Source organism: Erinaceus europaeus, chromosome 2 (assembly GCF_950295315.1).
Source record: "Erinaceus europaeus chromosome 2, mEriEur2.1, whole genome shotgun sequence".
NCBI classification, from domain to species: Eukaryota; Metazoa; Chordata; class Mammalia; order Eulipotyphla; family Erinaceidae; genus Erinaceus; species Erinaceus europaeus.
Window position 1 is genome coordinate 39,982,661 of NC_080163.1, and position 71,886 is coordinate 40,054,546.

At 44.6% G+C, this 71,886-nt stretch overlaps 1 protein-coding gene across 2 annotated transcripts; it reads left to right on the forward strand.

Moving 5' to 3' along the window:
* The first annotated feature begins 16,915 nt into the window (after positions 1 to 16,915).
* TGFBI (transforming growth factor beta induced) lies at positions 16,916 to 58,802 on the forward strand. Of its 2 annotated transcripts, XM_007533020.3 has the most exons (17): positions 16,918 to 17,136; positions 24,197 to 24,295; positions 37,028 to 37,092; positions 39,110 to 39,270; positions 39,658 to 39,822; positions 40,077 to 40,223; positions 43,676 to 43,817; positions 47,960 to 48,172; positions 48,961 to 49,098; positions 49,671 to 49,816; positions 50,613 to 50,749; positions 51,599 to 51,729; positions 54,247 to 54,371; positions 55,481 to 55,583; positions 56,570 to 56,649; positions 57,621 to 57,645; positions 58,156 to 58,802. In XM_007533020.3, the coding sequence occupies exons 1-17, from the start codon at positions 17,003 to 17,005 to the stop codon at positions 58,194 to 58,196; spliced, it is 2,052 nt and encodes a 683-aa protein (XP_007533082.1). In that variant the 5' UTR covers positions 16,918 to 17,002; the 3' UTR covers positions 58,197 to 58,802. The 2 variants fall into 2 exon arrangements, with proteins under 2 accessions (XP_016048036.1, XP_007533082.1); XM_016192550.2 differs by lacking the exon at positions 57,621 to 57,645 and having other exon boundaries at positions 16,916 to 17,136.
* The last annotated feature ends 13,084 nt before the right edge of the window (positions 58,803 to 71,886 follow it).

Here is a 71,886-nt window from a genome sequence, read left to right on the forward strand (position 1 = left end):
GTCTGGGAGTGGCCATGGTAAGATTGCTGAGGACTGTTAAATAATTTGAGTTAGTCCACTCAAAATAATACTGACTTCATGGTGAAAATAAATAGTGGTTTCCGTAGCTCTGTTCTCCTCCCTGTCTGGGGCAGGAGCAGAGTGGTTGTATACTGCCTGCTTTGCTCTCCACGGCTGCCGAGTTCAGAATAGTGCTGCTCACAGCCTGCAGGGATTTACTTGATAAACAGTTGTGCAGGAGAGAAAAGATTCCAGATCTTTCCAAAAAAATGTACCATGATAAAGCCTGGAGAGGGTACAGTGGTATAAGGAGGGCAGGTGTGGGATGCTGGGCTGTGCCAGGGCTGACTTCTGCTTACTAGTGCTGGCACATCCTCACCACTCTTGCAAGTCCCTTCACCTCACCTGGCCCTGTGTTCGTCATCTGTAAGACAAGAAAAATAACAGCCCACAGGATTACCCTAAAGATGAAAGAATTTACTGCATGGAAAACACTGAATAATACCCATCGCTGGCAAGCTAAAATGACTGTTCAGTAGGCTAAAGCTCCATGTGCACATGCTTGCACGTATCTGCTTTCATTTTCTGTGTCCCTGCCTTATTGTGTGGCTCACAACCTGTTCTAAACACAGACTCATCTGGAGAAGCTAGAGAGGCTAATGCCAGCTTTTGCTGTCTTTAGAAGCAGCAATCCAGGCCCTTTACATACCCCCTCTTATCACACCATTTTTCTCATTCATGACTGGTTGGGGTATTGAGAACCTGCTAGGTAGGAGATTGGGGAAAATAATGGAAAAGCTGCAGAGGAAGTTGCTGATACTCTAAGATGTACTCTTGTACACCCTTCTATTTGCTGGGTCCTGAATCTGACTCCTGGCTGAAGGGCATTGCAATGTCATGAGAAGCTGGGTTAAGTAATCACAGGACATTGGGGGGTGGGGGGTAATTTCATCCTTTAATTCCAACATAAAGGTTCTGATCTAGAGAATTAGCATATTCCAAAATGTTATAGCCAGCAGTTAAAATTTTATGGATTTCAACTCAAAACTCTCTAGCTTGTGCAAACTGCTTTCTGTACTATGAGTGGGAATGTCTATGGCTATTTTGGGTGATGTGACATAGTGCTGGGAATAGAGTAATTCTTTGGCATCATTGGGACTTTAATACTGTGGATTGACTTTTTTCAGAGAGGAAATAAAAACAGGAGTCAGTCTGTGAGGCACCCAACTGAACTTACAAATAACCATGCAGCAAAGGTGGGTGCAAGGAATAACATCATTGCAAGACTGGCCAGCTCCTCATGGGGTGCGAGCGCTTCCACACTACGATCATCATCTCTGGCATTATGCTATTCCACTGCAGAATACTGTGCCCCAGTATGGTTCCGTAGCCCCCATGTCCACTTGGTCGATTCCAAATTATATTCCTCCATGAGGATAATTTCTGGAACCATCCATTCCACCCCGGTTCCATGGCTGCCAGTTCTTAGCAACATCGCCCCACCAGATATTCGTCAGGATGCGCATCATCTAAGTTCATTTCCCACGTCTACGCTCGACCGGACCTGCCAATATACGCGGATATCTTCGCCCACCCTGTCCAACGCTTGACGTCTCGTCACCCAATCTGGTCCCCTATGCCTACACTGAACTTCTCTGTTCCAGTCTCTTGGAAACAGAGTTGGCAGTCAGCTGAGGTAAAGAACAAACACCTCATCACAGACCCCTGCAAGTGTCAACCCAGCTTTGACCTAGCACGTTATGATTGGGCCCTCCTCAATCGCTATTGAACAGGCCATGGCCGGTGCGCCGCTATGTTCCATCGCAGGGGAGCCAGAGATGACCTGAACTGCCCCTGCGGCTACAGACAGACTATGACCCACATACTCAACGACTGCCACCTCTCCAGATTCAAAGGAGGTCTCGAAACTTTACATCAGGCTCAACCTGACGCTGTTGACTGGCTATGGAAGAAGGGCAAACGCTAGAAGAAGAACCATGTTCAAGAACCTAAGCTCAAGCCTTCCTGCAGGGGGGGAAGTTTCATGAGTGGTAAAGCAGTGTTACAGGTGTCTCTCTCTCTCTCACTCCCTATCTCCCCTTCTCTCTCAGTTTCTCTCTGTCCTATAAAATAAAATAAAGGTGGGGCCAGGCGGTGGCGCACTTGGTTAAGTGCACACACTACAGTACACAAGGACCTAGGTTCAAGCCCCTGGTCCCCACCTGCAGGGGGGAAGCTTCACAAATGGTGAAGGAGGGCTGCTGGTTTCTCTCTGTCTCTCCTCTCTTCTCAATTTCTCTTGGTCTCTACCCAATAATAAATAAATCTAAATAAGTAAATAAAAATAAAAGAAAGGGGGAAAAAGAAAAGAAAGGTAAGTGAAAGAGTGAAGATACCATAACACCATAGCTTCCCTGAGGCCCTGAATTTGGATTGTGCACATGGCAGAGTAAGTACCCTCCCAGGTGATCTTGCCAACACAAAGCTTAGCCATTTTGAAGATGGTTCTCAGAATGGCCACTGGAGAACCAGCAGTCACAGTAGCCTCCATTCCCCATTCTGCTTTCTGATGCTGGCATGGCATTGAGGCCTTCCTTTCCACTCATAATGAGATTAGAGGGCATTCAGAGAACCAGGATGTAGTGCTGAGAGAACCCAAAACCAAAGAATCTAAGTCCTTCATGCAGAGATTGGAAAATTATATCAGGAAATCTGAGAAAGGGAACCAGGACCATTCAGAGACCCTTCCTGATACACAGGGTCACACAAGTCAGTCCATTCCAAGCTTCAGGGTAGCGTAGTCACCTAAGTCAGTGCCAATCTGTTGACTCCAGACCAATCCCTTGGAATAGGTATGAATTAGAGCAGAAGAGATTTAAGATAGATCTGACTACAGAATCCAGTTAATTAATGAACACATATGTATCAGTTGGATGCCCTGCTGAATTTCGTACTATGAAGTTACTTTAAAAAAATTTTTTTGATGAGTTGTGATGACAGACCTAAGGGACATAGAGAAGGAGAGTTTTTGGGAGTCAGGCTGTAGTGCAGCGGGTTAAGCACAGGTGGCGCAAAGCACAAGGACCGGCATAAGGATCCCGGTTCGAACCCCAGCTCCCCACCTGCAGGGGAGTCGCTTCACAGGTGGTGAAGCAGGTCTGCAGGTGTCTATCTTTCTCTTCCCCTCTCTGTCTTCCCCTCCTCTCTCCATTTCTCTCTGTCCTATCCAACAACGACAACAACAATAATAACTACAACAATAAAACAACAAGGGAAACAAAAGGGAATAAATAAATAAAATAAAATAAAAGAGAGAAGGAGAGTTTTCATGAGTAGAGAAGCCATAGAAGAGAGACCAGCTGCAAACATGGCAACTCAGAAAGGTTAAGGAATTTGCCTGAGGATACACATATCTTCAGTAACCAAACTAGTCAAGAAAGTACTATTTATGTAAGTGGAGGCAAAGAGTAGCTCAGAGGAAGCAGAAATAGGGCTCTGTGTGCTTTATGTGCAAGGAAAGTAAAGAAAATACATACTCTGCAGGAGCTGGGACTGACCCCCTGCACATGTGGGAAAACAGACCAGGTTGACCAATCAGAGGAATTCAAGTGTTCCGTGGAGGTGGATGGGTCAGGTAAAGAGCCTAGAGTTTGCATCATGGTGTCCCAGATTCACGTTCCATATATGCCAAGATAGAACTCTGCCTCCCCCCATTCCTTATAGGAAAAAAAAAAAAAGAGTCATCCTACAGAGGTTTATACAATAGAAGGAGAACATGTTGAAAGTATATCTTTTGGCTATCAGGATTATGATTGACGAGTTCTCAAACGTTTTTTTTTAATTTTTTATTTAAGAAAGGATCAATGAACAAAAACATAAGGTAGGAGGGGTACAACTCCACACAATTCCCACCACCCAATCTCCATAACCCATCCTCTCCCATGATAGCTTTCCCATTCTCTAGCCCTCTGGGAGCATGGACCCAGGGTCGTTAAGGGTTGCAGAAGGTAGAAGGTCTGGCTTCTGTAATTGCTTCCCCGCTGAACATGGGCGTTGACTGGTCGGTCCATACTCCCAGTCTGCCTCTATCTTTCCCTAGTAAGGTGTGTCTCTGGGGAAACTGAGCTCCAGGACACATTGGTGGGGTCTTCAATCCAGGGAAGCCTGGCCAGCATCCTGGTGGCATCTGGTACCTGGTGATTGAAAAGAGAGTTAACATACGCAGCCAAACAAATTGTTGAGCAATCATGGATCCCAAGCTTGGAATAGTGGAGAGGAAGTGTTAGGGAGGTACTCACTGCAAACTCTAGTGTACTTCTGCTTTCAGGTATATATTTTGCAGTAGTTTATGGGTACGTGTGAACATAAGCTCTCTCTCACAGAAACTGGTGTATATCTAGGTTATGGGACTTTGTTAGAAAGTGAACTACCTGAGATGAAATTAGAGTGTACTATAAAAGGAAAGGTCTCACCCGAGTAATGAAGCTGAAGGGTTGTCATTCCACACTTGAAGTCTCTGGACACAGTCTGAGGTGAAGCATGTTGAGGTGACAATCGTTGCTTTGGTTAGGTTGTGATCGGCGGATGCAATATTATTTGGTTTGGATTGGGAGATGCATACGGGAAAGTGGGCCCTATCCAAGGGTTCCAGGACTGGGGGAAGTAGGGGGTCTATAGTGGAGATGTGAGGTTCCTGCTGTCTTAGGGTTAAGACAATCGATAGTTAATGTTATCATCACATTATTTGTTAATTGGGTTAACTTTGAAAAGTCCCTTTGTTATGGTTTGCTGTACAGTATCCAGTATCTTGTATATAGCTGTGCTATTGGATGCTTCTAATCTACTCAGTCTCAAGCTTTTATGTAGTCTTTTTAGTGTTTTCAAAGCTTTTTATTTGTTTTTTTAACCTGGAAAAAAAGAGGGGTTAGGTGTAGACAGAAAATTCTGTATTTTCTCTTATAAATGTGCTAAGAAAGCCATGTTTGGGGAGAAGTGATGTTTGAGGAAAACAAAACAGCCAAATGGTGATTGGGGGTGGCAACAGCAGTGCGGGAGGGTGGTGCTCCTGTCAAGGAGCTGCTGGTGGTGAGTGGTGAAGCAGAAAAGATCTAGGACCTTTGGGTCATAAGATAGGAGAATAGAAACATATAAAAATTTGGAAGGAACACTTGTAGGATCTTAGTGGTTGATTGCATGCAAAGAATCTGGAAGGGAAAGACAAGAAAAATTGATTGCAAGGTTTTCAACCTTGTGTGGTGTCATTGGCAGGAATGAAGAAATAAAGCACTTGACTAAGAAACCCTGAGGATGACTGGACTTTAGAATGTATTGCCTATGGGTGGCATCTATATTTCTGAGACTTTTATACCCCCTCTACCCCCCCCCCCCAGGAGAAAACCTGAGGAGAGCAGAGAAAGAGCATGGACAAACTTAGTATTTCAAATCAACAATAATTTGGTAGATTCCCAACTGTGGAGCATAATCTAGAAAAATATTTTGGACCAGGCAATTGAAGCAACCTCAAAAGGTCCTTCTGATTCTTCTCCTTTAAGATATATATTTTCTACTTAAATCAGTGAAATTTTTTTGTAAAGAGTCATTTTTCCTAAAAAATAAAATTGGCAATAAGTAGTATCTGGCAATCATTGATTAAGAAAGTCACTGTTCTGGAGAAATTGTTTAAAAAGCAAGTCATTTAGGAAAGTAAATACTGGAAACCTAATGCCAGATTTTTTTGTTTGTTTACTGACTTAATACTGATTTACAAAATTATAAGATAATAGGGGTATAATTACACACAATTCCCATCACTAGAGTTCTGTGTCTCATGCCCTCTATTAGAAACTGCAGTAGTTCTCCCAGGGTCATTGATATGGGCTGATTATATACATTTTTTTCAGTGGTCATGCCTTCACTTCCTTTCTAGTTCACACCAACACACCCCTATTACTACTTCCATGTATCTTTCCATTTTTCCTCTTCTCTCTCAGATAAGTGAAACCATGCCTGGCTTCCTCTGGTGTTTTCTAGATTCACTTCCCTTTCGTTGATGGTAGAAAAATATTCCTGGTGGCAACTGCTTTGGGTCCTGGTGGAATGGGGTACAAAGCCTTCTAGAGTACTCCTATCATTTGCCCTTCTGGGAGTATAAACTAAAATTATTTTTTGATGCAGAAGGTGGGAGTTCTGGCATTTGTAATTGCTTGTCTACTAGACATTGATGTTTGCATGTTAATCCCTACCCCCGGCCTGTTTCTTTCCTTCCCTAGTGGGATGGGGCTCTAGAGAAGTGAGAGAACATAATGCCAGTGTAGGGCTATAACACTATTCTGTCACATCAAATGCAGAACCTGATACAGCAGGTTAAGTTCTTCCTGTTCCAACCCTGTAGGCCACCCAGGATCTTTTTTGTTGGCTTAGAAAGAAGAGAGGGATTGGAGAGCACAATTTTCTTTCACTGTTTAGTGTGGGAAATACTAAATACCCCTCAACTAGGCAACTAGGCCTACCAAAAAAGCCACTTTCTGGTCATCTAGGCCTCTTGACTGTCATTCACAAAGGAAGTCTCAGAGCAAGCAGAATTTTCCAGTGTGGCAATTCCAGTATCATGAGACCAGTGGTGAAGCTCTCTCTCTCTCTCTCATTCTCTCTCTCTCTCTCTCTCCCTCTCTCTTTCTTCTCCTTCTTCCTCTTCTTCTTCTTCTTCTTCTTCTTCTTCTTCTTCTTCTTCTTCTTCTTCTTCTTCCCCCCTCTCCCACCCCCTCTCCCTCTCCCTCTTCCTCTCCCTCTCTCCCTCTCCTCCTCTCCCTCTTCCTCTCTCTCTCTCTCACACACACACACACACACAAGCACATGCATATATTCTTACTATACTCAACCACAGTACAGAAATATTCCACACAATAAGATTTTTTTAAGGGCTGGCAAAATAACTCATTCAGATAATGCTTTTGCTTTGCCAAACGTGCATCCCAGGTTCAAGCCCCACCCCACCACATTAGAAGAAGCTCCGTGCTGTAGACTCTATCCCTCTCTATTTCTCTGTTCTTGTCTCTATCTAAAAAAAGAAAAGTCAGCCTACAGCAGTGAAGTCCCGATGACAAAAGAGAGATACACACACACACACACACACACACACACAGATATTTTTTTTTTTTGAGAGAGAAACCAGTCACATGGCTCTTATTATAATATATTGTTATAATTGTCCCATTTTATGAATTAGTTGTTCACCTCTATTGTTTTTCCTAGCCCCCAGGGTTTTACTGGGACTTTGTGCCTGCACCATTCCAGTGCTCCTAGCAATTTTTTTTGTCTTTGTTTTTTACATTTAGAGTGAAAGGCAGAGAGGAAGAGAGTGACAGAGAGAAGAAAAAGAGACACCATGACATTTCTTTACTGTTGATAAAGCTTCCTCTTTTCATGCTGCTCCCATAGAGTAGTGGCAAGCTCCACCCCAGGTTCTTGCATGGTAAAGAGTATGCTTTACTGGGTGAGGCATCTTCTGGGCCTAGCTGTTAATCTCCTACTTTGCTAACTTATAACATTCAACTTTATCATAGCATTTGTATATTACTAGGAAAAGATAATGTGTAAACAGAGCTGAGTACTGTCCACAGTATCAGGCATTCATTGAAGGTCTTGGAACATATTTCCCAACTACAGGTGGGGAGCTGCTGTATTTCTTTTGTTTAAAGATTCATTTGTTTGGTTGTGTACTTATTTACTGGAGGCAGGGTTTAAAAAGTGGACCAGAGCACATTCTGTCCTATGGGATGCCAGGTAATCAACTTAACATCCAATGCTTTATTCACCATGCGATTTCTCAGGCCCTGATTTTTTTTATTAACAATAACTGACATTACTGAAAAATTTTACATCAGTTGGAATATATTTTAAACTCAGGATAGCATTAGCTATTCAGCATAATCCTGTATGTCTGTGCTTCTTAGACTTAGACCTATATAACAAAGACCCTAAGATCTTGCTAACTATGAAGTCTGGCTCAGGAAGGGGTTGAGGGAGTGTCCAAGATTCTGCATTAGGGTGCTGCTGCTCTTTGCAGACCATATTTTGAGTGGCAAAGTTATAAAAATTCTTGGAATGTCAAATGTAAATCCCCTATAGTCACCCCTTAATTTGAATAAACTGGGATGTTTCTTGCATTTGTTTCTTGAGCAGATGGAATCATTGCCATATGTAAAGTTCTAAGAGATCTGTACAAAGAAATGGAAATTCCCTTCATATTTTGGTTTTTTGTTTGTTTGTTTGTTTGTTTTGTTTTGTTTTGTTACCAGAGCACAACTCAGCTCTGGCTTATGGTTGTACAGGGGATTCATCCTGGGTCTTTGGAACCTCAGGCATGAGAGTCTCTTTGCATAACCATTATGCTATTTACCCCTGCCCCCTTCACATTTCGAATCATGCACCCTTATAAATTGGATATTGCAAGCCAATCCTACCTTAACTTCTCCCTAGAAAGTCTTAGCTAGCAGAATTTTAAGAGCTCTCTAATTGACCACATGTTAACAGGTAGAGACTGAATAGTTTCTGGAAAGTATTGTGTGGCATCTCCTCTATCATCACTGATATCCAAACATCTCCAAGAACATAGGGTACCAAAAGGGAGGCATGGGGTTGGAAGGGCTGCAAATGCCAGCTCTCCCACAGCCAAATTCAGAATCAGTTTCTTTCAAATTTTCCTTGTGGGGAACTGTTGATATGCTTCTAATTCCGCTTCTAAAAACCCCTTCTGTTTCATTTGGTTTAATCCCCCCTGCTTAACACTGCATTCTATTTACATAACCACTGTATTCTATTTACATAACCACTGCATGGCATTGGTTTAATCCCCACTGGTTCATAATGTCTTTTTGCTCCACCCCCTCTCCTTGTCACACCCTGATTTTCACCAGTCACTTTTCTCTCCACCCTCTCTATGTCACATCCTGTTCCCACCCTACTTGGCAAGTATATATAAAGACAGCATTGTGAGTTTTACGTTAGTTAGTTTAGTTTAGCTTGTCTTAGATTGTGCTGTGTTCCGCATGAATAAAGAGATACTGCCTACAGCTCAACCATGAGTCCCGGGTCGTCTGTCTCCCATCAGTGAAGCTCAGCCCGACAGGGAACATATTAGAAATACTAATTCATATTGGTGTTTAAGGCTTGCTGTTCAGAAGAGTATCATTAAAAATAACTAAGCTGGGGGATCGGGCAGTGGTGCACTGGGTTAAGTGCACATGGTACAAAGCGCAGGAACCTGCATAGGGATCCTGGTTTGAGCCCCCAGCTCCCCACCTGCAGGGGGAGTCGCTTAACAGGCGGTGAAGCAGGCATGCAAATGTCTATCTTTCTCTTCCCCTCTCTGTCTTCCCTTCCTCTCTCCATTTCTCTCTGTCCTATCCAACAGCGAACAATATCAACAACAACCATAGCCACAACAAGGGCAACAAAGAGGGAAAAAGTGGCCTCCAGGAGCAGTGGATTTGTGGTGCAGGCATGGAGCCTAAACAATAACCCTAGAGGCAATAAATAAATAAATAAATAAATAAATGATATGTGACTCTCTCAAAAGCCTATTATGTTGACTCTCTCAAAAGCCTAGACCAGGGAGAACAGAAGCAACCCGTGGCACAGCTATATACAAATAATGTCAAAGGACATAAATTATGGTGATGTTGTATATGATACAGCAAATCCTAACAAAGGGATATTTCAAAGTTAACTCAATTGCCAAATAATGTGATTATGGCAATAGCTATCTATTGTCTTCTTAACCCTAAGACAGCAGGAACCTCCTGCTTCCTCTATAGAGCCTATATTTCCCCCAGTCCTGGAACCTTTAGGGTGAGGCTCACTTTCCTGCATGAGTCTCTCAATTCATACCAAATGATATTGCATCTGCTGATCCCAACCTAATTAATGCAAGGAGTACCATCTCAGCATGCTTCATCTCAGACTATGTCCAAAGATACCAGGCGTGGAATGTCAACCCTTCACCCTCATTACTCAGGTGAGACCTTTCCTTTCATAGGATTCTCTAATTCCATTCCAGGTGGTTCACTTCCTAACAAAGTCCCAAAACCTAGATATAGATCAGCTTCCTTGAGATAGAGCATATGTCCACATGTATCCATAAATTAGGGCAAAACATATACCTGAAAGCAAAAGTACACAATAGTATGCAATTAGTCAGTGTAAAATTCATAATGAAACAGTATCTAATTAGACTTAGATACCCTTCTCACCTTCCTATTACAGTTATCTCACTCAGTCCAAAGTTAACCTTATCAAAGCAAGGACTACAAAAGCTGAATAAGGGCAAGAGACTGACTTACTTTAATGATGACTTTTTAGTCACTATCAGGCCACCCCATCAATCTGGGAGTCTTGAGATTCCCAAACAGACATGATGGACCTAGACCTACACCTTGTCCTCAACTTGGATCAACAACGGTAGAGAATGTTCCACCCTCCTAAGGGAAGATGGACAACATATTCTATGCTACACCTGAGGAAGACTGGTCAATATTGGGGCAGCCTGCAATGTTCCTACTTATGACCACAGAATGTGAGCTCAGATCTAGAGGGATGCAGTGGTCACATAGGCTCCTAAGCTGAATATGGGTCCTAGACCAAATCAAACAGATGAGGTTTACAGTCAACAATATTTATACCCCTTTCTCATATTAGGGAGCTACTCTCTTCCCTGATCCAGCTTTCTGGTCCTTTTCCAACCATGACATCATCTCCCCAGACAATAACTTAGATCTACCTGCTTATCGGATGTCAGGCTCAGGGAAAAAATAAAACCTAATATAGCCACAGGCCCCTTGTAATATAACTAAAATATGCCTCCTAGCTATCTACAAAATAGAGTACCCCCAACTGTTCATCTGCACTATTCCAGCATTTAAGTTCATGATTGATCAACAATTTGTTTGGCTTTATGTGTTAACTCTCTTTTCAGCCACCAGGTTCCAGATGCTAGCAGGATGCCAACCAGACTTCCCTGGACAGACAACCCCAACAATTGTCCTTGGAGCTCTGCTTCTCCAGAGCCCCACCCTACTAGGGAAAGAGAGAGGCATGTTGGGAGTATGGATCAAGCTGTCAATGCCCATGTTCATTGGGGAAGCAATTACAGAAGACAGACCTTCCACCTTCGGCATCCAACAATGAATGACCTTGGGTCCATACTCCCAGAGGTTTAAAGAATAGGAAAGCTATGAGGGGAGGGGATGGTATATGGAGTTCTGGTAGTGGGAATTGTGTAGAGTTGTACCCCTCTTATTCTATGGTTTTGTCAATGTTTCCTTTTTATAAAAAAAATTAAAAAACAATTGTAAAAAATAAAACATAACTAAACTGTTTCTGATGATCTTGTATGTGCCACAGAATATGAAAGCAATTTTTATAAAGTACCATATATATATATGTGTATATATATATATATATATATATATATATATATATGGCAATTACCTTTTTTTTCTTTTTGATACTGAGAGAAATTGAGAGGGAAATGGTGATAGAGAGGGAGAGAGACAATTGTATCATTGTTTCACTGTTCTTGAAACTTTCTTTCTGCAAGTGGGGATCTGGGACTTGAACCAGGGCTCTTTCACAGTAATGCATGCACTCTACCAGGTGTGCCACCACCTGGCCCCCTCAATCAATTATCTTTCCAAAGTCACTCTACTTCATTTGTCTAAGACAGAAAGAAAAAAGAAAAGCCTTCACAAATGAACAGTCTTCCCTTGAGCTGTGCCAGCCCTGGTGAGTTCTAGGTCATCCGAAGCTGGACAGGCTCTGCTCCTTTCTCCAGCAGCATCTTGTCTGGGAGACCTCAAACACCCTGAAATCTTTACTTTCTGGTGGGAGGATATGTTTGTATTCACAGGTGTCTGTGTTTTATGGCTCTAGAAGAGGGAAGGAGACAAGTGGGAGGTCATGGAGGTGGAACTTTTTTTTTTTACAGCTAAACAGTGAATGAAATATTACTGTAATCTCCTTACTGAGCTCATGGAAAAATCCTAGTCATGGAGTGTTAGTTTTACAGATGAGGGAAATTTTACAGCAAGATTACCTGACTTTCTCCAAAATCCATAAATCTTGCCAGAGGGAGAGCTGCACCAGAAAGGTGGGGCTCTCAGGCTCTTACACCCAAAGGACAGCTTCCCTGGAAATTGGTGTAGTCAGCGCTAGAACTTCAAGCCTGAGCCTGAATCTCTCTGAGTGATTACCAGTGTTCTATGCCAAGTGGTCATGTTGAAACAGGAATGTTTTACCTTCAGTCAATTAAATGATCACTTTCGGATGATTACTTTTATAGTTGCTAAACAATTATGCCTTTTCTGTGACCTCTATTATATAAAACAATTACCAGGAAGAAGCAAGCATAGAGAAAGGTCCTATTTACTGGCCACATTAAATGAAACATATAATGTTATCTAGGCTAGAGTTGTGTGAGACAGGTTTTATTATCAACTCTAATGAGATAAGTGACAATTGCAACTTGGGGGATCAAAACAACTTATCCAAAGCTACATAGTTTATAAGACTGGGATTTGAACTCAAATCACCTACCTACAAAGGCAGCTTTGCTCTACCAATGCCTTTGCCTTACTAAGTTGACAATCTATCTTGTGAGTCCTAGTTTGAAGACACAAGTTATAAAATGAAATCATCACCTAGATAAGTCAGAGGCTGCTCCTTCTCCCTCACAGTACATATCCTGCTCCTTCTTCCTCACAGCACATATCCCACCCAGGAAGTTTCTTTTTTTTTAAATTTATAAAAAAGGAAACACTGACAAAACCAAAGGATAAGAGAGGTACAATTCCACACAATTCCCACTACCAGAACTCCATATCCCATCCCATCCCTTGATAGCTTTCCTATTCTTTAACCCTCTGGGAGTATGGACTCAAGGTCATTGTGGGATGCAGAAGGTGGAATGTCTGGCTTCCCTGCCAAACATGGGCCTTGACAGGTTGATACTCCCAGCCTGCCTCTCTCTTTCCCTAATGGGACAGGGTTCTGAGGAATTAGAGCTCTAGGACACATTGTTGTTGTCTGTCCAGGGAAGTCTGTTTGGCATCCTGCTAGCATCTGTAACCTGGTGGCTGAAAAGAGAGTTAACATATAAAGCCAAACAAGTTGTTTAGTAATCATGAACCTAACGGCTGGAGTAGTGCAGATGAAGAGTTGCGGGGGGTGGGGGGTTGACGCAGAGGTCCTCCACTCTGTACATAGCTAGTAGACATATTTTAGTTATATTCCAAAGGGCCTGTGACTATACTAGTTTGTTTGTTTGTTTTTCTTACCCTGTCCTTCTTGTCAGATCCACTCCAATCTTATAAAGGGGTTATTTTACAGCAGATCAGACTGGTCAGTCCTTGGATGTTGCTCAGTTTTCAGACCTCACCAGAGTCAATGTAGCCTTCCCAGTTTATAATCTGATTGGGGTCCATATTGACTTACTAGGTAGATTCACTGCCAAAGACACTACTCTCTTTGGATGATCACTGACTGAGCAGACATCTATATTATATTATATTATATTATATTATATTATATTATATTATATTATATTATATTATATCATATTATATATTTGTTCCTATTCAGTACTCTGAATTCAGGAAGCAGAGCCAAATCCCAAGTGCCCAAACATAAAACCTCATGTGGTAGGAGAGGCATTGACCTCTCTTAGAAAGACATTTTCTGGACAGAAACAGGCAAGGGAGAATTTCCCTATTGGTGCTCTAGTGCTCTAGACTGCCCATTCACCACAGACTCAAACAGTGGCCAGGGTAGGAAATGCCCCACCTCTCCTTTCTGAGGAGATGGGAGGGGAAGAGACAGGGAGTGTAATCTGGCTTTCCTCAAACAAATTGCTAATCTTCAATGCTGAAGTACAAACTGGAGTTAGAATGTTCCAAAACACTTTCTATAACCTTGTGGTCTTTGGTTTCTTGAATGCTAGCCACAGAGTTCAACCATAGCTCAAGTACTCTGAAATTCTCCAATTCAGTGACCTCTCTGGGTCTCCCAGTGCCTCTTTTCTGCCTGCTTGTCAACCTCTCCAGTCAGTACTCCCTAGGGTTCTGCCTTCCACCATCTGATCCTCTCCCCTTACACCATCCTTCTTCCTTGCTTCCCATGGAACTTGCCCAGTCCGTGACTTTTGCCACAACCTGCTTGTGGTGGTGACTCAGCTGTATCTCCAGTTATCACACCTTCCAGAACCACAGGCTGTGGAGGCAGCTCCCATCTGAACACCTCTCCCTGGGAATGCATTTGGCTCATCAGGCATGATGTGAACACAACTGAGTTCATGCTCCCCCAGAAAAGGCATCTCATGTGCACCTTCCCCATCATGAGCCCTCGTTGGGTTATCTCAGCCCCTCTGCTCTCCTTTCCCTTCCATGCCCAACAGGTTCTCCAAGCTCAGTCAGCATACCACTCAATTCTCCCTGAAATCTGTCTCCTCCTACCCTCTCTCTTTCTCTTTCTCCCAAGAATGGACATGGCTTTAAATCCCTCAGTCTCCTGCTTCCTGTTCAGCACCCAAACTGTTCTGCTCCAAGCCTCTCTTTGTTCCATTCTCCCCTCACTCTGATAACCTACCCTTTCCAGGCATTGACTGCTTCCTTCCTCCTTCCTCCTTATTATCTTTCTTTAAAAATTTTTTTATTTACTTATTTTAATGAGAAAGATACAGAGAGACAGGGACAGAGACCAGAGAACTGCTCATCTCTGACCCATGATGGTGCTGGAGATTGAACCTGGGAACTTAAGAGTGTCAGGGATTGAACTTGGGACTTCATGACTGAGACTATTGTTTTGTCCACTGAGCCAACTTCTGAGTCATCTCTTGTCATCTTGCTGATAAACCCAAGTCTTTCTTTTGTAAGATTTTATTTCTTTTCAAAGATTTATTTAATGAGAGAATGGATGAGGAAGAGAGAGAAACAGAACACCATTCTGCCAACTGCAGGCCAGGGATTGAACTCAGTATCTCACACATGCAAGTCCTATACTCTACCATTGATCCACCTTCCAACCACCCCCTCCTCTCTTCCCCTGGCTTCCACCCTGACTCTCCCCTTCTTGTATCAGACAAGCTTCTTGAAAAAATCATCTGCACTCAATTTCTATGGCTTTATCTTCCTATCTGACCACCACAATCTGGCTTTGGGCCTAGGTCTCCACAGCCAAGTCCCCAATGCCTCCCTGTTTCCCACATAGCGGATGCTCTTTGGATCTGACTCACGTGCAGTATTACTCACTGCTTACAGCTGCCTCCTCCTAGGGCTCCCCACCACCACCACACACACAGCTCCACACTCCTCGTTGCCTCCCACTAGCCTGTCAGCACTCCTCCTTTAAGGCTGAACCCTGCCATGCTCCTCTCCACCATCTGTCAGCACCTACCTCTTGCTCCAACATCCTCCCCAGTGAATTCACCTGCTCTGAGAGTTTCAGTCTCCTACAGGCTGAGAACTCCTGTGGTTGAATCTTCATCCCACATTCCTCACTGGAGCTCTAGATCTTTCTATCCAGCTAGGCCAATGCCACACTCCACCAGGATGAACCAAAAGCAGCTTAGACTCAACATGGCCAAAGCCACTTACTCTCTCTTATAAGCCTACAACCTCTTCAAGTGCCTCATTCTAAGTGATGCCTCCATCCATCAGAATGCCCCTGCTAGCAGCACTTTAGTCTTCTGTTAATTCCTCCCCATCCCTGTGTACAGCCTCCATGCTCTGCTCACTCTGTTACCTTCTAGACACACCTGGTCTTTGTCACATCCCTCATGCCCACCTGTACCACCACCAGGTATGTTCTCACATGGTTCCCTCCTGGCCACCTGGTCTTCTTTCCTCCAGTGTTGGATTTAATCTGAGCCTGCTCTGACCCTTGTAGTTTGGGTCTGGGTCCTGTTCTTCCCACCTCCTCCACTCTGATCTTACACCCTCATGGTCAGTCAAACAGACCCCCACACACACACTTGAGTCCCCTCAATGTGCTTCATTTTGCCTAGTCAAAGGCATTCTTGCCTCCTTCCTACCCACAGACATAAGAGCCCGTGGATCTTCCATCAGGGTCGAGACTTTCCCAAGGACATACTGGTGGCTGGTCTATGGATGTCTGGAGTTTGAGCGTTTTCAGAAAAAAACTGGCTGTCTTTCACTCATCCATCTTAGTGCCCCTGGTTACAGTGCTAGGAGGGTGGTTATGGGCCATAAGATTAATTCTTGCCTCCCCCCCCCATATGACTATTTGTGTACTTGCTGAGAGTCCCTTTGTCTTTTTCAAAGTCTTGTCTTTTCCATCTCTTTGCCACGTCTGTCTGGCATGGAGTGTCACAGAGATGTTTGTTGAGAGGAGTGTGTGCCAAGATGACAAGCCCCACCTTCCTTCCTGGTTTCACTTCAAATCTAAAAGCTTACTGCTTATTGGGGGGTGAGGGGACGTCGGAGGTGGAAAGCTGTCAGTGATGAGATTTTCCCTAGCACATCAGGGGAGCAGTGAGGTGTTCCTAGATTGCAGAGGCAATGAGGGGAGAGTTTTCTGGGGGGTCAGCCTTGCCTCCTCTGCTCTCTGCAAGGTGATGTAACTTCAGGACCACTGAGGATCTTGGGGCTCTGGGAGTGAAGTGCGGGTGCAAGTTGTGGTGCCTCAATACAGCTAGCTGCTCCTTACTCCGAGCCTCTCCTCTAGGGGCTCAGTGTCAGAAAGCCGGTGGAGGCAAGGAGGAGCGGCCAGGAGAGGCGAGGCTGCAGGAGCTGAGTGTCCTAGCAGTGAGTGGTGCTGCTGCCCTGAGGCGGCCTGGGAGGCGGGGGCTACAGAGGAGCCCGGTAGCCCGCCCTCCGCACAAGCGGTCCGGGCTTCCCCGCCCCTCGTTGCCGCTCCCTCTGGCTCGCGGCTTACTTAACCTGGACGGGCGGCGGAGGCTCGCTCACTTCCTAGTCTGAGAGTCTCCAGCTCCATGGCGCTCCTCGTGAGGCTGCTGCCCCTCGCGCTGGCGCTGGCCCTGGAGCCCGCAGCCACCCTGGCGGGACCCTCTAAATCGCCTTACCAATTGGTGCTGCAGCACAGTCGACTGCGGGGTCGACAGCACGGGTAAGCCGGGCACCCCTGGGGGTGGCAGAGAGACTGATGGAGGCAGGAAGCGGGCTGGGATCACAGGGAACAAAGCCTGAAGGAGAAGTGAACTGCTTGGGATGCTCTGAGGTACCAGGTATGGGGGGGGGGAGCATGAAAAGGCAGCTGCAGACATTTTGCAGCCTTAGGAGATATTTTGCAGGCTTAGGAGATATTTTGCAAGCTTAGGGGATATTGACCGAAGATCCCCCAACTCTATCTCCATATCTCTCTCTCTCTCTGGGTTAAGAACATGAAGCAGACCCGGACTTGTAGCTTCTTCTTCTGGTATTTTAGAGGAAGGGAAAGTTGGTTGTTTTCTACTTAAAATCTCTGTGGGAAGTTGACCAAGGCAGAGCAGAGCAGAAGCTCACCAAGCAGTGCACATAGTCCAGTCACACCAGGTCCTTGTCCTGATCCTCCAGGTGTGACACTGAGGACATGCAAGTTAATAGCATCCAAGACCTCTGGGGTCGTGTTCACCAGACCCAGCCCTGCAGTCACACCTAGTAACAGAAAGTGGTCTTCTCCCTGGAAGAAAAAAAAAATCCTGGGCTTCACAGACAAGACATAGATGGGGAGAAACTGAGTCTGGAAAGGGCACACCATTGTGCCACAGTCCTGCAGAAAGCACTGGAGCCAACATTTAGTCTATCTTAAAACAACAGCTGGGTTTGTAAACTTGGAACTTTATGATTGCAGTTATTCCTTTGAGATATAGAAGATGTGTTGGCTTTAGGAGGCAAACCCAACCCAAGCAGGGACTTGGAGCTGGTCAAGACCCTGGCCCAGATGCCGGCAGACATGAGCACCACTTCTGCATGCTACACAGCTCTATCCTGCCTCATGCTAGACAGGTTTTGCCACAGAAGCCAGACCATCTGGGTGTGCTGTCTCCCTAGCCACAACTAAGTGAAAATATATATGTGGCTAAAGCTGTGCAGAAGCCCGAATGCCACTGAGCAGTGTCCACACTGCCCTGTGACTGGAAAGATCTATACTCAGTGCAAAACTCACTGTTGGGGTGATTAAAGTTGGCTTCATGGATCTTTAGAAACTTTGACTTCCTACCTCTAGAAGCACATCTTTCTGGGGACTGGATAGGATTGTTCCCTCTGCCAGTGGCCTTGTGGCTTTATTTGACCTTTCTTAGGTCCAAGGTTGTGAGCACAGGGACAACAGAGGGTGAGGCTGGCCATTTTGCAGAGCAATACCAAGACAAACCAGGTCCTAGCCTCAGCATCCTCAAAAAATTAGAGTAGCAAAGGACCTTTAGAAAGGGGGGGGACAAAAGGTTGAGGGGGCGGGTCAAAGAGTACAGGAAGATATGAAGCATAAAAGTCAAAATCCTGGCATTCTGGCTGTTTCTGCCTGTTCCGCTTTTGCCTCTTTGCCTTTTTTTCCAATGAAACACGTTTGGGTGTTACAGTCTACCTGTCCCTGAACATTTCCTATTCCTTGCAGTCACTAAGTCAAGAAAAGACAGACTGCATCCCCTGTAACACTGTACCCCACCATGAAGTTTCCCCAAAGATGCTTAGGAGTTCCACCAAGACTCTATCTATAGCAAACTTTCCTTTCTGCATACAGAAACTTTCCTTTCTGCATACAGATAATGCTCTTTATTAGAATTGTTCATAAAGATCTTTATCACTAGTTTCAAATCTTAAGTCCATGCCACCATCATCCCTGCAGATGAATCCTCTTGATTCCCTTCTTACAGTGCAGTTGGAAAGGCCTGTAGTGATCTGTGAATGATCTAAGGAGGCACGTGTGTTCCCCTCCCAGAGCAAAAGCCTAAATGTCTGGGCAGATGAACTGTGACAAAATGGTTACAGGCATAGATGAACTGACTTTGCTCTAACTGTCCCTAAAATATCACAGACTTTGGCCACTCTGCACAGATGTGTGATGTCCTTCATTCAAAATGGGAACTGGTAAAAAACAGAGGGATGCCCTTTGCTGTTTTAGAGGAAGAGTGTGCTTGCAGACCAGAAGGAGAAATAAGCATGTCTTCCTTGCCCGCAACACTGAATCACCCATCACCATTTTTGCTTTCACCTTCACAACCTTAGTCTGTTGTCCAGGTGCCTATTTTATAGATGGGAACACTGAAGCTTAGTGAGATGGAGCCACTGAGTCCAGAGAAAAACTATTGGAGAGTAAAGACTATAGAATGCTCTCTGGACTCCTGTTCATATTTCTGTTGCTGAAGCAGAGAGGGATGATACTGAGAGAAAAATAAAAAGGCAATCAGAATTCTGACTATTGATAACCAAAACTGAATTTACCAAAATATTTGATTCTCAAATGCCCATTGAACTAGAGAGCCATTGTGCTTGAGGCAGAAGACAGAGAAGTGACTTGTTGATTTCAGTTAAAATTCAGCATAAATTTTCTATGTACATAATCTACCCAGATATGAAAGGAGTAGCTCACAGTGACCCCCAGCCTCTGCTCCTGTCTGAAAGAGAAGCAGCAGTGGAAACACTCTGCAGAGGAATGTTGGAGCCACATCCACAAGAGACGCTCTAAAGTTTCGCCAAACTCCTACGCCAAGTCACAGGGAATCCATCGACAGTAATTGCTTCCTGCTTAGTCAGATAGAACCGCTTCTGAGATTGTACAGTAATAAAGAACACCTAGGGCTGGAATATGGTCAGCAGAGAATTTCTGGGGATGATTTGGGAACTGTTGTAATCTGTGACTCCAAGGAAGCAGACAGAGAAGCCTGGTGGCTTCTACTAGTATTATGAAGGCTGCAGGGACATGGCTATCTTCCCTGAAGACCTGTGGTTTCCTCCACAACCTTAGCATCTCTTGAACTCAGGTTCTCACTAATACTTGCTGTACTTCTTAGGCCCACACCCCTTTACTGAAATACAAACTGGACAAGTGACAGCCACATAGTAGAAAAGCTAAGGCAGAGAAATAAAAGTTGGATGCTCTCCTACCCAGTAACCTGACTCTGGATATGTGAGAATTTACCCAGTTTCTGCAACTGATATGATGGAGTGCAGTGTAGCTCTCACTGCAATATCAGTGTCTTCCTGGGGAAAAAAATCCTATATAAAATAATCGTTATTGTTACATCAAATAATGGTTATTGTTATATTCTTTCTTTCTTTTTTTCTGCCAGAACTTTACTGGAACTTTGTGCCTGCATAACTCTACCATTCCCAGCAGAATTTTTGTTTTTTCCTAGACAGAGGTTGAGAAACAGGTGGAGAAAGAAGAAGAGATTCCATTCCACCACTCATGAAATTTCTCCTTTGCTTGGTGCTTGCATGTGTTAAGTGTGGTATGAACCCGGATTGTTGCAGTTGTTAAAATGTATACTCTGATAGTTGAACTATTGCCCAGGCCTTGTGGTTATTATTGCATTTTTTAAGATTATCTTTATTTATTTGTTGGATAGAGACAGTCAGAAATTGAGAGGGAAAGGGAAGGGAAGATAGGGAGAGATAAAAAAACAGAGAGACACCTGCAGCCCTATTTCACCACTAGTGAAGTTTTCCCCCTGAATGTGACCAGGAGCCTATGCTTTTTGCACTGTCACTGACAGGAAAGAGATTCTGGAGAACACTTGAGGAAGTCAGGTGCTATTTCCCCTATCTGAGAAGGAAGAGGAAAAGGGAAGGACACTTGGAAGTTGTAATAGCTGTAGATGTGGTTTAGAAAGGAAGTGAGGAGGAGCCGGATGGTGGCACACCTGTTTGAGTACATGGTACAGGGTGTGAGCCCCTGGTCCCCACCCGCAGAGGGAAAGCTTTGCAAGTGGTGAAACAGTGCTGCAGGTGTCTTTCTGTCTCTTTCCTGTATCTCTCCCTTCCCTCTTGATTTCTGAATACTCTATCCAATAAATAAAGATAAATTTTTTAAAAGAAAGAGAGAAAGAAAATGAAGAGGGGCCAAGTGGTGGTGCACTTGGTTGAGTGCATGTGTGACAATGTGCAAGGACCGAGATTCAAGCCCCAAGTCCCCACCTGAAGGGGAAAAGCTTCCCAAGTGGTGAAGCAGTGCTGCCGGTGTCTCTCTGTCTCTCTCTCCCTCTCTGTTTCCTCCTTCCTCTCAATTTCTGGCCATCTCTATCCAATAAATAAAGGTAATAAAATTTTTTAAAATAAAATAGTAAAGGCAGGGGCCTAAAAGTTAATTAAAGTGGGCATCAATTTCCACATGGGGACAGCTTTTTTCCCAAATGGTTCATGTGCTTCTGTGGTGTATGCCTTTTCATTTTCCTGATTAAAAGCTTAAGTAAAAAGGAGAAAAATATCCTATGAAGAATACTTACAAGTTTGCAGGTAGGAAGCCTTTAACAATGGAATATAAACTCACTAATTTTAGTCTTATAAATACAAAACAATAGTCATGGAACATATACTCAATGGAATACAACTCAGCAGTTAAAAAGACTATAATGTGCTCTTTAGGACTAAAGGGATGGAACTGGCAATGATTATGATCAGTGAAGTAAGCAAAAAAGTGAAGGACAACAATGAGATGATTTCACTAATCTTCTTCTTCTAGCGTTTGCCCTTCTTCCGTAGCCAGTCAACAGCGTCAGGTTGAGCCTGATGTAAAGTTTCAAGACCTCCTTTGAATCTGGAGAGGTGGCAGTCGTTGAGTATGTGGGTCATAGTCTGTCTGTAGCTGCAGGGACAGTTCGGGTCGTCTCTGGCTCCCCAGCAATGGAACATAGCGGTGCACCGGCCATGGCCTGTTTGATAGAGATTGAGGAGGACCCAATCATAACGTGCTAGGTCAAAGCCGGGTTGACGCTTACAGGGGTCTGTGATGAGGTGTTTGTTCTTTACCTCAGCTGACTGCCAACTCTGTTTCCAAGAGTCTGGAACAGAGAAGTTCAGTGTAGGCGTAGGGGACCAGATTGGGTGACTAGACGTCAAGCGTTGGACAGGGTGGGCGAAGATATCCGCATATATTGGCAGGTCCAGTCGAGCGTAGACGTGGGAAATGAACTTAGATGATGGAGCATCCCTACGAATATCTGGCAGGGCGATGTTGCTAAGAACTGGCAGCCATGGAACCGGGGTGGAACGGATGGTTCCAGAAATTATCCTCATGGAGGAATATAATTTGGAATCGACCAAGTGGACATGGGGGCTACGGAACCATACTGGGGCACAGTATTCTGCTGTGGAATAGCATAATGCCAGAGATGATGATCGTAGTGTGGAAGCGCTCGCACCCCATGAGGAGCTGGCCAGTCTTGCAATGATGTTATTCCTCGTACCCACCTTTGCTGCAGTTTTTATGAGATGTTCGTGAAAGGACAGGGTGCGATCGAGAGTAACGCCAAGATAGACTGGCTGGGCTTCTTGCCGGATTCTCGTATCGCCAAGCTGCACATTAAGCTCACGCGAGGCCGAGGCATGATGTAGATGGAAAACAGATGATACCATTTTTGCAGTGCTAGTGATTAGTCTCCATTTTTTACAGTAATCAGATATCAGTGACATGTCTTTCGTGAGTGTTTCCTCAAGGATGTCGAACTTGGATGCCTGAGTTGCACAGCAGATATCATCGGTATAGATGAACTTCCTTGAAGAAGTTTCTGGGAGGTCATTGATGTAAATATTAAATAGTGTAGGAGCCAGAACAGAGCCCTGGGGGAGGCCACTTGAGACAAGTCTCCATCTGCTAGACTTGTCACCCAGATGCACCCAGAATCTTCTGTTTTGGAGAAGAAACGATATAGTGTTGGCCACCCATGGAGGCAGGCATCTTGAGATCTTGACTAGGAGACCAAGGTGCCAGACCATGTCATAGGCTGCTGTGAGATCAACAAAGACAGCACCCGTCTTCAAATTCTTCTGGAATCCATTTTCAATGTAAGTTGAGAGGTCCAGGGCTTGTTCGCAGGTAGATCTTCCTGGGTGGAAACCAGCTTGGGCGGGTGATAGGAATTTCTCTGTAAGATGAGAAATATATGACAGAAGCAGCCTCTCAAGGAGTTTGTAACACACGGAGAGGAGAGAAATTGGTCTATAGCTGGCGGCCAGTGTTGGGTCTTTCTTTGGTTTCAAAACCGCTATTATCTTCACAAGACGCCAAACTTTGGGCATAGACTCAGATTCCAAGATGTGGGACAGGAATGCAGCGAGCCACTTCTTTGCCGCGGGGCCCAGGTTAAGAATGAGTTCTGGGTGATGTTATCATAGCCAGCAGTTGTTCCCAGTTTAACCCTCTTCAAAGCGTCTTCCAGTTCAGACAGTGTAAAGGGAGAGAGTTTTGGAGATGGACAAGATAACCGGAAGTGGGATGACCACTCATGGGAAATTTCTCTTTTCCAGACTGGGTCGATCTTAGCATGTCCAACTTGAGTTAGGTGACTGGCCACTGAGTTTGGAGATACAGGAGGATGGGAGACGGGAGGGGGTTGGCTACTGGCACCCAGACTGTGAAGAAACTTCCAGGCCTTCCTACTTGAGTGGGTGAAGTTCAGACTTTCCGTGAGTTGTTGCCAGCGGGCTTGACGTGCTGCATCCAGGGAGGCAATGAGATGGTCACTCATGAGTATAGAGTATGAGATGGTCACTCATGAGTATAGAGAACTGAAACACATGAACCTGAAAAAAAGAAAATATGTATAGTCAACCCATGTCTACGAACTTGGGAGAATTATGCTGGTTACTGTTAGAGAAGGGTGGAGGCACAGAACTTTGGTGGTGGGAGTGGTGTGTAATTATATGTTTATTGTCTTATAACCTTGGAAAGCACTATTAAATCACTAATAACATATATATGAAAAATAAAGAAAAGAACGATGCTTTTATGCAGTTATATCAATGTGTGAGATACACTTTGACAATTTTTAAGTTGGGGAAAGGCTTTCAAAAAGTTGAGGGCTTAAGTCAGGGAGACTCAAGCCACTCCCTGGTAAACAGAGGAAAATGAGTTGATCTTCTCCACATCTAGAAATGTTCTAATGACCCAGGAGGGCCCATATTGTGGGGAAGAAGAAAGAATTAAGCTGCACATGCTGATAATCTTGCTAAGCTGCTGCTTTTGATTTCAGCCCCAATGTTTGTGCTGTGCAGAAGGTCATTGGCACCAACAAGAAGTACTTCACCAACTGCAAGCAGTGGTACCAGAGGAAAATCTGTGGCAAATCAACGTGAGTATCCGTAAGTGACCTAGAGCAGCAGTCATCACAGGGTTCACACTGTAGGTGACATGAGCCTGGGCCAGTGTTCTGAGAGACAGTGTTCAGACAGCACAGGGAACCTCAGAGGTACCTCTGCAAATGTGTACTGAACTATGTGCTGGAAGTGGTGTTTACAGCAAGATGGTCAGACTTGTTTTGTATTGTTTTTTTTAATTTTTATTTATAAAAAGAAAACATTGACAAAAACCACAGGATAAGAGGGCTACAACTCCACACAGTTCCCACCATCAGAACTCCATATCCCATCCCCTCCCCTGACAGCTTTCCTATTTTTTATCCCTCTGGGAGTATGGACCCAGGGTCATTATGGGGTGCAGAAGGTGGAAGGTCTGGCTTCTGTAATTGCTTCCCCACTGAACATGGGTGATGGCAGTTAGATCCATACTCCCAGCCTGTCTCTCTTTTTCCTTAGTGAGAAGGGGGTCTGGGGAAGTGGGGCTCCAGGACACATTGGTGGGGTTGTCTGTCCAGGGAAGTCTAGTTGGCATCATGTTAGCATCTGAAACCTGGTGACCACCGCATCAGCTGGGGCCCTAGTCGGGGAGTCCTGAGATTCCCAAATAGACGTGACAGGCCTAGACCTCGAATAGATCCCTCTCTCCATTGTTACTGGTCATCTCTATCTGGAACAACACAATAGACCCCTTTGTGGGCCCCCATAGGACCTTGCCTCCAATGTAGATCAACAAAGGTAGAGAATGTTCCACTCTAGAAGGGAAGATGGACAACATACTCTATGCTACACCTGAGGAAGATGGGTTCTGATTTGGGGGCAGCTTGGAACGTTCCTACTCATGACTGCAGAATGTGAGCTCAGATCTAGAGGGATGCAGAGGTCACATAGGCTCTTAAGCTGAATATGGGCCCCAGATCACATCACATCAACTCAATAAGGTTTACAGTCAACAATATTTATACACCTTTCCCATATTTGGGAGCTACTCTCTTCCCTGATCCAGCTTTCTGGTCCTTTTTCCAACCATGATATCATTTCCCCAGACAACAACATGGATCTACCTGCATATCAGATGTCAGGCTAAGGAAAAAAAAAAAAGCTAGTGTAGTCATGGGCTCTTTGGAATATAACTAAAATAGGACTACTATCTACAAAACAGAGATCCCCCAACTCTTCATATGAACTGTTCCAGCCTTTAGGTTCATGACTAGTCAATTGTTTGTTTGTTTCTGTATTTTTTATATTTTTTTATTTTCCCTTTTGTTGACCTTGTTTTTCATTGTTGTTATAGTTATTATTGTTGTTACTGATGCCACCATTGTTATGTAAGACAGAGAGAAATGGAGAGAGGAGGGAAAGACAAAGAAGGGGAGAGAAAGATAGACACCTGCAGACCTGCTTCACCGACTTTAAAATGACTCCCCTGCAGGTGGGGAGCTGGGGGCTTGAACTGGGATCCTTATGCTAGTCCTTGCATGTTTTCTATTTTAAGGCTTCTGAAAAAACCTGGATTCATTTTTCAAGGCTGATTTGAAAGGATAAGAAGCATGTAGCATGACCTGCATTTATGTGTTTCTTAATGCTCATCAAATTACTCAAATATTCAGTGGAAGAGCCATCAACTTCTGACTCTGACAAAGAAAACCTGTTCATAAATTTGTACTAAATAACATCACCCCTGCTCTGTGATGCTTAGGACAGCATCCCCCCAAAAGACTCAGGGTACTTAAGATATGCACGTTATGAGATAAAGTAGCTTACTGAGAAATGAGTCTCAGGCTCCCTGATTCAAATTCTGGGTCTGCCATTTTACCTGGGCACATTGCTTCACTTTTGAAACTCTCAAAGACCTCATATATATAATGGATATGTCAGTAGGACAACTTTATAGGGTTGTTGTGAGAATTGAATGAAACAATGTATAGAAGAGACTGAACAGGGTACCTGCCTCATAGAGAAGGTTAAGTAAATGCTGCCTGCTGTGTGAATGAATCTAGGCCACACAGGCAGAAGTGAGAGCACCAGTGGGGTGTGGACTAGTGCGGTTACAGCAAAACTCATGTCTCTATCAACACGGAGGGAGGTGGCATTCACCTGGATAGCCCTGTTGCCCTGTGGGAAATGGTGATGAACATGTTTGAACAGAATTCCAAGGAAATTTCATCTGTCTTGACTCCTCTCCTCTGTGTAATAGGAGGATCAAGAAACTAAGCCACTATCTTTAATGTTTTCCCACAACAGGGATTTTATGATGTTTTGTTTATGACATTGCTTGTTAGATGGCAACTCTTACAACGTCATTGTTTTGAATTTTATTTGTTATTAATAGCTTGTTACAAGATTGTAAGATTTCAGTGTATAGTTCTATACCACACCACACCCACCACCAAAGTTCTGTCTGCCTACCCTCCTACCTCCCATTTGCTTGCATCTGTTTTGTTTGTATTTGTTTGTTTGTTTGTTGTTGACAAGTTTATGTAAATCAGATCTCTAAATTCCACATATGAGTGAAACCATCTGGTAGTTGTCTTTCTTCTCTTTACTTATTTCAATAAATATAATCACGTCCAGCTCCATCCATTTTGTCCCAAAGGACACAACATCATCTTTTTTATTGCAGAGCAGAGCAGTATTTCATGGAATACGTAACCCATAACTTCTTTAGCTAGATATCTGATGGTGGGTATCTTGACTGCTTCCACTCTTTGGCTATTATGAATAATGCAGCTATTAACATAAGAGCGCATATGTCCTTTTTAATTGGTGATGGAATGTTTAAGAACTCTCCATACAGTCTTCCAAAGAGGCTGTATCCCTTAGCATTCCCACCAGCAGTGAAGCAAAGTTTCCTTTTCTTTTCTTTCTTTTTTTTTTTTTTTTTTGCCTCCAGGAATATTACTGGGACTTGGTGCCTACACTATGCATCCACAACTCCTGGAGGCAGTTTTTTCCATTCTCTTATAGTAGGATAGGACAGAGAAAAATTGAGAGAGGAGGGAAAGATAGACACCTGCAGACCTGCTTCACCACTTGTGAGGTGACCCCCCTGCAGGTGGGGAGCTGGGAGCTCCAACAGGGATTCTTGTACAAGTCCTTGCGTGCTTCGTACTACGTGCACTTAACCCAGTATGCTACTGCCTGGCCCCCAAGTTCCCTTTTCTCCACAACCTCTCTAACACACACCTATCATTTCCTGGTTTGTTGATGTATGCAGTTCTCTCAGGTGTGAGATGGTATCTCAGCATAGTTTTAATTTGCATTTCTTTAGTGATAAGTGAGGTGGAGCATTTGTTCATGTGTCTGTAGGCCATGCAAATTATTTTGTTACTTGTCCTTCCATGGTGTTAAGGTTAAAAATAAAAATACCTTAGTACTTTTTCCCCCATCTATGTATGTTACCTACTCAAATAAATACTTTGTTGATTAATTACATCACCACATAGCTAGATTCCAAGTTGTGTATCAACTTCTTAGGATATGACCAAAGCACCAGCACCAATAAACACCTCTTCTGTGTCTCAGAGACCTGGGATTCCAATAATCCCACCTTTCTTGTTAGTTTAGACTTTCCTAAAAAGAGGATACATTTGTGATGTTTTACTGGAGATGAGGCAGCACTGGCCATGGTGTCTCAGGGTATCCTGCATTGAAGCCCTTGAATGACTAGATAACTGTAGCAGGTAGCTTTCTCCAACCTGTTGGCCCTCAACACCTGAGTCCTTGTCTACCTGTGTGCCAGGGCAAGGCAAGAGTAATACAGGAGCCTGTGGACAAAATGTTCTGATGACCAGTCTTCCGCTCTGGGCAGGTTTGACACTGAGAGTGACACTCTCACACCAGTGAGCATGGGAGTGGGGGGTGAGTAGGTGGGGATCGAGTATAGACAGAAAGAGCAAGTTGTAGTGGTAGAGAATGGAGTCAAGCAGAGCCTGTGCCCAGTCCTACCCATTGACCTGGTATTGCAAAATCAAAGATGACATGCACTTTGAGCCACTGCTTTGGGCAGTTTCAAAAAGAGGGAACTAGGCTAGAAAAACATGAGTTGATATAAAACTTCATGATCTAGGACATGGGTCCCATCCTGAAATATCATATGCAGCGTCAGGGAGGTGGGGCTGACTTGGAAGAGCTCCAGACAACTCAGGAAGAGAAAGGGGAAGTGGCTGAACTCATCACCGTTGTCCTCTAGAGAGAGAGAGAGCTGAGGAAGAGCAGCTTGTAGTTTACGTATGTGTCCAAGACCAAGACCCATGAAGGAGTTGCCATCTGACTGCCTGGAACTTACTACCTTGGGGGTCACATAGTCAACGACTGCCACCTCTCCAGATTCAAAGGAGGTCTTGAAACTTTACATCAGGCTCAACCTGATGCTGTTGACTGACTACGGAAGAAGGGCAAACGCTAGAAGAAGAACTACCTTGGGGGGTGGGTTGGTCAGGAAGGGAAGGGAAGAGGGTTGTTCTGGCTGGAGCTGATGTCATCCTGGTGAAAAATGTGCCCCTAGGTATGTTTGTTGAGTGAGGACCAGTCTGGCTCATGGGGTACATATTGGTGGTTGGAGCAAAATATGTCGACTAGGTTTGCATGGAGCAGTTTGGGCAGTGGGAGTTTTCTCAGCAAGATTCCAGGAAAGAGACTGGAGTAGAGGACATATTAGGCTGAAAGGGAGTACAGTGCCTTGAAGAAGAGGGAGATGCAGGTTACCAAGGAGAATCTAAACTTGAAAGCATTAAGCAGCACCAAGCTCAGAGCTGGGGGTGGGGGACATGTGAGTGGTAGACCAGTCAGGAGCTCAGACCAAACTCTAGCTCCACTAGGAATGGAGGGAGGGCACTCACAGCACTCAGCCCTCCTGGTAGGTTGATAGCACATTGTCTTCAGACAATACCTTTTCTACATTTCTAGAAAGAAGATTTGGTACTATTGGTCAAGTCTGACATATGGATTTTATTATAGGAAATGGTTACCAGTGGGGCCCTTTTTAGGACCATGAGTGAATTGTATTCCTTGGAAATTCACATTGACTTTTATTTCAAATCCCAAAGAGCTCCAAAGTGATTTCATAACCAATCAAACAAAGGGCTTAGGGAAAGACGGTATCTCATTCTGTGATTTCAGGCCCTAGTCTGATCTGTAATCATAAAATTTTTATGTGCAGCAGCTTGAGCGAGGGTTCAGGAAATTGTGGTCAGGAAGCCTTGCTGCCTCTCCACAGGCCTCCTTTGTTAGAGCCCTGGTGAGAGGGAGGCCTATTTAACAGCCAAGTTGGAGCTGACATCATGGGGATGTAGTAGTCATAGCAGGGGCTCAGACATCATAAACGTGGCACAGGGAGGGTCCAAGCAAGAACCAGCAGACAAGGGTGGCGGCTGTCCATTCCAAAGGCTTGGAGTTGTTTCACAAGCTTCACTTTGCACAAGTGCAATAGTCATTCTCTAGGCTCAAGATGAGCTGGCAGGATACTCCCCTTCCTCTAGTAGCAGGCATTGTTTTGGCCAAGGGTTGAAATATGAATACTTCCTCAGCATTGTATTAAAGCTTAAATAATTAACTGTAACTGAAATGTCTGTACATTCCCATCAGGTGGCAAGACTATTTCTAGTTAGCTTGAAGCTGAAATAAAAACTTTCTTTACAACCCCCCAAACCCTACCCTGCCTCAGCTATAGGTATCCCACAACCTTGGTCCCAAGAGGCAAAGGACACGAATGGTGAGAAACCATGAGGGAAGCCAGGCTGCCCCAGGCCCTCACTAACATCTCCATCTCTGTTTCAGATCTGCTGTCTAGGCAGCTAGGGTCCCCTGGGTAATCTGTTTCCACATATCTGAAAGTTGACACTTACCAAGAGTTCACTAAACAGTTCTGTTGGCTAGTACTTTCTGAAGGTTTTATCTCATTCTGTAGACCACCTCCCTTTGGGGGTGAGAATAACAGTTTAGGTAACATGGAATTTTGTTCTGTTGAATGTTTACATGAATCTATGTATCATCCAGACTAAAGTTTTGTGGTAGACAGAATAATGGCCCACACCCAGCTCTCTGAACCAGAGAATATGGTATGCTACTTGGAGGGAAAGAAAAAAAAGAGAGAGAGAGACTGTAGATAGTAGTAAGACTATTGAGGAGATAATCCTGGGTTATGTGATGAGTCCTTATGAGAGGAAGGTAGTAGGGTCAGAGTCAGAGAAGCAAAGTGGACCAAGATGACAACAATGGTTTAATGGGACAATTTCAAGGTATACAGGTAAACTCTAGAAACTGAATAAGGCAGTGATTCACCCTTTGACTTTAGCCTTCCTTGTCTGATTTTAGCTTAATGAGACCAGTTTCAGACTCCTTAACATTCAGAATTGTAAGATAATACATTGGTGTCATTCCAAGTCAATAAATTTGTGATGGTTTATTATAGCAGCAGTGGGAACATTAATAAAGACCCTTTCTATTTAATTACATAAATGTGTTGCTTTATAGGGTCTTTAGTGCAGCGTGACTTGGTCTTATACAGGACATTGCTTTCAGTGAGGTTATATATAGAGCTACCTCCTATTTTAATGCTTATACTTAGAGGGGTTTTTTTTTTTTGTTCCACAACTGTATACTCAGTCAACATTAGGCATTTGTTAAGTGCTTTGCATATGTAAGTTTGTTCACTCATCATTGCCATCCTGTAAAGTTGATGTGGTTGATGGAGAGATTGAAGCTCAGAAAGCCTAGGCAGCCTACTCAGTCATCCTCTGTTGAGTATGCAGTCTTTGGGGGGAGGAGCACCACTCTACCATGCTGTCCCTAGGAAAATCAAGCCCAGCAGCTAATGCCAGTGACATGGGGAATCCACAGAGGAGTAGCCGTGCAGGACTTTTCCCCTATCTTTCTCTACAGGCCCCCAAATCTGTAGCTATGGGTTCCAAGGACAAGAACTCTTCAATATCACTGAGACATTTTTAGCCTAGAGTTATCAGCTTTCTCCTGGTTGTCCACTTGTCTGGCAGTCACTCTGATCCCCTGTTGCAAGTGGACTTCCTCTGAGCACTAGATGCAAGAGATACATTGGGCATGGCCACTGAGAAGACATGGTCAACATCTGAGAGCCCCCAAAGTCTCCCCACACTGCATCCAGTGTGCCAGAAACTAAAAACCTACATTTTTTTTAAGATTTATGTATTTATTCATGACAGAGAGAGAGAACCAAGTATTACTCTGGCTCATGTGATGCCAGGGATTGAACTCTGAATTCATGCTTGTAAGTCCAGAAGCTTGAACCACTATACCCCCACCCCACTGAAAATACAAAGACAAAAACAAAACAAAACAAAACACTACATTTGTAAAGACTTTCAAAAATTTTTTAATTAATTTATTTTATTTGAATAGAGACTAAGAGAAATTGAGAAAGAAGTGGGAGATAAAGAGGGAGAGAGATAAAAAGAGACACCTGCAGCACTGCTTTACCATTTATGAAATTTACCCCCTGCTGGTGAGGACCAGGGGTATGAACCTGGGTCCTTTAGCTTTGTAATGTGTGTACTTAACCAGGTGTGCAATCACTGGCCTCTTGTAAAGATTTAAACAAGTTACTAAAACAATCTAAAGACTCATGTTTGCTTTCAAAAAAACTTGATTGATTCTCCCCCCAACCCCCCAACATATCTGAGACTTTACACATGTGTGATTTCACCACTCTGGGCTGACTTTTCAAATAGAAAGAGACAGAGACACAGAGGAAGGATATCACAGCACCACCACTCTCTCCAATATTGTTATACTCTCATGTGACATGCTGAGGACTTGGATGTGGATCATGCACATGACAAGGCAGGTACCCTACTGTCTTACAGGCCCCTCAAGTTAGTGTGTGTGTGTGTGTGTGTGTGTGTGTGTGTGTGTGTGTGTGTGTGTGTGTCAGGGTTTTTTTTTTTTTTCCTCCAGGGTTATTCCTGGGGCTCAGTGCCTGCACCATGAATCCACTGCTCCTGGAGGCCATCCTTTTCCCCTTTTTTTGCCCTTGTTGTTGTAGCCTTGTTGTGGTTATTATTGTTCTTGTTGATGTTGTTCATTGTTGGATAGGACAGAGAGAAATGGAGAGAGGAGGAGAAGACAGAGAAGGGGAGAGAAAGGCAGATACCTGCAGACCTACCCCACCGCCTGTGAAACTATTCCCCTGCAGGTGGGGAGCCAGGGGCTCGAACCTGGATCCCTAAGGCGGTCCTTGCGCCATGTGTGCTTAACCCACTGTGCCACCGCCTGACCCCCGTCAGTTTTTTTATATGCAGTTTGAGGGTACTAGTGGGGGAATGCTAACGAAGCCCAATCAGTAACCAATCTGGACCGTAGTGAATAGCAGGTTAAAGGAAACCTTTTTTCACTCTGGATGAGGGCTCAAGATTTTGATTTCCTGCCTGGAGTTTCAAGAAAACTCAGTCGATCTTCCAAGCCCAGCAGCACAGAAAATGAACCACCCGTGAGCAGGCAGTCTGTGGGACCTGTCAGTGTCTAGACCGTGTTAGTCTATATTTGCTCTGCGATTCCCTTGGAAATTATGACACACTGAATGGTTTACCTTCTGTCACAGCAAACTGACTCTTGGGCTTCATTCCTTATTCCACCCACATCCAGGTCTGTCCCTCCCCAGGTATTTAGAGCCGTCAGAACTGATCAAGACCTTGAAGCACCCTTGGGAGAAAGTGATTGTGTTAACTAATGTCATAAGAAAAAGTTTTGGGGAGGGAAACAACAATAATTTTTATCTAATCCTGAGTAAAAATGTGGAGGCGAATGGAGCTCCTCAAGCATCTCCATGTTTAGGCTTCAGTTGGCATACACATTATCTTTTTCCCCCTTTCCCTCCCTCTGTTTAATTACCCTTCTAAATCAGGCACCTTCTCTTACTTTCTTCCTGAGATTGTTCTGATCAGCTAGGTCAAAAGAAGAAAATTAATGTCTCAGTGTCCTAGAGGGTTTGCTTTTTCTGACCTGAGTTTTTTTTGTTTTTGTACTTATTGGACTATGTCCACCAGAGGAGAAGCCAGGAAATGTTCATCAGAGCAACTTTTGCTGATGAGATTTGATTCAAAGACTAACAGCGTGGTCTTTTCTGTGCAGGAAAGACAAGGGAACAGAAAGACAGTGTGGAGGTGCCCTATGGTTTCCATTCTTTCCTGTGCTCAGAATCCTAGGGAGAAGATGTGGCTTTCACAACTCTGCTTTTGCCCCCTCCTAGTCCTCTGGCCCCACAGCCTCTGAGGGCCTCACTAAAGTGGCCCATTGGGCTGAGGATAAGGGTGCTAATTCACCAAAGTTTGCTGGAGGCTGTCTTCTTGTTCTGCAGTTTCCAATTCTCCTCCCAAACTCCCACTTTTCCGGGGCCATCCAAGCTGGATCTGAGAAGAGCAGGGATTTGGGAGAGTGTTGGAGCAAGAACTGGAAATTGAGAGAGCAATGGAAACAGGGAAACTACAGAACCACAGGCCTCAAAGTCCCTTTAAAAGTATAAGGATGAAAGACTAAGAAGGAAGAATATAGGACAAGGCTGGAGAAAGTGAGGTGAGGAAGCAGGTGATAGAGAGAAGACAGGGAAGGAAGCACATGCATAGTGTGTCACTCCTTGGTTATGGGGGGGGGGTACATTTCTGACAGGCTGACACTTGTTACCCCTGGCAGCCTAAGTGTCCCAACCAACTCTCTCTGAATATACCTCTGGATAGCAAGCAGATGAGCATGTTTCCCCGAGATGACCACTTCAGCTGAATTCAGAAGAACAGAGCATCCCCAGCTCACTGCAAGCACCCTCCCCCACCATAAAGCCCACATTTCTTCCAGATCCTGGCCCCTCTACTGGTGAGGTCACTAAACATCCTGTGAGAGCCCCATGGTGAGCCGTTCTGTGGTAAAACCCGCTGCAATTAAAGTCTGAGTTCTCTCCTGTCCCAAAGGGCATATCTGTGTGTAAGGGAGGAAGGGGGAAAGCATGGCTGTCAGGGTCTGGGCCCAGGGTTCTTCTGGGTGGGAGGGGGCTGTGCTCACACTGCCACAGACAGTTATCCTTCTGCAGAACTGAGGGCTTGGTGTAAAGGAAGTCTTTCCCTGGGTTTAGGCTTTTATTTAAAATTCAGTCTTTTCATCTTCCCCAGAACACTGGGTTAGCTGAAGCTCTGTGCTTCAGAATTCCAGAAGGTGGTAAATGTTCTGTGATGGACTGGGCTGACTTAAGAGAAAGGAAAGTTTTCTATTTTTCTGCCAAATTATCTACATATTTAAAACTGCATACTATTTTGTTTTCATCCACATGCAAAGAATCTTGCAAACTGGCAGCATGTGTTGACTCCTGAAAGGACAGGGTGAGAATGAGGGTGGTTAGAAAACATTTGCCAGTATGATCCTTGGTATCATTAACATTTTTGTTTCACTTGTATCCAAACCAGTATAGGGCTTATGGGGTCTGGCCTCAAGTTAAGGAGGGAATAGATCTAGGGTTTTAGTGAGATCTAAATTAACCTTAAGATTTACTGCATTTTTTACTAATTGATGATTCTAATAGAGGTTGTCATGGGGGACAATAATTGTCCTTTAGTTGACATATATACTTTTGCCAGATACTTATATATCTCTTGGCCAATTGTATACAGTGTTTCTTCTAATGATTATCAAGGGAGTGCCGTCAATTCTATTGCTGTCAGGAGAGATTAGGAGATAGATCTTACTTTTGTGTGTGTCATTAACTGAGTAGATAGAGTAATTGAGGAAAGTGAAATAAGAGGTAGGAAAGGAGTGTGTTTAGGTCTACCACCTCACCAGATAATATTTTTCATCTATCTACATGATAACTATCAGGCTCAGGCAAAAATTTCTAAAGCCATGGGCCCCTTGGAACATACCTAAAATAGACTTCCTAGCTTCTTCCCATCCAAAGACCCTTCATTTCATCTGCTCTGTCCTATCTTTTGGTTCCCATTTATTGAATGATTTGTTCTGCTTTATGTTTTACTGCCTTTCAGCCACTAAGTTGCATTTGCTAATATGATGCCATCCTGTATTTCCTGGGCAGACAACCTCAACAATGTATCCTGAAGTCTTACATTTCTAGAGCCCTACCCCACTAGGGAAAAATAGAAAGACTGGTGTGTATGGATCTACCTGCTGCAGTCAATGTCCAGCAGAGAAACAATTACAGAAGTTCGAACTCTCACCTTCTGCATCCTATAAAGAATTTTAGCCCATACTCCCAGAGAATAAAGAATAGAGAAGTTTCCAATGGAAGATTTGAATGAGACACAAAACTCTAGTGGTGGGATCTACATGGAACTACTCCCCTACTCATTATTAAACCACTACTAAAAATTAAAAATATAAAACAGAATATAAAATCATCCAGTGACAGAAAATAGAATTTTTGGTTTCAAATTTAAATAAATTATAAACACAAGCATCTTAATAATAGGAGTTTTGTTTTCATTTAATTTTTTTTTGTTTAGTTGAAAAGACTGAGAAAAATGATAGACATATATGTGCCACCTTTCTTGGTTATTTAACTGGAGAATTGAAAGACCATGAGATAGTTTTATCCAGCCACTGAAACTACAGGTGTACATCTTACAGATAAAGAACAGAAAGCCAGACGAGGTATTTGGTAGGGGAGGTCCTAATTAGTAGAAGCCTCAGGCTGCAGCTGATCCAAAACTCTTCCTCCTTCCTGCTATCTCTCAGTGCTAATCATTGGGTTAATTTTGGTGACTGTATTTTCTTTTTTATTAGCTATCCAATATTTATTTACAAAATTACATGTCAACAGGGGTAAATTTCCACACCATTCTGTTCTCACAACCAGAGTTCTGAATCCCAAGTCCCTCCATTGCAAACCACTATGGTTTTCCCAAGGTTGCAGACATGGGTTGACTATCATCTCTACAACTACCTGTCTACATTTGTACATGACTGTCCCTTTTCTTCCAGGTCCAGTACTCTCTTCCCCTCTGAGCCACACATAACCCTATTACTACATCTGACTCTCTCTCCCCTTTTCTCTGGGGGAGTTGAAGTTCAGACCCCTCTTATCCTCTTCCTCCTATCACTTCTCCCCCACTGGAAGTATGGATCAGAGTTGTTTTGGAGGTACAGAAGGTAGGAGTTCTGGCTTCTGTAATTGCTTGTTCGCTGGATTTGGGCATTGGCAGGTCAGTCCATACCCAAGCCTGTTTCTGTTTTTCCGTAGTGGGGTAGGGCTCTGGAGAGGCAAGGTTCCAAGACACACTGGTGAGGTCGTCTTTCCAGAGAAGTCAGGATGGCATCATGGTAGCATCTGCAACTTGCTATCTGGAAGATGGCAGGACATACAGTGAGACAAAATGGTTAGTGAATAGGAACCAAAAAGTAGGAACAGAGCAGATGGGATTGGAGATCTTAGGGTAGAAGAAAGCTCAGAAGTTCATTTTAGGCATGTTTATGTAATCTCCTTATTGATTATGTCCCACAGTAACATTTAAGTAGGTATTATGTAGGTGGTAGCAACTACTGGGAACATCCTACAGAATTCATGAGTGCCATGCTCCTGTCCCATAAAAGGGGCAGCTGTGACTTTGTGAATGATCTGTCTGCAGAGCAGCATATTTTATCTGCATTGCCCATCCTTAGTTGCGGGGACCATTCTTTCTGAAAGAGCTTGATAATGCCTGAGGAGGAGAAACTCATGGTGCCTTAAATCCACATTCATCCATGTGTGTTTCTCATTACAGAGTCATCAGCTATGAATGCTGCCCTGGATATGAAAAAGTCCCAGGAGAAAAGGGATGTCCAGCAGGTAAGTAAGAAAGGCCTTGCCTGTTGGCACGGGTAGAGAGATGGAAGATGGGTACACTCACATGAAGGGCAATAGAGTTGGGGAGGGGAGAGAGTACATGCTTTCTGTCTGCCTGGATCCCTGTGGAGGAGTAGAGGATGTGTGTCAGGCTGGTGCACTACCACTGGCCTAGAGGGACAGAGGAGGGAAGCTAGAAGCTGAGTTTCCAGCACTGCTGCTTCCTATTCAAGCTGATCTCCTTACCAGACTAGAAGAACATACTACCATCCTGCCCTGCCCCTGTTCTCCTCATCAGACTCGGGCTCCTGGCCTTGTTGCCTTTGGCTGGAAGGGAGTCTAAACACATCCAGCATTTCTGATCAGCACTGCTGGAGAGCAGATGGAATGGGCTTCGTCTTGGGCTGGGCTGGGAACACTAAGCCACTCCTGCCTTACTCTGTCCAAATGTAGCCCATGGGAATTTCTTGGAAAGACGGCAGTAGGCCAGGCCACTTGCCTAGAGTCAACAAAGGTTACCAGGACTGGCCACACTTGGCCACAGATAGTATGGCACCTGTGAATTTTATCAGGGCCTTTCCTTCAGTTCCACGCATCACCAAGGTGCTTTTATTTTGCTTCTCTACTTTTCTTTTCTTTTTCCAGAGCCCTGTTCAACTCTGGTTTATGGTAGTATGGAGATTGAATCTAGGACTTTAGAGCCTCAGGCATGAGAGTCTTTCTGCAACCTTGCCCACCCCACAGGTGCTTTTGTCCTTGTTTTTAACCTTGAAATAGCTTCTGTTTTATTGGTGGAGACAATGAGACCATGACTATTAGAAAAGAGGTAGTTTGATTGAAGCCAAGGTTACAAGAAAGGTGTGGTTTAGTATGGGCTTGGGCCCTAGTATTCTTGCCTAAAGTGAAAGGACACTGGATGTATATTTGGAGAATGGGGGGGGGGGGTGAAACAGGAAAAAAAATGACCTCAGAGAGGGAGCCTCAGTTTCACAACCTGTAAAATGAGATCACTATGTGAGAGGGAAGGCCCTTTTACACTTCAGGCTGCTATTACTTATAAATACACAAAGCACTTCAAAGATTCATAGAGTCCTTTCATTCTAGGCAATACTATAAGGGAACATTAGGGAACCTTAAAGGTAGTTTGTAATCAGGTTCTATTTCTGGTGTACATTCCTACTTATTTTATGTAAATGTCTATGAGTGAAGATTTTGCTCTGCTGTGGTTCAAATGATTTAGGTGACCAATTAATAGGTTTCATAGAGAGGTTTTGAACCTCCAGAGTTTAGTTAAGAAACATGCAACAAGGGGTCAGGCGGTGGCGCAGTGGGTTAAGCGCACGTGGCGCAAAGCGCAAGGACGGGTGTAAGGATCCCGGTTCGAGCCCCGGCTCCCCACCTGCAGGGGAGTCGCTTCACGGGTAGTGAAGCAGGTCTTCAGGTGTCTATCTTTCTCTCCCCCTCTCTGTCTTCCCCTCCTCTCTCCATTTCTCTCTGTCCTATCCAACAACAAACAACATCAACAATGGTAATCATAATGACCACAGCAAGGCTCAAACAACAAGGGCAACAAAAGGGGGGGGGGAATGGCCTCCAGGAGCGGTGGATTCATGGTGCAGGCACCGAGCCCAGAAATAATCCTGGAGGAAAAAAAAAAAAAAGAAAGAAACATGCAACAAGGCTGAGGAGACAGCATAGCAGTTATGCAAAAAGACTTTTATGCCTAAAGCTCCGAAGTCCAAGTTTCAATCCGCAACACCACCATAAGCCAGAGATGATCAGTGCTTTAGTCTCTGGTCTTTCTTTTTGTATCTTCCTCTCTCATTAAAATTATGTATTTTATCAATAGATAGATAGATAGATAGCATTCAGCAGGCTTTGGCCTCCCAGCCACTTGTGTTGGTCCTTCCCATCTACCTCACCTCTAGATCTATGTTGTTTCTGGCAGACAAAGGTGTGTGTGATCTGGTTGGGGGTGACCCTCACATTCCCACCCCTTCTCTGTTCTCTGCCTCTGCAGCCCTGCCACTGTCAAACCTTTATGAGACCCTGGGAGTCATTGGCTCAACCACCACACAGCTGTACACAGACCGCACAGAGAAACTAAGGCCCGAGATGGAAGGGCCCGGTAGCTTCACCATCTTCGCCCCCAGCAACGAGGCCTGGGCTTCCCTGTCTGCTGTGAGATGAGCTGCCTGGGGAGTTTAGGGGGTACAAGGGGAGACTTCTGCTGGAAACTAACTTGTTTCTCAGTGGGGTGGGCTGGTGGGCATGAAGAATGGATCTCTATGGTGATTTATTCCCTATCTTTAGAAGAAACTTTTTCATTAAGTCTTCAATAAAATAATGGAACACTTGAGCTAAAGTATACCTGAGGGAGCCATTTCCATTGCACCAGCAGTCCAAGTGGACAGACTGACTTCGGTGCATACTTGAGGATGAGTCCTTGGCAAAGTGGAGACCTGGAGTCACGAGGGCTTCAGCACTATGTTTCCCAGGGTAGCAGGGCCATCTCTTGGGCACGGTGTCTACAGTCCCCTCACTGCCACACATCTGTCTTTCCTTCAGGAAGTCCTGGACTCACTGGTGAGCAATGTCAACATCGAGCTGCTCAATGCTCTTCGCTACCACATGGTGGACAGACGGGTCTTGACGGATGAGCTGAAACACGGCATGGCCCTCACCTCCATGTACCAGAATTCTGACATTCAGATCCACCACTATCCCAATGGGGTAGGGAATCTCTCTATGGGTAGCCTTTCTTTTGGCCAGCAATGAACCCATGGGTAGGAATGGCTTCTGGATTTTCATCCTGTATCAGTGGGAAGTTGTAGCTGCAGGAAATTGCAGGCAGTGCTCTTTCTGCCTCTTGTACCTGCTTCTCCTCAGGCCCCTAGTTCTAGAGCTATTGGCACTCAGGTTATGTACTGAGTTTCCCCTCCCACCTGTGATGTGTTAGCTACTCACCCTCACTTCTTCTCTGGCAGATTGTAACTGTCAACTGTGCTCGGCTGCTGAAAGCTGACCACCATGCAACCAACGGTGTGGTGCACCTGATTGACAAAGTCATCTCCACCACCACCAACAACATCCAGCAGATCATCGAGATCGAGGACACCTTCGAGACCCTTCGGGTGAGGGACTGCTGGAAAGAAATCCCAGCTGGGCACGCGTGACTTCATAGGAGGGGATTCTTCTGTCCCTAGGTATTGGGGGGCCAGGGAGCAAGTGCTCTCTGTAAGTACCCACAGATATAGAGAATCCACTAGTTAGAACTCAGCTCTGCTACAAGAAAGCATCAGTATCCTCCCCTGGAAAATTCCCTCTGCCTATCTTCTCTCTGGAAATGGTGACTTTCTTTGACTCCCCTGGGAAAGATGGTGGCTTGTGGCTGCAGAGTCTATTGGGCCCTGAGCTGCCTGGGCATGCATAGCACTTTCCATGGGTAGGAGGATCCTTCCTCCTAGGTTGGGTATTCCCACATGAGGCTAGATTAAATTGTCTGTCAGGCTGTCTCTTGCTTCTAGACCATCTGTCCGCACCATGGGACCTGTTGAATCATAATCATGTCTCCTTGGAGTCCAGAACAGCAGAAAGGCCACCCATATGGACACAGAAGACTGACATCTTTTTAAAAATATTTATTTATTTATTTATTGGATAAAAACAGAGGGAAAATGAGATGGGAAAGGGAGATAGGAAAAGAAAGAGACACCTTCTGCACTGCTTCACTCTTTGTGAACCCCTCCAACCACAAGTGAGGGCCAGGGGTTTAAACCCAGGTCCTTGCACATAGTAATATGAGCGCTCAGCTGAATGCACCACTACCAGCCCTGAGCCTGGCTTCTGACTGCTTTGGGGGCACAGGAGCACTTCCCTCTGTCCCAGCAGGCCTTGATCTTACAACTGTCATGGCAAGAGGGCGTTCCTCTTGGCAATGGCTGCTCAGGAGGAAGTGGACACAGGCTGCCCTGTCAGGGATTTTGCCACAATTCAAGGAGAACTTCCTGACCACAAGGGATACCAAGTAGGAGTGGGCTGGCTCCTCCCCTAGAGATCTCCAACACAGAAGCAAACACTCATGAGCCAGGCTGGCATTGATGTGGTCTGAGGAAGTGGTTCTGGAAGATCCTGGGGACTTTGCATTTTTAAGCCCTAGCTTTCCTGCAGGTGTCTGCAGGGGACTGATGTTCCACAAAGTTGACAAAGATGGTGACTTCTTTTGACTAACAGCAGCTGATCACTGTTGGGGAACCTCTTAGACTATTTGAATTTTGTATATGTTCCTTCCTTTCTTCGACCTCTTTGGTCCTCCCTTACATTTTTCTTTTTGGCCCTCACTTTCCCTTTTGCTAACATATACTAATTAAGCACCTGCTACTTCCCAGGTATTTGCCAGGAGTACAGAAAAGGACAAGGCAGATTTACATCTTTATTATTCTTTTACTTTCTTTCTAGGGAGATGGACAAATAGCAAACAAGGTGACTTCAGGTTATGCAAAAGTTTAAAATTATATTTTATTTATTTATTATTGGATAGAGACAGAGATAAATTGATAGGGGAGGGGAGATAGAGAGGGAGAGAGACAGAGAGACACCTGCAGTCCTGCTTCACCACTTGTGAAGCTTTCCCCTTGTAGGTGGGGACCAGGGGCTTGAACCAGTTGAATGCTTAACCAGTTGCACCACTGTCTGGCCCCCAATTATGCAAAATTGTCTACAATCTGGAAGTAAATGGTGAGTAAGGGTCCTTGAAGGCAAGCCATTTGGAGTTGTATGATCAGGAAATGTCTGTAGAAGAGATAGCTTTTCAGCAGAGGCCTGTAGGGTGAAGGTAGCCAGTTATAAGGAAAAAAGGGGGGGTCCAGCGTGTTGCAGTAGGTTAAATGCACGTGGTGCAAAACCCAAGGACTCATAGAAGGATCCCGGTTTGAGCCCCAGGCTCCCCACCTGTAGGGGAGTCGCTTCACTAGCAGTGAATTAGGTCTGCAGGTGTCTATCTTTCTCTCCCCTTCTCTATCTTCCCCTCCTCTCTCCATTTCTCTCTGTCCTATCCAACAATGATATCAATAACAATAATAACTACAACAACAATAAATCAACAAGGGCAGCAAAAGGGAAAATAAATACTTTTTAAAAATCCAAGAGGAAGGCACCCTTTACCCCCACCATCCCCAACACAGAAGAGATCCAGAAGCAAGATCAGTAAAAATGAAGTGGGGAGAGGGGTGCAAAGGGAAGAACACTGGGGAGCTAGAAAGTAAGGTGAAAAGTCAGGACCCTGCAAGGAGTACCTCTGGATCCTAAGAGCAGACATAAATGATTTCCACTTTTGGAACATCAGTCTGGCTGCTTTCTAGAGAATGGTTATGTAATCCTGGCACTCAGGGAGCTCACCCACATAATCATTAGCAATAAATATGGTAATTATAATGTGAAAAGAACAGTCAGTTGTTCAAGTCTGTGTTCATCTAGGGATACTGGGGTGGGGTTCTGGCATGCAGGGAGGGAAGCAATGCCAAGGTAATGTTTTAGTCAAGGCCTAATGTGGGCTGTGTCTACAAAACCCCACTACCTCCTCAGCAGCTGGAGGCAGGGGAGGTACCCGAGGGGTGGGAGTGCTTCAGAGAGAGGACTCAATTTTATTAGGGTGAGAACAGATTTATATATAGTTTTAGAAAAGGAAGAAAAGGGGCAGAAAGGGAGAGGACCAATAGGGGAAGATTAGTCCAAATAAGGAATATTGGGGAAAGGTCCGTTGCTGGTATGAGGAACAAGGCTGGTCCTGGTGAATAGCTCTAATCTTATCTCTGGGGGGGGGAGGTCTTTTATTGCAGGGCAGTGATCTCTTCCTGTAAGCTGAGGGGGGAAGCACCTGCCAATCTCTTTGTAGAGGGAACCTGGGGTTCAACCCCCTCAAGGCCTGGGGTCGCCTAGGGACCACTCCCCACAGCCCAAAGAGAAAACGGAAGTACAATAGCAAAGAAAGGGGGTTGGGCAGAGGGAAAAGCCATGACAAAGGCCTGAACTTGGTAAGAAAGAGTGTCTTCAGTATCTGAGAGATGACTCCATGACAGGAACTCCAGTAAGGCAAAACCCTAGAGGCCATGGTGGGAAATGAATTTAGATTTGACTTATCTTTGCATCTCTGGCTTCTACAAAGCCCAGAAGTTTCAAAAAGGGAATTGATTAAGGCTGTGTGTGTGTTTTCTCTTCCTTTCCCTTTTTTTTTTTTTATTTATTTCATTCTTTTTTGCCTCCAGGGTTATAGGTTACCACTAGGTTTTCAGTACCTGCACAACTCCACTGTTACCAGCAGCTGTTTTCTATAAAAGGTGAGAGACAGAGAGGGAGAATGAGAAAGACAGAGAAAGGGAGAGACATGTGCAGCACTGCTACACCACCAGAAAGCTTCCCCCCAGCAGGTGGGAACTAGAGAATTAAATTGGGTCCTTTTTCATGGTAATGTGTGAGTGCTACAGAGTAAACCACCACCCAGCAAGCCACCACCCAGCCATGGGTTCATCTTGTCTGCAGAGAACCCCAGAACCTTCAGGACACCTCTCATCTTCTCCCTCTCCCACAGGCTGCTGTGGCTGCATCTGGGCTCAACACTGTGCTTGAAGGGGATGGCCAGTTCACACTCTTAGCCCCAACCAATGAAGCCTTCGAGAAAATCCCTGCTGAGACCTTGAACAGGATTCTGGGTGACCCAGAGGCCCTGAGAGGTGAGCACCCCTCATCTCCTGCTGCCACCTGGTGGGAGCAGTCATGCTGAGCTTGAGGCCTGTTGTCATCCAGACAGCTATTCTGTCCCATTTCCCCAGCTCATCTGTCCCATCAATGTCTGCAGGGGCCAAAGCAGAGCTCTGGAAAGTATAGGAAGCACAGAATCCAGCTGTCTTTGTCTGGGAACACAGTTGAGCTGAGGAGGGAGGCAGAGCTAGAGGTCCAAAATAAGCCCTGGATAGACTCAGGAAGAGCTGAAAGGCCTGAGTGATGGAAGTCAGAGCAAGGCTGGCAGATGGGCAATAGGTTGGAAGCATAAGGCAACAGATCCTTACATTCTAGAAATAAGATGACCATGCTAGCCCTTTCCTCTTGTCAAGGTTTTATAGATAATCTGAAATTACAGTAAAAACACACTAACCTGCAATATTTGTTTGTTTAATTATTATTATTTATTATTTTATTTGATTGGTGCTGGGGCCTTATCCATGTACAATCCCACTGCTCCCAACAGAATAAGTTTTTCCTTTTAACTTCAGAGTTTGACAGAGAGAGTGAGAGAGGGTTAGAGTGAAACAAAAGAGACAAAACAGCACTGTTTCACCATTCATGAAGTTTCCCCAGTACATACATGGTGCTCTCATGTGGTGCCAGGGAATTGAACCCATGTCCTCATGCATGATGAACTGTGTCATCTCTGGGGTAAACTATCTCTCACTTCCAATCATCAGTTCTTGACTCTCCATTTCTAGGCTCATCTTTGCTTCCTGGTGTGCTGCTAAGTTAGGGGATACATTGACTATTGCTGAATAGAGGGAAAGACCAAGTGTAAGAAGATCAGGGGGTGGGGCTGACCCCACACCCCTAACCCTTTTCCCTAGTTCAGCCCTAAGGGCATCGAGGTGCCATTTACCACTTGCCACTTGCTGATCCCTGCCTCTCCTCCCCAGGTCCCTGCACACCCAAACCATGATTACTTCTCCCCAGAGTAGAAGTAGAGTCCAGAATATCTTCTTTTCTTAAGATTTTAGTTATTTATTAATTAGAAAGATAGGAGGAAAGAGAGAGAAAGCCAGAGAGAGAAAGAATCAGACATCACTCTGGTACATGTGCTACCAGGGATTGATCTTGGGACCTCATGCTTGAGGGTCTGATGCTTTATCCACTACACCACCTCCCGGACCACACATGATTTCATTTTTTAAATGTATTTAAACCTACCTTGGGGAGCCGGGCAGTGGCACACCTGGCTAAGTACACATAGAACTAAGCACAAGGACCCATGCAAGGATCTGGGTTTGAGCCCCCAGAGGGCCCTCAGCCCCCCCCCCCAGAGGGGATGCTTCACAAGTGGTGAAGCAGGTCTGCAGGTGTCTCTCTTTTTCCCTCTCTATCTTCCCCTCCCCTCTCAATTTCTCTCCATCCTATTCAGTAAAATGAAAAAAATGGCAGGTGCCAAGTGGTGGCGCATCTGGTTGAACACACATTACAGTGTGCAAGGACCCAGGTTTGAGCCCCTGTTCCCATCTGCAGAGAGAAAGCTTTGCAAGTGGTGAAGCAGGGCTGCAGGTGTCTCTGTCTTTCTCCCTCTCTATCACCCCCATCCTTCTTGATTTCTGGTCTTCTCTATCCAATAAATAAATAAAGTAAAAAAACAAAAAAAGAAAGAAAGAAAGAAAAAACGGCTTCCAGGAGCAGTGGATTTGCAGTGCCAACACTGAGCTCCAGCGATAAACCTGATGGAAAAGAAATAAAATAAATAATAAATAAGAAACCTACCTTGGAAATTCACCTATAAAATGCGTAATGCATTCCAAATACTAAAAATATATGTTCTCTTGCTATCCCTGCAGGGGTAGGAAAAATCACCTTTCTGAAAGCAAAGCTGGGACTTTGTAATGTCCAGATGTTATGGTGCCAAGAATTGAGGTCACAGAATACAGTACAATCTTGACTGTTAAGGAAGTTTAAGCCTAATAGAAATGATAGGCTTAAATATGGGACATCAGGACCTGATGTGATAATAGTCACAGGTGCTTTTGGTGTCATGGGGGGTAAGGGTAGGATCCCTGAAGCTTCCTGGAGGAAACTGAAACTTGGGTGTGTCTCAGTGAACTTAGTTTTATGCTTAAAGCTGTGTTTCCCAAAACCATGTTTTGTACAGACCATCATTTTATCTTTCCAGTTATTGGAACTCCAAAATAAAAGATGCCCCTAATTTATCCCTCTTGCATGTCTGCCTTTTCCTACTCAATACGCTGTGTGTTCAAATAAAGAGCTTTCTGTCTGGGGCTGTGCTGCCCAACAGTCTCCTGATGTTGCTAGTCAGCTGTCAAATAGTCAAGAAACAGCTAGGGCTGGTGCGGCCTTTTGGAAGGCTATCTTCTAGCCTTGCCCCTGACCCTGCCCACACTCTCACTGTTAGAGGACCCGTACCCCACACTGGCCTTCACTTTCCTTCTCTGTGAAGTGAAAAACCACAAGGCTTCATTCCTAGAGCTGCCTTGGGTCCTTTCTCTCCCCCTCTGGTTGATTCAGGTCAGCACCAGTTCTCAAGGCTGTCAACACTTCTGTAGGAGCCCAGTGCCACAGTAGAGCTTCCTTCTGTCCATGACAGGGCAGTTTGGGTTCCCACACTCAGGACAGATTGAAACCTTGAGAATGCAAGGTTTTCCAGACAAAAGAATAAAGATCTCTGATCAAGGCAGTCAGAAGCCTGCTCTTCCTGGCTGCGTGGGCCACATCTCCCTTAATTGCTCCTTGCAACTTGGGGGGAGCTTCTGGGAGGAGGCCCCATCCCAGGCCTAAAGCTGCACTTGGATGAATAAATATATGATGATATTTATGGTTTATGGGTCTTGTGAATGGGGAGGCAAAGACCCTGTCTTACTAATCACTGTCTCTAACCTCAGACAGAACCTGGCACCTAGTAGTACAAACAAGTCAAAACTGTCGTTTGATAGTTTTCACCTTTCCTACCCATGTTACATGTATAAAAGTTAACAAGTAAAAGTCCCAGGGTAAAATCATTTGAGTTTTGCCTTTATGCTTGAAATTCCAGAACTCATGATATACTCATTAACACTTGTGGGACATTTATTCTGATGTCAGGCACCATGTTGGGGGCTTTACATTGAGTTTTTCATGCCAGCCTTATATCAGCCCCAGGAGGTTGTATGTAATATATGTATAACGGTAGTAGTTTACGAAACCAGAGTGTAATACCAGAGAGAAAACCCAGGGCTTCACCCGTGCAAGTCTTGCATTCTTCCTACTCAACAACCTCCCTGACCATGCTGAAAATCATTCTATTTATAAAATACTTATTTATTGGAGTTGGCTATTGGTACATCACACACATTACAGTGAACAAGGACCCAGATTCGAGTCCCTGGGGTCTCCCTGTGCAAGAGGACAACTTTGCAAGTGGTGAAACAGGGCTGCTGGTGTCTCTCTATCTATCTTCCTCTCTTTTTTTAAAATTTTATTTATTTATTATTTTATAGAGACAGATAGAAGTTTAAATGGGAGGGAGTGAGACAGAGAAACACCTGTAACCCTGCTTCAGCATTTATGAAGCTTTCCCCTTGCAGGTGGGGACCATGAGCTTGAACCTGGGTCCTGGTTCACTACAGTGTATGAATTTAATCAGGTGCGCCACTGCCTACCAACCTCTCTCTCCCCCTTTCTTCTTGATTTTGAAATACCTCTATCAAATAAATAAAGAAAAGAAAATATTTATTTATTTATTTATTTATTTATTTATGAGAGAGAAGAGAACCAGAGCATTACTTTGGCATATGTGGCTGGATCATGCTTGTGGCCTCATGACTGCAAGGCTTAGCACACTACTCAGTGTGCCACTTCCCAGGCCTTGAAAGTTACTTTTATATCTATTTGACTGATCAGGGCATTGAAACTCAGAGGCTAAGCAAATGTCTTGCCCAGAGTGCCACAGCCAGGATTCAGTCAGCCCATCTGAGAATGCCAACCAGTTTGAGTGGGCAGCAGGCAGGAGAGGAGAATCTTGGTCCCGTCTTGTCTAAAGGTCCAGTCTCACCACATAGTCAGGTTGCAGGCTGGCCTCTGAGGTCATCCTGGAGCAGATGCCAGCTTGACCTGTGTCCGGTTTGGCCCCCAGACCTGCTGAACAACCACATCCTGAAGTCAGCCATGTGTGCTGAGGCCATTGTTGCCGGGCTGTCCATGGAGACCCTGGAAGGCACCACGCTGGAGGTGGGCTGCAGTGGGGACAGGCTCACCATCAACGGAAAGGCCATAATCTCCAATAAAGATGTCCTGGCCACCAACGGTGTGATCCACTACATCGACGAGCTACTCATTCCAGACTCAGGTAAGCCAGACCTCAGCAACCCTGGCCCTACCAAGCCCACTGTCCTCTCTACCATCCATGATGGTAGGACAAACAAGGCAGGAATATTGAAGATGGCTCCCATACCTGCACTAGCTCACAGTCTCTCAGCAGATAAAACCTGGGCACCCAGTGGGTTGTAGTCAGCTTTTGAGGAGTCTTGAACTGCAGGTGTTGGTGTCTCAGAAGCAGTAGGAAGCCAGTGAAGGTGTCTCCAGAGGAACCGGCATAGTCATATAAGCCTCTCAGAAAAACTTCCTGCTCGTGTTGACAGAGAGGGCCATTCACTGACCTCAGAGCATTTCCTTTCTCACCGGTAACTCAGCCATATCAGGGTCACTGACCCAGGAGAAATGACTAGATGAACTTTGACTTATGTTTCATTCAGCATCCTAGCCCTTTCTGGAATTCTAGGGAGGCCCACTGCCTATGCGTAAAGGAATTGCAAGGACAAAAACAAAACAAAACCCTAGCACTTTTTCTGTGAGTGAGGTAGCAATGCTGCCTTCATCCCCAGGTATACATGCACAGCACCCTGACCAATAGCTAAGGTCAGAATCTGGCCTCTGCCAAAGTGAATCTCATCTTACTTCTCCAACCAATGAGCTTGTCCCCTGAAGACACAAGCCTGTTGTGCCCTAGTGGTGTGTAGGGGGATTGTTGACTCACGAGGTGACATTCCTGCCGGTGTATGTCATGCTCTGGAGTGGATGAATGATACATGAAAACAACACTTTTAACTTTTGAACCCACTCTCTCTTTCCTTGTAGCCAAGACGCTATTTGAATTGGCTGCAGAGTCTGATGTTTCCACAGCCGTTGACCTTTTCAGACAAGCTGGCCTCAGCACCCATCTCTCTGGAAATGAACAGTTGACTCTCTTGGCCCCTCTGAATTCTGTATTCAAAGGTAACGGGGAAGGTGCCCCCCTTAGTCGGTCTCTGGGGGAAGCTACTTCACTGCTGCCTGTGCTATTCCCAATTTACAGCACCCCATGAAACCTTAACACTTCCAACCAGCTCAACTGAAAGCAGATGTGACTTCACCAGAAACTTCTGTTGTTTCATTTGGCAAAGCAGAAAATGTATTTGGGGATCTGGTCCTCAGAATTCCAGAATTTACATCTGCCAGGAGAGCAGAGAAATCTCTTCTCTTTATTTTCTAATGTCAATGTGGCAGGCAAGAGGTCAGAATAAGGGTCCAGCTGAACCATGGGCATGGAAGGGGCAAGAGGGGCCCAATGTACCTGTGCTTTTCCTTACCTCTTATGGCAAAGCTCCAAATACCCAAAGATTATCTAGCCCTTTTTTTTTTTTTTTTTTTACAGAAGATGCCAGATGTTAAGGAATATTGGCAGCCACACTTAGATTTCTCAATCTCCATTTCTAAACTTGAGGAGGGGTGGGGCCCTTTGCTGTCTTTGTCTCACATTCTCTTGTTTCTGGAGCATTCCTTCAAACCACGCTACATCTTTCCTGCAGATGGAACCCCTCACATTGATGCCAGTATGAAGAATCTGCTTCTGAACCACATTATTAAAGGCCAGCTGGCTTCCAAGAATCTGTACCATGGACAGACCCTGGACACTCTGGGTGGCAAAAAACTGAGAGTTTTTGTTTATCGTAATGTAAGTTCTAGGCTCTAAATCATGTTCCTTCTGTCTCAGCTCTAAGAATACAAGTTATATTAGTGTAAAAGAAGAAAAAAGGAAGAAGAAAGTTCTCAACAGGCAGTAGATCACTCAAGAACTATATGAACTAGTTTTTAAGAAAGAATTTCTGGAAAGTTCATCTGATATCAAACTAAGAGCCTATAGGATGACTAAAATCTCCTTTTCTGGAATTCTTTTGGGATTAGCTGTATGCTTATCTGACTTGGCTGAGAAGCACAAGTTCACCTTCAACTCAGAGGGATAAAATTGAGATGAAGCTTTGAATCCTTAACTCAAGTGAAGAGAAGACACAAACACACACCCACACTCACACCAACCCCTGACTGAAGCATAGCACCCTCTTGGTAAAAAAAAAAAAAAAAATTCTCTTCTCTTCCTTAAACCCAGCAGTTACCCCAGAAATACACAACTACATAGCTTTGTTTAGGACCAAGCAGCACCCTTTGGCTACAGACAATTTCCATTTGTTAAATAACTAAATGCATGGGCTCTGTTTATTTAATTAATGCCAGTGGGCCTCCAATGTAATAGGATATTCTCATTGTAGAGAACATTTTTCTTTTCAGTACCTTTTTGTTTGTTTGTTTGTTTGTTTTTGTTTGTTTTTTGTTTTGACTGTACTGATGGAAACACATCATTCATTCTTGAAGGCCCACTGATCTTCTGATCTCTGTGGTCAGTGCAGTCAGTGCTTGCTTGCCCTGAATGACCCATAGTGTGGAGATGACCTATCCTTTCTCTTCCCCTCCAGAGTTTGTGCATTGAGAACAGCTGCATTGCTGCTCATGATAAGAAGGGGAGGTACGGGACTCTGTTCACTGTGGACCAGGTGTTGAGCCCCCCAATGGGGACCGTCATGGATATCCTCAAGGCGGATAATCGCTTCAGGTAACCAACCCCACTTCCCAAGGTGATCATGCTGGGGCATTGCACTGGACCTCAACTACTTGTGAGGCTCTCCCACCTTTCTTGCACCCCACTCTAGGGTTAACACTGGTGACCCTGCTGTGACTTTCTGGGCTTGAGAGGAATGTGGAAACCATGAGGGTCACCTTCAAAGTTGAAGTTGAAAAGAAGCATTTCTTCTGGGAATGTAATCCTCACAACAACAAGGAACAGGGAGGGGACAATAATTTTATGATTGAAGTGCCAGGGGAACATCACACTCTCATTCTCATGTCCCAAGTGAGCAGAAAGCATGTGGTTTGGGTGTGTGGTGCGTCTCTCGCTGTCTGCAGCACTGACATGTTGCACCTAAAGTCCATTGTTGCTCCTTCTCAGGCTCCCCCTGTCACTTTGTTTTCTTGCCCTGAACTCCCCATTTCACAACCTGCTGGCTAACCATGAAAGGTGGGGCCGGGGCAGGGAGTGGCCTTCAGCTGTCACATGTACTTTTCCCTGTCACTGAGTTTAGTCTCATGCACTAGAGCTTGAGAGACCACTCACCCTCTATCCTCACCAGAGTCATGCTTCCAAGGCCCAGGATTCAGCCAGGCTCTGGGTCACTAAACCTCTGACCTTCCTTCTTCTGCCCTGGCCTTTGACTTCTGACCATTCAGCTGAGCTTAGCCCTGATAAAGACAGAAACTGACAGAATCCTTCCCTTTCTGTGCCTGGGAAAAGGGGTGTGAATCCCAGAAGTCTGGCCTCCACCAGCCACAGAGTTGAGGTATTCCTGAAAAAATTATGACTTCCTCTCCCCGCTGCGGACAAGTGGCATTTTCTGTGTCTCTACAGCATGCTGGTAGCTGCCATCCAGTCTGCAGGGCTGACAGAGACTCTCAACCGAGAAGGAATATACACAGTCTTTGCCCCCACAAATGAAGCCTTCCAAGCCATGCCACCAGGAGACCTGAACAAACTCTTGGGTAAAGTCCAACTTAAGTGCATTTTCTGCTTTTCTGAAGTAACTATGTCTCAGAAAAAGAGTTGGCACATTACAAAGGGTTTGGATGAAAGGAATGTCATGCTGTTTGCAGAAAGGAGGTATGGGCAGAATTAAGGGAAACAGCCAAGGGTGAGGACACCCAGGCACTAGCAGCCACCACGGGAACAAGGGAGAGCAGAGTCTAGGAGAGTGTGAGTGCCCAGAGCCTTGTGCAAATACTGTCATAAGTTGGTGAGGGAGGCCTTGAGTGCCTCACTCTCCTCTCTTCTCCCATGCCAGCTATTGGCTGTGCCTCTCGTTCTCTGATTACAAGAGGGCCATTGAGTCTGCTGATGCAGTTCCCAGTTTGATGCCAGTCAGACATCAAACAGGCGGAGAAGGAGCTGTGAGCCATACGCAATCAGTCTGTTGCCAACACTTCTGAGAACAGTGACAATAAAGCCTGTATTAAGTATCTCTCGGGATAGGTGGTTTGCCCAGAAACTAATTTTGGCTCTGAAAATTATGGTTGTGGACGTTTGAGAGTTCCTTGAGTCATTGAGGGCTGAAGGGTTGGATGTGGGCTTACGCAGTAGAGCACATGTTACTATGGATGGGAATCTGGGTTCAAGCCCTTGGTCAAAGCTTCACAGGAGATGGAGTAGTACTGCAGGTTACTCTCTTCCCCTGGGTCTGTCACCCTGTTATCAGAAAGAAAGGAGAAGAAAGAATTTTTAAAAGATCTCTGAGAGTGATGTTGCCCTCTAGGCAACAGCAGTCACCCTGGTGGCAAGAAATTTAAAGATGAAAAAAGAAAGTTATTAAAATAGCCAATTAAAAAAGAGCTTGGATTCCCAAATTAAATGAGAGCAGGTTCTCCTCTCAGCTCTGCCATTTACCAGCTACATAACCCCTAGCAAGTTGCTTAACCTCTCTGAACAAGGTTACTCATTAGCAAAATGAGAGTGGTAACAGTACCTTTCTCAGTGTATTCTGGGAACCAGATGAGTATTTCCCACAGTGCTGACACTGTTCCTCCAGCAACCATGGCTAAGAAGATGGGGAGGTGAAGGAGGGTTACAATGTTTCACTCAGCTGCATGCCCATGAGTGACACTTCCACTCCTCACAGAAAGCTAAGCCCGAGAAGGAAAGGGGAAGGATCATGGCTGAACCTTGAACTCCACATCATCATCACCTCCCTTCCTGCTCTGGGGCAAGAAAATAGAAAGTCCAGGCTGCAGGCAGCTGTGAGCTGAATTTGTGTCCTGTTTAATTCTTTTTATTGCTGACTGAATGCCTGTCTTTGGTGCTGACGTACGTACGCTCCTGAGAAGAGGGAAGAAGTTCATTCTGAGCATACACTTTCCATCCTCTCTGTCCAGCAAGAATAGAATATTCCACAAGTGGTCTGAGCCTGCATGGCATTCCTTTCATTTTCATTTGTGCCAGAGCATAGGAGGTGCCTGGGCAAAGCTTTCCAACTGTGGTCTTCCCCAGGCTTTGGGCCTGATTAGACCACAACACTCACCAGAGATGGAGGCAGTCCAGGTATCAGAGATCCTGGAAGAAGGACCCGGCTCAGCACGTCCAGGCAGTATTTTGTGGATGAACTCCCATGAGCTCCAGGCTGTGCGTCGTTGAAAGTCCTTTGGTACCCAGTGCCTCATTCCATGGCACTCACTACTAGTGTGAAATAAATGAACCCTCCAGAATGCTTTAAAACTTCCTCTGCCCCCAGTTTAAAGCTGCTGGAAATAGCATCTGTAAGCCTTTGGGGAAAGCCAGTCATTTGGCTGCTAATGTGAATATTGGGGGAGCCTTAACAGAGAGGAGAGGGCAGCTGGCAGCTCAAAGAAGTGCCTCCCACACTTAATTTGGGAAGTGGCTGTGCACCTTTATGAGCAATCCAGTGCTTTCCCCAGTTGGTGCAGAGGCTGATGTGGGGTGGAAGGAATGCTGAGACGTGCTGGGGAGGGAAGCTATGGAGGGACACCCCCCTCGGCCCTGACCTCACTGGCTCCATGGCTCCTCCAGAGTGCAGCTGTTGACTCTTTTAAGTCTTCCCTTCAGGAAACAGCCGTCTCAGAATATGCATTGAGGGCAGAATGTGTAAATATTTCACTACTGTGTTATAACTGTCGGGAGCCACACTGATGATGAAATGTCCCAGATGCTGGGGCTGGAAAGATCCCTGGATTTCCAAGCAAATATTTAGCTCATGGAAACATGAGTCATACAGAGAGTATGGATTAACTTCATTTTAACATCACAGAGAACACATATTTAAGGCAATGACCCACCAATTGCATAGGCAGATCAGGGGCCACAGACTCATGTTGGGTCAAAGAAGGGTTGAGCACAAAGTGGGACCTTAGTGAGGACTTATCAACTGGGCAGGGAGGGAGTTCTCCATCTTAGGGGAGAGTACTCACATCTTCCCCTCTGGGGGATGCGTTTAATCATGCCAGTCACCAACCTTGGGCTAAACTCTGCCTCCTCTTCTCTCAACCCTGCAGGCAATGCCAAAGAACTTGCCAACATCCTGAAATATCACGTTGGTGATGAAATCCTGGTTAGTGGGGCCATTGGGCCCCTGGTGCGGCTGAAGTCTCTCCAAGGCGACAAGCTAGAAGTCAGCTCTGTGAGTGTGTTAGACTGGCCAGATCCTGACAGCAGACTTCCAGGGCATGTTACACATACCTGGGATGACATTAGACATACACACAATTGTCAAGATGCAACTTGAGTCTCAAGTATTTTATGGCCGAGAGAGAGAGAGAGAGAGAGAGAGAGAGAGAGAGTGAGTGAGAGAGAGAGAGAGAGAGAGACAGAGAGAGGGGTATTTTGAGGGAAATCAAGCAAGGTTGTGGCTAGGCATGAATTATTTAGAATGTCCAGGTTTGGCAAGAAATAAAGCCTTTTATTTGGTATCTAGAAGAAACTATCAGCTCTCCCTTTCCCTAAGGAGATAATAGATGATAATTACTTGAGTTTTTTCAGAGATCAGTCCCAACCCCTGTCTTACTCCCCTAGCTCAGGGGCTCACAGAGCTGCACCATGAACCAGATCATCCTGAGAGAGTTTTCTTCTGATATTTGGTCAGTAAGCCTTCCTTTGCTTTGCATGTTGATGATATAAGGAGCTGCCTTGAAGAGAGAGAGGGAGTGAATAGCCAGTCCAGATCCTCAGAGTTGCCTGTGCTCATTGGTTTCTCTCTGGAACGTGTGGGAAGACAGAGATACAAATGACATGTTAGACTTCCACATGTCCCTTGAAACTCTCCCAACTCCTAGTTTAGGGTATTGGAGTCCTGTCTATCTCAGGATTAAGTTTCCCTTTCCCTCTAGAGTCTGTGAAAGAAATCTTGGGTCAGGCAGTGAGAAGTAAAAACATTCTTTCACCCAGAGCTTGAGCCTGTCCTCAGTCACACATATCCCATCTACTTAGCTTGAAGGAGACATTAATCTCTCTTGAATCTTAGTTAACTTTTCTGCTAAGTGGGAACCATAATACCTGCCTTCTTACCTTACACTGCTATGAGGACTGAGAGGACCAAAGAGCATTGTGTGGCATATTCATTCAAGGGGCTAGAATTCATCCATCCAACAGAATGGATCAGGCAATATTCCATTCCCCAGACTATCCCCCAACATTTAGTACAAGATCTGACATCTAAAAGTGTTGAGTAAACATTTGCTGAACTCACAAGATGAATATACTCAGTATTCAATCATTTTCTTTTCTTCCTAGAAAAACAATGCAGTTTGTGTCAATAAGGAGCCTGTTGCTGAAGTTGATATCATGGCCACAAATGGTGTGGTCTATGCCATCTCCAGTGTCCTGCAGCCTCCAGGTAAGGCTCTAACATATCACCTTCCCACTGAGTCTGCTGCTGGCTCTTTTCTACATCAGTGCTCAATTAAAAAAAAAAAAAAAAAAAAAACCTGTCCTAAGTCTTAAGGACCCTAGTTCAAGCCCCCATGGGGGGAAGCTTCAGGAGTAGAAAAGCAATGCAGGGGCCAAGGAGTGGTGCACTTGGTTGAGCACACATGTTGCAATGTGCAAGGACCCAAGTTCAAGCCCCTGGTTCCCACCTTCAGGGGAAAAGCTTTACAAGTGGTGAAGCAGGTCTGCAGGTATCTCTCTTTCTCCTTTCTCTCTCCCCCTCTCTATTTCCCCCTGCTCTCTCAATTTCTGGCTACCTCTAAATAAATAAAGATAATTTTAAAAAAGAAAAAGCAGTGCTACAGGTGTGTCTCTCTTTCTCCCTTTCTATCTCTCCCTTTCCCTCTTGACTTCTCTCTGTCACTGTTCAATAAATAAATAAATAAATAATTTTTAAAAACCTATTCTAAGCAAAGGTAAAAATAATGTACAACACTCCAACTCAACCTTTATGGCAGGAAACACTGATAGATTGAGGCACATGAGGAACTGTTGGTTTCAGATGTACTACACCAAGGAAGCTGAGGACAGATTCTTTTTGCCGGATTACCTGACTGTACTAGCCCCCCTCAAACACAGGCCAGTTTGTCACCTGTGTAGACACTATGAACACCGTTCAAAGCACTTCCCTCATAGCACTTCACCTCTTCTGAGTGATTTTTACCTCTAAAGAACTTGACCTTGAGTCCAACCTCTACCTTCACTTGTGCATTCACCATTATTTGAGCTCTCTCCTGAGGGGCAAATTGTACCGATAATTAGGAAAAGCTAGAAAGGAAAAGTGCCTTTGAAAATGTGAGTCAGAAAGCCCAGAAGAGCCCTTCAGTCATGGCTTTATGAATCACATGCTAATAGCTCCTCTCTCACCTAAACCGCCTCTTCTTTCTTCTCCAGCCACCAGACCTCAGGAGCTAGTGGATGAGCTTGCCGACTCTGCACTTGAAATCTTCAGGCAGGCGTCAGCATATTCCAGGGTAAGTGGCCTGCTAGGTTTACCTCTATCCTGGGAAACCGTGGGTCCTCTGCCTGTGTGAACGCATGGGAATGAAGGTTGTGAGTAGGGAATGACGGACTTTCTAGTCCATTATCTTCCTTAGCTGCTCTGCCATTCTCTCTCCCTCTCAATCTCCCTAACCCTCTCAATTTCTCTCTGTCTCTAACCTAAACTAATAAAAATAAATAAATACTACAAATTTTGTATTAAAAAAAAAAACTTACCCCCTCCTACTTAGGGCATCTTTATCCCTGTCTTGTGTGACTTTCAGAGCAAAGGAACCAGGAAATTCCTGCTTCCTTTGTGGATAAAAACCGAGGCCTTCACACTGAGGCTTCTGAGCTTAAGTTTCTAGTAAAGCTGCTGCTGGTCAAGACAGATAGGACTCTGGAATATCCTGTCCCAACAGGATTAACAGGTTAAGGGTTAACCATCTTAATTCTCCCCTGAACCTGGGCCTCCAAGTTGCTTTTCTGTTTCCCATGAAGGCCTATTTTGAAAGGTGCTGAGGTACTCCTGGGCAGTGGTGCATATTAGGAGATAATTGATAGCCCAGAGAACTGGAACTAAATATCTCTCTTTACTTTTGACTAAATGCATCTCCTCAGTGACCCTCAAGAAGGGTCCTTGGGCCTAAGAACCTACTCCTGAAAGCCATCCCCTGTGCAGTCCCAGCTCCCCAAACTCAAGGCTGTGGTCTCATTGAAAGCCAGGCCTTGGGGTCTCCCAGAAATTTCCAACTCAGACTCCATCTGGTAGGAGCTTACAAACAATTTAGGGTTGCTAAATTCCACTGAAGTGACCCCAGGGCCCCCCCCCCCATTTCCCATGTGCCTCTTCTTTACCCCCAGTATTTTTTCAGAGTCAATTGGCAGTGGTCAAACCCACTATCACAAACAGGTGCAGGTATAAATTTTAGGAGCAAACCTGACACCTTGTGTTTTCTTTCAGGCTTCCCAGAGCTCTGTGAAACTAGGTAAGTTTGGCCCAAATTAGAATTTCTAGTTGGTTTTTTTGGCTGTAACCCCAAGCAGGCCCAAGATGTGCAGGAATAAGGACATCATAGTGAACAATCCTGGTCTTGGGAACAGATACTGAGCACCCCATTTCCTGCTTTATAAGGTGGTCATTAGAGGACCAACCTGTTAGGTTGATGTGAGTTTTCAGCCTAGAAATCCTGGGAATATTTCACAAGGGCCTGGCAGCATCCATGGCAAAGACACAGTTTCAAGCTGGTAGATGTGGAAAATCTCAGTTTAAAACTTCATATATTGAATAAGGAAATTTTACACACAGAGGAAGTGTGTGTGTGTGTGTGTGTGAGAGAGAGAGAGAGAGAGAGAGATAGAGGGAGATACATATTATGCGCAGGAAAGTTTGGCAGAAGGATAACACTTTTGGCGCTTGTACTTATGGCTCCTATAGTATCCTGGGCAAATGTGAGGAATTCTGAATCCTTTTCACCTTTCCAATGTTTCTCTTTCAGCTCCTGTCTATCAGCGGTTATTAGAAAGGATGAAGCACTAGTGCGAAGAACCACAGGAGGAATGCATGACAGCAGCTCCCAGCCAGTTTCTCTCAGTTTGCCAAAGAGACTGAAATTTTTTGTTTGTTTATTTGTTTTTAAAGGAAATATCACACTTCAATGTCCATGGGCCAGACTATAATGAGATCTGAGCCCTGGCTTGTTAGGGAGGGGGAGGGGGTTAGATGGGAGAGAGATGTGCCTTTTTATTCCCTCTGGAAGCAGCTGTTAACCCACTGCTTGTAGGATGTCACTGCCTGACATTCACTTCCGGAAAGGACCTGTCCCAAATGCGGAATTTCCTGCCTAATATCACAGATTCCAGAAAAAGGAGCCGAAGCTTAGCAGAGCTCACAAAACATGAATCAAATGATCCAGAATTACTGGAGAGTCCTGGCACAGTTTTTTGGAAAGCTCTTTCACAGCTGGAAAAGTGGCATTTCTTTATAAGCTATAAGGTGGACTGCTCTGTCCACATGGCACAGACACTCCTGTCTGGTACAATCCAGGTAGGAAGGAGGGAAGGTAGAGCAAGCAGAGCCCAGGATTTCCCAGGTGTGGCAGTGTGTTTGTAATAATAAAACCAAAGAAATATATGTCCACTTGGACAGGGACTGTGGCTGATCTGGATGTTCGCCTGGGATGTGTTTCTGTCCCTCAGGGTAGGGATGCAGCTTCATGCAGAGTCTACCCCTATGCTGCTTGGCATGGAGTGCTGAGGACAGGCTGTGGGGGATGCAAGCAGCTGTCCCTCAGATCACAAGCAGTATGTTGACATCATTTGAACTTAAATCTCTGTTGAGCTTCTGAATATGCTTACCTCACTAGCACGTTGATCCTCACCTCAGTGCCAGAATTTGAGTTCTGGACATCACACTGTGAAATGATTGCTGGCACAGTTCCATTCATTAGATGAGGAGATTGAGGCCCAGGAAAGAGAAAACTACTGATCATAAAGAAAACGGTTGAGGTATGACTGGAATTCAGTTATCTCCTGGCCTCCTTTCTCTATTCAGACCATCAGTGCTCCTCCCCTCCCCACATTCAAATCCCTCCTTTACTCCTTTCATTCCCTTCATCCTAAAGTGGACTCCACACCGAGAGGCCTCTGTGTAGTTGCTGCCAGATGCCTCCATTTCCTCGTGTATAAAATCACATTGATGGCATAAGCCATCAAGAGGATGAAACGAGATGATTCCTATAAAATGTCTGGCGAAGTGTCAGATATCTTTAGTCTACAACTGCCTAGGATCAATGCAAGAAGCTCTTTCTGCACACATCCGTCCCTCTGCCAAGCCAGACTCCATCCAGCAGGTGGGGCTCATTTCACTTAACAGACCCCACAGCTCAAAGACAATACTGTTTCCAGCTCCACTGCTGGGAACAGAGCACTGGCCAAGCAGACATGTCATCCTCTGAAGTCATCTATCCACTCCTTCCACAAATATTTGTATTATCCCTGAGAGCAGAGTTGCCCTGTTCTCATGTGGCTAGCCCTACTTATGGGGGAGCAAATCATTGGTCAGCACACTGAGCTGCTTCTGCAGTCCTGGTGGACTCAGGACAGCACTGTGGTTCTGTGGCAGATGACAAGGGAATCTAAGAAGGGAAGAAAGGACACCAGGAGCAGTGGGAGGAGATGAGAGGAGTTGAAGCTGCTAACCTGGAAGGAAAGGGTCTAAACTGAAGGTGTTACCATCACAAAAGTCCTCAGGGAAGTCGGTGCCTAGTCTTCTGCAAAACAAACTCTTGTTCAGGGGTTCAGAATAGATATTTTGCTTACAGATTCCAGAAGGCTTGGTGAAATGGGTTTAAAGGAATGAAAGAAAAGGATGAAAGAAAAGGGAATTGTGAGGTAGAAGATACATTCCACATAGAGGAGACAGTTCCTTTAGGAGGGAACTGCAGAGAGACTTAGAAATACAGTTTGAGGGAGTCGGGCTGTAGCGCAGCGGGTTAAGCGCAGGTGGCGCAAAGCACAAGGACGGGCATAAGGATCCCGGTTCGAACCCCGGCTCCCCACCCGCAGGGGAGTCGCTTCACAGGCGGTGAAGCAGGTCTGCAGGTGTCTGTCTTTCTCTCCCCCTCTCTGTCTTCCCCTCCTCTCTCCATTTCTCTCTGTCCTATCCAACAACAACGACAACAACAATAATAACTACAATAATAAAACAACAAGGGCAACAAAAGGGAATAAATAAATAAAATAAAATATTTAAAAAAAAGAAATACAGTTTGACCACAGTCCTTGTTTGCAGGTGGTCAGATAATATTCATTTCTGTGAATTAACTCTTTTTGTAACTAGCTCACTTTGTGCAGGTGAAGGTGGTGGCTGGGGGTACTCTCTGGCTACCTGCAGAAAAGCTCATGGTTTTTTCTCAGGTGGTTGGATTGGGGTTTGGGTGGTGTTGGTCATAGCTGGTGCCAGTCCGCCTGCCTCTTTTTCCTGTGTAACTATATGTAATTCTTGGGGGGTACATGTTACCTTTTTCCCCCTTTTTTTATTAGTGATGTAATAATGAGCGACACGATTGTGGAATAAGAGTTGTTCAATTCTATATAATTCCCACCACCAGAGTTCCACGTTCCCTCCCCTCCACTGGAAGCTTCTCTATTCTTTATCCCTCTGGGATTATGGACCAGAGATCTTTATGGGATGCAGAAGGTGGAAGGTCTGGCTTCTGTAATTGCTTCTCGCTGGACATGGGCATTGACAGGTCAATCTATACTCCCAGACTGTCTCTACTTTTCCCTAGTCAGGTAGGGCTCTAGGGAGGTGGAGTTCGAGGACATGTTGCCTTTTTAACAAAGGGGACTCAGGATAACACTCTCTCCAACCCCCCTTTGGGAGATTCTAAACACTCCCTCTTTCTTCTTTCTCTTCTAGAAACCCAAGCTAAGCAGTCTGGATGTCCCCAGAAGTGATGATAGCAAAGAGTGGGGGTGGGGATACTGCCCTGAGCCCTCTCTGTTAGAAGGCCAGTGAGAAGTTTCTCCAGATGAAAGTTAATCAGGTTTGTTTGGCTGAACTCCAGCTAGGAAATAGGAGAGAAGAGAGAGGGATTTTGCTTGCTTCCATGCTTTCCGCTATCACTCTGAGTTTACTAGGCCTCTGGGGTAGGCAGAAAATGATAAAGGCCTTTAGCAACAGGGCACAAAGGCTTTTCAGGACAGTGTGTTCCTCATACTGAGACCACTGCAGAGGCAGCCCTGGATGCCCAGCCTAAATGGCAGCCAAATCTGCTATGAAGAGATCACTTCGCTGGGCTGTGCTCCTAAATCCTAAATGCATTGTCATTAGAACCAGCCCTGTGAAATTGGGAAGTTCTCAAACTCCCATTTTACTGCTGTGAGAATGGAAGCTTAAAGAGTCATTTACCAGGTCATGGAACAGGAAGAGGCAGGAGCCCTGCCCTCTTAACCATTAGCCCCACTCAAGCCAGGATCCCTGGGAAATTAGCACAGGGCTTCCAGGGTGACTAGTAATGGCTCAAACTCCACATACTCCAGCAGGATTGGCTTTGGTACAGGCCTAGAGATTTACTCCGGCACATGTTATTGAGGGAGAGTGTCAGAAGAGGAGTTGATAACAGTCACAGACACCTCAGCACCGTGTGAATGTCAGGAAAGGAGAGAGGGAAGGAATTTCTCACTCAGAGGAAAATACCTCTGTGCTTAAAACTATAATTCAATGTCATGCTCCAAGAGGAGCTGCCCGGAATATTGTGCTCAGAAATCTTTCCAAAGCCAAGAAAGGAGGCCAGGGAATGAGGGATGGGCCCAATACCCTGTCCAGAAAAGTCATATGGGGTCACCTCTGGCAACCCTGCCTGGGAAAGAAACATATTCATTCCATGGGATCCTTGGCCAAATTCTGGGCTATGTTAGTTCTGAGAATAAGTGACAGTGATGGGGGGGGGGGGGGCCCTGAGACAACCAGCTAAGCACATGTCCACATACACAAGTATACATATATACATTGGCACATGTATATACTCATACATGTTCAACACATTCAACATACATTTTTATGCAAACACACACACACACATTCATGCACTCACTGACTTAACAAAGGCCTAAGTGAAATGAGACAGGCTCAGGTGTAGGTGGCTTGCACACCACACCCTTTGGAGACAAAGGAAGGACTCTGGAGAAAAAGACATCAGCTTTGGCTGATAGCTCTTGAGACTGGACCTGATGGGGAACGGGTTCCACAAGGCAGTCTGTAGTCCAGCCAATGTGTGTCGCTACCATCATGGAGCTCATCTTTAGTGGAAAAGGTAGTAGAGCCGATGATGAGACATGAACAGCAGGCTGGCTGGAAGGACATTGTGCATAATGTCTCTGAAGCAGACCCTAGCAAGATTTGCATGGCTAGAGTGGAAAGAGAGTCCCAGGAGGACTTGCAGGTGTGAGAGCCCTAATTAGAACCACCATGTGGTCCGGGAGGTGGCACAGTGGATAAGGCTTTGGACTTTCAAGCATGAAGTCCCAAGTTCAGTTCCTGGCAGCACATGTACCAGAGTGATGTCTGGTTCTCTCTCTCTCTCTTTCTCGTCATTTCTCATGAATAAATAAAATCTTAAAAAAAAAAAAAGAACCACCTATGCTGGAGTTTGTTCTCCCTACTTCCTGCCCTCCTTCCCTCGCTCCTTCCCTTTCTCACTCATTCATTAGTAAAGAAATCTCTTTTTTAAGTAGAGAAAGTTCCTCTGATGAGATGTATGAAAGCCAATGGTGAGAATTTTTGGCAATATCCTTAGAACAATGAAAAGTCACTGGGGGATTGTTGCTGAGGAGTTATTCTGATGCAGTCTCCGCCCCCAGGTTTTACTACGCCGCGCGAAACCCTAGCATTGCCCCCTTCAACCAATCCTGGCCCTACACGTCACCTCTGGTTGTCGCCCAATAAAAAGCCCCCTCATCTCCCCCCTCTGGGCTCTCAGAAACTCTCTAACTCTGAAACTCTTCCACTGTGGAACTCTCTCTTACTCTGTAACTCTGAAACTCTCCAACTCTAACTCTGGAACTCTGGCGGGGTTCCTTGGGGCGGGGCCAAGCAGCCCGCGAAATTAACTGGACTGATCCAATTCTCTTGGCGGGGGAGGGCTAGAACAAACCAATGTAAAGCATACGACAATTGCTCAGTCAGTAGAGCATGAGACTCTTAATCTCAGGGTTGTGGGTTCGTGCCCCACGTTGGGCACCAGATGTTGTTGAGGTGGTCTGGTGTCAGGCTGCACCGCGGAGAAGAGAGCAGACGTCCAGAGCAAAGGGGTACACAAATCTTTATTATAGGATGGGGGGGTTTGGTTCAGACCACATGGAGCCAGCCGGCAATGGCCGACCACGGGAGGAGAGCAGGGAGCGAGACCTCAGAGAGGGAGAGCTGAGAGCCCAGAGAGAGGGGGGGGGTAAGGGGGCTTTTTATTGGGCGACAACCAGAGGTGACGTGTAGGGCCAGGATTGGTTGAAGGGGGCAATGCTAGGGTTTCGCGCGGCGTAGTAAAACCTGGGGGCGGAGACTGCATCAGAATAACTCCTCAGCAACAGGGGATTTTAGTTGGGAGAGAGACATGGAGAGAAGTGTGCCATGATAAATGTGTATATGTATATATACATATATATATATATATATATATATGTAAAAAAATACATGACTTGGAATTTATCATTATAACCAGTTTTGTTTTTTTTCAGAGAGAGTCACCAGTGCAACTTATTTCTAGGCTCTCTTTTCTATTGTTCTATACATCAGTCTTTGTGCCAGAAACAGACTGTTAGAATTAGTGCAGCTTTGTAGGGAGTTTTGAAATCAAAGACTATGAATCATCCAGCTTTGTTCCTTTTGTTTGTTTTTGTTTTGTTTTTGCCACCAGGGTTTCACTAGGGCTTTGAGCCTGCATGATTCCACCACTCCCAGCAGATTTCCTTTTGAAAAAACAGGTGAAAGACAGGGAGAGAGAGAGAAAGGAATACACCACAATACTGTTCCCTTGTTTGTGAATCTTCCCCTTCAAGTGGTATTCCCATGTGGTGACTGGGGCTCACACTCAGGTAGTCATACAAGGTAAACTGTGTACAGGGTGAGCTGTGTCCTATCACCCCACACACAGACCCTTTTTTTTCTTTTTAAATATTGTTCTGGTGCCTTGTAATTCTATATAAACTTTAACTTAGACATTTCTATAACTGCAAAAAAATGTCTATGAGATTTTGATAGGATACTTTTATTTTATATAGTATTAACATTGTAACAATACTGTCTTCTAATCCATGAATGTAGGCTATCTTTCCATTTACTTGTGCTTAACTTCTTTTAATAATGCATTGTAATTTTCAGTGTATGTCTTTCAAAACACCTTGGTTAAGTTTATTAAGTATTTTTCTTATTTTGAGATGATTCTAAGTGCAATTGTTTTCTTAATTGTACAATCTACTTTAACTGATTAATATATAGATTAATGAGAGGAGAAAGAGAGCATACCAGAATCACTCTGGCACATGCAATGCTATGGATTAAACTCAGGACCTTGTGCTCACAGATCAGAGGCTACAATTACTGTACCACTTCCTGGCCACCTGAATCTTTTTTCACTTCAATGTGGAGGATAGGTTAGGGTAGTTGGTAAGATGGAAAGCTGAGAAATGAAAAGACTGTCCTATCCATCCAAGTAAGATAATGGCAGAAGGTTCTGGCTTGAGAGACCAGAGAGCATGTAGGGGTTTAAGATACATTTTGAAGGCAGAACTGATAGGTCTTAAAGATGGCCTAGAGGACTGATGTGAAATAAAAGGAGGCTCCAAGAATGACACTAAATTTTCACCATGAACAGCTTGCAGTGCTTCTTTTTTCTAAGATGCAGAAGAATGGAGGCTATCTTTGCCAGTAGGAAAAAACTAAGAGTTCTGTGTTGGCTATTTGGAGACACTAATTAATCATCCAAGTAGGATGCCAGGAAAATTGTTAGACATTCAGGAGACATGTCAGTCTGAGGTGGATGACTTAAGGAGACACTGACTGTGGGTGCTATTCAAAAGTAGTGACAGAATATTTAGCCAAGGAGAGTGTGCAAGTGGAGAAGAACACCCAAGAAAGAACCCTGGGCTGCCCCAACATGGAGAAGAGTGGCAGGGGGAGAGAAGCCTACATAAGGGCCTAAGAAGCTGTGTGTGAAATCTTATGGGTCAAGCATGGAGAGCCTTTCAAGAGGAAGCAGACATTAATCCTTCACTTATTGGGGTGTCCGTTTATTGACAATGAGCAGTGATAAATGTCAACAGGAACCTTGGCAAGAGGATTCTCACAGGCTGAAAAAGGTTGCATTTGCAAAGAGGGAAAGAAAGGGGGTAAAAAGGACGTATTTTCTGGCTTGGGTACTTGATGGAGTGCTTTGTTTGAATTTAGAATCTTGTAGGTAAATGAAAGACATCTACACTACATTTACATCCAGTTCCATTTAAAAAAAAAAAAAAGTCTGAGATTTGGGAGTAGCAGCAGAGAGAGAGGGAAATACCTTCTGCTTAAATATCCTCATTTGGGTGGAAATAAGTTTTTGAGTGAACAGATGGAAAGCCACTCTCTCCCTTGTCAGTGGGGGCCAGTGGGTCCCAGTGGCTTCTTAGCAATTGCTCATAAATAACTCAAGTTCAAGGAGGCCATCTGCATGCAGGGGCTTTCCCTGATGACAGTCTATCAGTCAGGCTCCCAGAAACCAGAAACAGAAACAGTGCCTGAGAAAAACAACCATGGGTTGGAGAGGGGGGTAGAAATAGGGGGCTGGAAGGGCTGGGGGAGGCACATAAATACCAGGGGTGGGGGGGAGGTGGTGTACCTTGTTGAGTGCAAATATTACTACACACAAGGATCTAGATTCAAGTCCTCAGTCCCCACCTACAGGGGGAGAAACTTCACAAGTGTGAAGCAATGCTGCAGGTATCTCTTTCTCTACCTCCACCTTCATCTAACCAAACTAGATCAATCTAAAAATGAAAAGAAGGAAAGAAAATAAATACCAAGCAGGGTGTGAGGGTTATAACAGAATGGTACTAGAATAGAGGCTACCCTGTGTTCTCAATAATTCAGGTACAGAAAACATGTCTGAAAAACCAAGTAAAACTATCTTTAGCCTGCTAACATGTAACCTCAAATCCCAGTCTACTTTGAAGAGAAGAACCTTCCTTCACATCCTTGTTAACTTCCAGCCAAGAGCAGGGATTCCTAAGCCTCCTAAAGCAGAGTTTCCTGATAGCAGCTGGAGAGCCTTTCCTCAGGAAAATGCACAGGAATCTACAACACATCCTTCTGATCATTACTGTCCTCTGAGCCCTGCTCTAAATTCATCCTTCACAGACACGAATACCACAGCACCCTCTTCTCTAGAGTGCAGCAGTCAAGTCTTCTATCACTGAAGCATCTGGCTCAGAGCACAGTAGTGTCTTCAGAAGGTAGAGCATGAGTCAGCCATCAAACCATAACTCATCTGCACCAGGACACAAATGTTGGCCTTCCATGTTATGACAGCAAGAGAGGAGAGAGGACAGTCAAAACCAGGTATGACAAAGTCTTTGGAGAGATCCCACAATACAGTCTCTCTCAACAAGTCTACCCTAATGAGAACTCCTTAGCATTGACAGGAGCATGTGAGCAAGCCCTCTGCTTAGAATGCAAGGTTCTATTCAGTGTCCAGACTGCCGAGCACTACACCATTAGATCACCACTGCAGAGCTCTTTCGCTATTGGAGAATGTACCCACCTGGGCGGTCCTGGGGTACTATGTGTTCTAGAATCACTTGTACTTATAGTGTACAGTTGCCATGCTTGTTAAAGTTCATCCAGGGGAAACCTCCATGCATAAGATTTTTTTCCTCCTTCTTTTTCCTTCTCTTTCTCCTACTCCTTCCTCTTCCTCTTCCACTTCTTCTTTTCCTTTTTCTTTTGTCATGACTAGGGCTTCACTGATCTGGGCTGCCATTTTTTTTTTTTTTTTGACAGAGACAGAGCAGCCCAGAAGGTGGCTAAGTGGATAAGGTGTCGGACTCTCAAGCATCAGATAGATAGAGGGAGGGAAAGAAACCACGTCACCAAGGTTTCCTCCACTGTTAACATAGGCTCAAACCTGGATCTCATGCATGGCAAAGCAGGTACACTGTCCAAGTAAGCCATCTTGCCAGCCCCATAAGGTAAATCTTTAAAGGTATATATCAGTATCCTATGCTGTTGGTATGCTTTTAGTTCTGCTTCTGGGACCCCTTCTGTTACATTGCTTGACATTGTGGTCTATTTACATGGTCATTCTGTTACATTGGTTTGGTCTCACTCCCCCTGCCTCCGGGAGATTTTGCTTTAGTCCTTGCTAGTTCGCACTTCTTCCTTCTCCCCGCCCCCTATCCTACGTACTTCCTTGGTTCCTGACTCTTCTGCCGGAGGAGAGAGAGGCAGCACAGAATTGGTTTGTGATTAGATTAGATTAGTTTTTTGAACTGTTCGCTCGTCAATAAAGAAATATTGCTCTCCACTCAGCCTGGTCATCTGTCTCCTGCCCGCGAAGCTAGCCGGTTTACTGGCACCCTGAACTTTGACTGACACTATGCCATTTGGGAGAGTTCATGAAGTTTATACCAGTGAATGACTTTTTAAACCCCCTTTTCATATTTCTAACTCCATCTTTGGGAATTAGAAAAAAAAATTATATTGTGAATACAGTTTGCTTTTCCAATGTGCCTATAATTTCCTTGCTAGCTTTTAATCCAACTGGAATTTGATTTGCTCTATTGTGGCAAACCAGGGCACTCTTCAATAATTTTATCTCCTGGTTTTTATCCTATGCAGCAATGTCTTCCTTCCCCATAACATTGTTCTACTTTCTTAGAGACATGTTTATTCTCACATCAACTGTGTCTCTCAGCCATGCTGTCTGTTCTTTGATCTGCAGATAGGCTTGCACCTGAGCCACACCACTTAAATTGGTGTTAATATCTCCTAACAGCTCACAGAATCAGTTGCATTTGGAAATAACCTGTTCGGTGTTTTTTTTTTTTTTTTTTCAAAATCAAACACTTTATCCTTGAAGACATTTTTAAAAGAATAGAAAAGTGGAAGGAGGAAAATAGAGATTAGCTATCAATTTAATAACCAGTAACAACTACTGTCAAATTATTGGTGTGGACCCTCCTGGGGTTTGTGTTTGAGAAAAAGATAAGTATGCACAATGTGTTGTAAGTCTTCCTTTATTGTGCCAATAAACTATTAATATATTACTCCCAACAGGGGAGAAATGATAGGGGGAAGATAACAAGAGGGCTCTGAACTCCAATTCCATCAAGACATCGAGAAAGAAGAGGAAAAAAGGAAGATGATTCAGAAGTAGTAAGAGGTATAGGTGTGACTTGGAAAGGAAGAAAAGATAGGACCATGGGGGGTAAAATGAGCAAATACATACAGATAGTTGTAGAAATAATAATTACCCCATATCTGCAACCTTGGGAGAAATGCTGTAGCTTCCAGTGAGGGGAGGAGAATGGGGATACAGAACTCTGGTGGTGGGAATGGTGTGGAATTATACCCCTATTATCTTATAATTTTGTAAATCAATATTAAATCACTAATAAAGTTAAAACAAAAAAAAAACTATTGATATGTCACTAGATGAAAATGAAACATGTCAGCTTAGATGGAATTTTTTTTTCAACCAGAGTATCACCAGGGCTCCATGTCTGCATAAATCTACCACTCCAGGCAGCCATTTTTTTCTTTCTGATAGAAAGTGAGAGGCAACCACAGTGAGGGAGAGAGAAGGATGGCTGAAGCATTGCTCCACTGCTCTTGAAGTTTCTCCCCTAAAGCTAGTTACCAGTGGCTTAGATCTGAGTGTTCACACATGATAATATGTGGTCTCTTTTATTTTTTTTATTAGAGAGAGAGAGAAATTGAGAGGCATATGGAAGGTAGAGAGGGAGAGAGACAGAAAAGATACCTGCAGCACTACTTCACCACTTGTGAAGCTTTCACCCTGCAGGTGAAGACTAGGGACTTGAATCTGGGTCCTTGCACACTGTAGTGTGTGTGCTTAACCAGGTGTGCCACCACCCAGCCCCAGTAGATGGAATTTTAACATGACTTCCATGACTTGTCCCCTAGTACTACTCCTTGGAAGGTGATGAGAGAGTATCCAAGTGGGTTCAACCTCATTACATAGCTCTCTAAATGGAGAATTCTTTCCATTTCATGGCAGAAAGGAATGTCACAGAGATTTGAATTCTGCAAAGGTACTGGTTTGAAGATGTGGGGAACCCAGTGAGAAGTAAAACAGGTCTCAGCAGGAAAAAACAGCATGCCTTCTCAGTCCCACTACCAGCAAGGAAACAGAGACTTCAGAGCTACCTCAAGAAACTGGATTCTTGGGGCCAGGTGGTGGCACACCTGGTTGAGAGCACATATTACAGTGCACAAGGACACAGGTTCGAGCACCTGGTCCCCACCTGCAGGAGGAAAGTTTCACAAGTGGTGAAGCAGTGCTGCAGGTGTCTCTCTCTCTCCCTCTCTACCATCCCCTTCCCTCTCAATTTATGACTGTCTCTATCTATCAAATAAAGATTAAAAAAAAGAAAAAAGAAACTGGATTCTCTTTCCTACCATCATGAATCTAGGAACACAGTCCTCCCCAGGGAGTCCTCTCTAGGGTCTCCATGTGAGAATCCACAGCACCCAGAGTTCAGCCTGTCAGACCCTGGGTGGGAACCCTTTGAGTAAATAACAAAGGGGTGTGGTTTCAAGCCACTGTATTTGTATGTAACTTGTTACAGAGCAACAGAAAGCAAAAACATTTAAACCAGTGCATGATTACAAAGCAAAAGCCTTTTTAATCTTCTAACTTCTCCCCATTTCCATAAGAGAAATTGTATTTGGGAATATATGGATTTGGTAACATTTTCTACACTCAACATTCAGAGTTCTGGGAGTTGCCTTCACTCTCAGAAAAGCCTGGGTCATGATGGGGTCTATGGACCTATGATTCAGAATCAGCTCCTTCAAGGCCCTAAAATACAAATAAAGGCCCTTCCTCTGGAAACCAGAGATAGCTTACACAGGAGAGTGTACACTTTACACAGGTAAACTTGGCACCAATGTCAGTATTCTGACCTGGCTGTGATTCTAGAATAAGCATCAACACATATAGGTAGTTCTCAGTCTGCTGCATATATACTCCTCAGGGCATTTTCAAATCCTGAAGCTTGGACCTCATAGCCAGTGCTTTCAGTTGTTTGTTACCATAACTATCTGTCAAAACAGCTTTTATCAAAAGGCCAAGTGAGCACTTGGCAAGGATGTGGAAGAAAAAGACCCCTTGTGCACAGCAGGTAGGGATACAAATTTATTATCGACCCTATAGAAAACAGGATGGAGACTGAAAAATTAAAGATAGAATTCTGGGTATATACAAGCAATTCATATTTAAATTGGTCCTTAGGGAACAAGGGTGTCAGTAATCTCAAAGCCTACCGATATGATATCAATGTACAGGGTGATAGTTCTCCCATGATGCCACAAATAAAACACCTCTAACCACCCCCTTCACCATCCCTACTGCCAAGTCTGAATATGACCTTGTTCCTAATCAAATTTCTAGGGCCTCCCCGGTGTGATTCCGTTTCAGTTGGGGTCCAGTGGAACCCAGGAATTCACATAGTTAACCTCTGACCCTCACCCCTTGGTGCTTCTCATCTTGTTAAGACAAAGCTGCTGATTCAGTAGGTCTGGGGAGGAGTCTCAAATTCTGCATTTCCAGGAATTCCCAGAAGATGATAAAACTGCTTGTCCAGGCACCACACTCTGCAGGACAAATGTCCAAATAGATTTGGGAGATTTGCCTTTGAACAATATTTCTCAAAGTAGTCTTCGGACCAGCAGTATCCCCTGTGAACTTGTTAGAAATTAAAAGTTACGGAGTTGGGCAGTAGTGCAGCAACTTAAGCACAGGTGGCACAAAGTGCAAGGACCTACATAAGGGTCTCAGTTTGAACCCTTGGCTTCTCACCTACAGGAGAGTCTCTTCACAAGCAGTGAAGCAGGTCTGCAGGTGTCTATCTTTCTCTCCCCCTCTCTGTCTTCCATTCCTCTCTCCATTTCTCTCTGTCCTGTCCAGCAATGATGACAACAATAATAACTACAAAAATAAAACAGCAATGACAACAAAAGGGAATAAATAACTATATAAATATTTTAATAACTAAATGATCATTGTACTTAAAAAAAAAAGAAACTAAAAGCAGGCAGGGGTAGATAGCATAATGTTATGCAAAGAGACTCTCCTGCCTGAGGCTCCAAAATCTCACATAAGCCAGAGCTGAGCAGTGCTCTGGTTAAAAAGGAGAAGTAGAAGAAAGAAAGAAAGAAAAGAAAAAATAAAAATGGGTTGAAACATGCAGAAGAATGAAACTGAACCATTATTTTTCACCAAATACAAAAGTAGATTCCAAGTGGATCAAGGACTTGGATCATAGACCACAAACTGTCAGATACTTAGAGGAAAATATTGGCAGAACTCTTTTCCCCATACATTTTAAAGACATATTCAGTGAAATGAATCCAGTTACAAAGAAGACTAAGGCAAGCATAAACCTATGGGACTACATCAAATTAAAAAATTTCTGCATAGGGAGACGGGCGGTAGCACAGTGGGTTAAGCACA

Coding starts and splice junctions, on each gene's coding strand:
- TGFBI (XM_007533020.3), top strand. CDS start 17,003: ATGGCGCTCCTCGTGAGGCTGCTGCCCCTCGCGCTGGCGCTGGCCCTG. Junction 39,271..39,657: donor CCTGGGCTTCCCTGTCTGCT/GTGAGATGAGCT, acceptor TCTTTCCTTCAG/GAAGTCCTGGACTCACTGGT. Junction 54,372..55,480: donor ACAAGCTAGAAGTCAGCTCT/GTGAGTGTGTTA, acceptor TTTTCTTCCTAG/AAAAACAATGCAGTTTGTGT.